This window comes from Chanodichthys erythropterus, chromosome 5, assembly GCF_024489055.1.
Source record: "Chanodichthys erythropterus isolate Z2021 chromosome 5, ASM2448905v1, whole genome shotgun sequence".
In the NCBI taxonomy this organism is placed as follows: domain Eukaryota; kingdom Metazoa; phylum Chordata; class Actinopteri; order Cypriniformes; family Xenocyprididae; genus Chanodichthys; species Chanodichthys erythropterus.
The window spans coordinates 22,125,319-22,197,407 of NC_090225.1; the positions used below are offsets into that span (position 1 = coordinate 22,125,319).

Here is a 72,089-nt window from a genome sequence, read left to right on the forward strand (position 1 = left end):
GCTTTGCACACCTTGATTGGGGAATATTTGCCCATGTTTCCTTGCAGAATTGCTCAAGTTCAGTCAAATTCCATGGTGTGCAGCAATAGACTGCTCTCTTCAAGTTCATCCACATACTTTCTATCAGATTTAAGTCAGGGTTCTGACATGGCTACTCAAGGACATTCACCTTCCTATCCTTAAGCCATGGCGTTGGTATGTTTAGAATCATTGTTGTGCTGGAAGGTGCTTATAAACCATTGTGTATTCAACCTACCCATCTTCAGCTGTCTATAAGAAGGACTTTGAGAATTTGAATGTACTTTGCAGCATCCATTTTCTCGTCAATCCTGACCAATCACCCAGTCTCCGCTGAAGAGAAACACCCCCACAACATAATGCTTCATAGTAGGCAGATGGCCGAACCAGGTGGACATTGATCAGAGAAGCTACAATGTGTTTGTGGTCCCAAACGCTTTCTCGTCAGCTTAATGATGCTCTGCAGAGTACTCAGAGGGATAGCTAAAGTCTTGGAAATGTTTTTGTAGCCGCCTTCTAACTTACTACAACTTTCTATAGGCACTGTATATAACCATAGCAGTTTTCCAATAACTGTATGCATGAGAAGTCATATAAATCCTCTCTGAATATACTCGTGAACTTGACCCATCTTTATTTTTGTCTCCTCTTCTGTTGACCTTAGCTTGAAGTTAATACAGAAAAAATAAAGCTCTTAGCTGCAATAAGATCCCATTATCTACCAGTGCATGCAAGTCGCAATATATTCCAGCGCAAGCTGTCACTTAATAAACGCAAATGACAGGCAATGCATCAATCATTCAAACATGCCTACTTCTTTTTCATATTTAACAAGGTAAGCTTCAACAGCCAGACAAGAACTGTGTGTCTCAAAGGAGGTATTAATCTACTTCACGTGCTGTTGAATATCTTAGCAGTCAGAAATAAACAGAAGCACTTGTGCATTTGAGAAAGTAAAAGAGTGTGCCGTGGAGCAAACACTGGCCTGGAGGTTGTAGACTGAAGTTCATGAGCGGTATAAAGGAAGGAACACACCAAGCCGACGGTCGGCCGTCGGGAAGTTTTTGTTTGTCAGCCAACTAAGTTTTCTCAGAGTGTTCTGCCACCATTGGCTTAAGATGGTCGTCTTCGTTGTTTTACGGCCAAGTGGACATGTTGACATGTCGGAGCTCGTCAGTCCATTGGGCCATCAGATCATTCTTATTGGCTGTTCAGCTATTGCCACTTGCTGGTTCGGAAAGGCATTTCATCTTACGCAGGCAGAGAATGGACGTACTACTTGGCCGTCGGCTGTGGAGTATCGGTTTGGTGTGTCAGGCCAACTTTGGACACAGACGCTGCCGACGTGAGCCAACCCAGCAATCTGCTTTCGTCGCCACTAGTTCATCTGCATTGACTTGTTGTGTTCCTGCCTTAAGAAATCGAAAGGGAACTGAGCTGGGCTGAGGTTTAGGCTAAAACGGTACCTTGCAGAAGATCTGGCGTTCGAAGAAAAACCTAATTTTTCTTTGAGGTGCTGACCTTGTGTTATGAAATTGATTTGCTGGAGAATTTTGTTGAATGACTTAAGGTTTTTTTTTGCCAGTTGATGCAACTGTGGTCTGTGGTTATTGCTGACACCTATTGGTGTGGATGCAACATCACAAAAAACCCCTTCAATATTGGTCAATTCATCAATATATATATATATATATATATATATATATATATATATATATATATATATATATATATATATATATATATGCAGGTGTACGAATGACATGTGAGTGTAAATGATTAAACATATGTCAAAAGTAGGTGTAAAACTTTTTTGTGAGTTTTATCAGTGTACTGTAAAACATCTTTCCAATTACAGCACATTTTAAGGACATTTTAAGTCAGAAAAAATGTGCCCATTCGCTTGAAAAACTATTAGCAATCTTGGAATGGTATTGTATTGTGATTAAGCTTGGGAACCATTAAAAAACTAAACATTAGTTTCCATTAATGTTTAATGTATGTGCATTCGTTCAGCTATGCAAATGGAATCCTGCACTAGTCTGAGGTTTCTGTGATACTTAAATGTCACCGCAACACCACTACCCACCGAATCTACAACACAAAACAGATAGCGACTCTTATGAATGCTCCTCCTGAACCAGTTCTTTTTAGTAAGCTAAGTCAAAAACATTCAGTACAGCCAGTGTGTAGTGGGATTCCCAGGCGAATGACTCTTATGAACTCTCATGAACTGGTTCTTTTCAGTGAGTCAAAAACATCCACTGCAACCAGTGCAATCCGATTCCCAAACAAATGACTCTCATGAACCAATTCATTTAGTCAAATAAAAAACAGAGCATTCAACTACTGTAACTGAGACTGAAATCAGTATAAATACTGGCTAGCTGATGGATTTGTCAAATGTAAATAAAGATGCGCTTTGTCAGTAGTATTTTATAAAAATAAATTATTTTAGTGTACCCACATTTTTGGTTTGTTCAGTGTTTCTGTTTAATATATAGTTAACGCCAATTTATATGTGAATAAAGGTCAACATAACTGAAAAGTTATTAAAAGTCCTTTTCCAGGAGCTGTTTTAAATTTAAATTGTTAAAAAATGAAATTAATGATTGTTCTTTCATCAAGGTTCCCTGCAAAGACATAATTTATGGTATTTACAACACAGTGAGGATTTCTTACATAATTTCCCTATAAAACATTATACTCAACAATTAGGATTGTTTGTTTAAAATACTATAGGCTAATTATCCACGCAGAAAAACTAACCTGAATAGAGAAGTTACACAACATGGCCTATGAATCAAGTTTGTTGAAAACTAATTACGGCTTCTTTTGCTTGTGCAATTTATAACAGTGTGCTGCCTGCAGTCACACTTAACTTCTGCAATGTGATTAATTACTTGACATTGGAAGTACAGACCATAGTCAAAAGGAAATGACAGTGAGAGAGACCAGGAGATGGAGAGAGAAACTTCCCTGACATCAGCATTCTCATGGTGAGTCCTTCCAAACCCAGAGGCCACAAAAAGGAAAGCATAGTGGGTTTCAGAAAACAACCTTGTCTTGTTTGTGAGAGTGCTCGAGGGCAGAGTAAATAGTACGAGTGTGCCAAGGCTCAGAGGGAGGGGAGTGAACAGAAGTTAGGTAGAGTTCATTTTCACTGGGAAACACAGCAGTATTTATGATTTAAGTTTCACTACACCATACACAGTGGAAGATGCCTCTGATGCTCCAGGAAGCAAAAGGGAGGCTCATAATGGACAGTGAAAGATATATGGGACTGTGTCTAATATCGGCACTGTCGGGTAGAAATCTTGTATCTCCAAAAACACAGCATTTCAGGAAAGGGAAAAAACACTGTATTCCATAGGCGCCAATCCTCAGAGCACCCACAAGACGTTCTCAATTCATATTAACAAATCATATTAACATATTAACAGATCTCACACTGGGTCCTGGCGGGACATCTCAGTGATACTAGACTGAGACACTCTTCTCCACCACATCAAATCACATACTGAAATCAGACATGAATTAGACAGTGCAGAGTTTTCATTATATAAATTAGAAGTCGTATCACTTCAAAAACGACCTGCTGGCATCAATGCAGTAAATCTTTTATTAGTCTTTCTCAGTAACTTCTGTATTTTATTGTAGAACATTACTAAATTCACTCTTTAAAGCTCTTGAAAGGATGAAGGTAGATCTAATTTCTGGAGTCAGTCTTTTAAGGAGCTGCAAAACTGACAAGAAACATTGGTATTCTGCTGTAAGCATTTGGAGGCTATTGCCTCCCAGTGATTCATCAGTGTTACAGAGGCACAACAGGCAGTTTATGTGATACTACATATCTGAGCTTTAAAGAGTAACACTTTAAAGGGATAGTTCACCCAAAAATGAAAATTTGATGTTTATCTGCTTACCTCCAGGACATCCAAGATGTAGGTGACTTTGTTTCTTCAGTAGAACATAAATGATGATTTTTAACTCCAACCGTTGATGTCTGTCAGTCTTACAATGCGAGTCAATGGTCACACAGTTTATAAGAGTCAATAAACTTGCACAGACAAATCCAAATTAAACACTGCAGCTCTTGACGGCACATTGATGTCCTAAGACACAAAAAGATCAGTTTGTGTAAGAAACCGAACAGTATTTATATCACTTTTTACCTCTAAAACACCACAATGTCCAACTGTGTTCAGCAATCACTTGGTGATGTCTGATCGTGGTCTGACAACGACACCGATGTCTCGTGCATATACTTCAATGAGTGCTAGACATCACTGTCGTTGTCAGAGCGCAATCAGACATCACCAAGCGATTGCTGAACGCAGTTGGACATAGTGGTGTTTTTAGAGGTAAAAAATTATATAAATACTGTTTGGTTTCTCACACAAACTGATCTTTTTGTGTCTTAAGACATCAATGTGCCGTCACGAGCCGCAGGGTTTAATTTGGATTCGTCTGTGCATATTTATTGACTCTTATAAACAGTGTGACCATTGACTCGCATTATAAGACTGACAGACATCAACGGTTGGAGTTAAAAATCATCATTTATGTTCTACTGAAGAAACAAAAGTCACCTACATCTTGGATGTCCTGGGGGTAAGCAGATAAACATCAAATTTTCATTTTTGGGTGAACTATCCCTTTAAATTTACCTGAATAGACTTCACAGTAACAGAAATCTCATTTACTCCTTCATGTCATTCCAAACCTATAGTACATGACTTTTTCCCCCCTGTGGAACACAAAAGAAAAAAATGTTTACACAGTTCTTGTCCAGAAAATGAACTTCAATGGTGTCTAGGAGCTTTCAAACTCCATATTTGTGTTTTCAAATGTCACGTTAAGAAATGTCAATGGCTTTCATGTATAGCATCATGGAATATCAAATTTGAATATCTGCATATTCAGATATTTGCACAAATATTTACACTTTTACTGTGCCTTTTTTTCAGTTTTGGACTTTGAAAGCACCTGGTCACCATTAATTTATATAGAAAATTTTTGGAGGAAAATATTAATTTGTATTAATTTTTAATTAATAAAATTAACAAAATGTTAAATATTTTTAACACAATTTTCATTTTTTAAATTGTGTATATATATATATATATATATATATATTTTAAATTACACTTTTTATAGAAAGGATTAAAACAAAACTGAAAAATAACATGTTTTAAATAATTAATATGACGTTTTAAAATAGGTATTTAAATGAATTAAATAGATTAATTTTATATTAGAAAATACTTTAATATTTCTAACAACCAATAATAAAATATACAATATGTGTATTAATTTCCAGACATTTGCTTTCCATTGTCTTTCTTGACCTACAAGGTCAAGTGCTGTAAAGTGTTTTTATTATTTTTATTTAGCAGAATCTTAAAATATTCACAAGACATGCAGAACACACCTGCACAACATCTGTTGAAACATAATTTCATCTGAAATCTATAGAATGGTTTCATTTGCATTTACTGAAACTCCAATTCTCACATTTTCATGCAGTGACTGTTCAAAGCTGTGAGTGAAATCACAGCTCAACACCACAAGCGCCTCAAATGAGCACTCCATATCTAGAGTTTGAAGTACAGCTGGCAGTCAGGATAGGAAGTTTTCTTAAACAACCTGCTGGCTTCAGCTACGCTATCAACAGATGGAAACTGTGCCTCTGCCCCCCAGGGCAATGGTTAAAATTGAGCTTGTGAAATCTGTCACAAAGCCGAAGTGGCAAAATGTCTTGCGGTTTTTGCAAAATGCTAATGTGACTCGTACAGAGTCCAGAAATGGGGAGCGAGTGCGGAGGGGGGTGATGGGATAGAGTGTTCCAATTTTAAAAAATGACATCAGATGACAACATCATCTTTCTAAAGGGCAGAGAAATACGTTTGGCCAGAGGACAGACATTCACAAATGAGCCGCGGCTCAAAGAGCCGGATGACATTCAGTGTTGGCATAATAAGTGTGTGTGTGTGTCTCCTATGAGGCTCCCCTTACTTGCCAAATTCCATCAGAGTGCCCGATGCAGAGACTAGCCTGACTACAACAGACCAAGTCTCAATAATGAGGTGAGGAATCCGGAGGTTAAAGGAACAGACCAGCGTTTCGCTAACACGAATTAACGTACAGGGAATCACTGGAGCTTTGCTGCGATTGCTCTCTGGAAAGACACTATAGAACTTAGAAAAGTGCCCTCAGCACTAAAACATAGGGAACGTCACCGACCATGAGACTTTTATTAAATTAAGCAAAATCTACAAAAAATACTAAAACATGTTTGCCACATTTCTTGTAAGACCTTCTTGTAGGTGATCCTCAAACATTCAAATCTGCCATGTTGAGAGCAAATGAAGTTTGTGGACAGTTTCTTAATTTCCTCACATGCACTCTACAACTTATGTAAAAATGCATTTACACGTGCATCATTATGGTGAATAACGACTTAAAATTTGTTCTAATTCTCACTCAACGTTTGTATTATAGCTTGCGAGTCGTATGGACTAATGGTGCTTTAATGGTACTTTTATGTGCTTTTTGGAGCCTGACAGTTACAATCACCATCCTCACATCCCTCATCCATCTACTTTTGCGTTCCACGGATGGGGAAAAAAATATGGGTTTGGAATGACATGAGGGTGAGTAAATGATGACAGGATTTTAATTTTTGAGCGAACTATGCTTTTAATATTGTTCCTGCATAGCAGTCCCATTTTCGCTTATTCATTTATTTTTGAAAGCTTTAAAAGCCATTTTCAATAATACGCTTTATGTGTTTTTGCAACACAGAAAGTTTAAAGAAAATAATCAAAATGGCAAAAAGTTTGCTTTGTATGGCAATAAAGAGTGCAACTTTTCATTATCAACAAAACAATGAAAACTCAAAGAACATAACATGTTTTTAACAGCACTTTTGCAATAAAAACTTTGCTGTTGGCTCCTTTATACCTGTTAAACCAACAAAAGCATCTGCTTAATGAATAAATGTAAATGGAGTTTTTGCTATTGAAAAAAATCCATTTTTTTTTTACAAAAATAGATAACTGAAAATCAGTTTTCTTACAAAATGGTAATTGCATAAAATGCATAAAACACAACAGCATTATTCTCAACATTAAATTATAATTTAATATTGTACTATATACTTGTACTAATATTGACTAAAAACATGAAAAGGGCAAACAGAAACATAATGTTCCTCATCAAAATGTTCCTGTAAAGTTTCTTGAACTAAGATGTCACCCAGAAACAAACCTATAAACTTCCATCTGGGGTATTGTTTTTTCATGACCTGTATTAACTCTCGCTCATATAATTTCCTCTACGTTTTTGCTTACTAAATATGGCTTTCCTTTAAGAGGCCCTATTACAAAGAAGCAGCACTATATTTCAATGTCATTACTGTTTAACTTAATGTACTGTACTCTAACTTGATGGATCTTCTGGGATCAAGCAGCTAAGGTTACAAACAAAGGCATACATGCATGATTGATGGCTCTCTTCGAAAAAGAAAGAGCGAAGCAACGAGGTAGCTAAAATGAGAAATTTTCTCAGGAGCTGTCAGCTCACCAAGAGGCCCCACCTGTTTCTCCCATCAGGCACTGGGCACTCCTGAAGCCATTAAAGCAGAGGAGGTGTGAAGTATATTAATGAAAGAGGACGCATCCCACCTCACAGGGCCTGCAGAGGCAAGATAAGAGGTCTCGCTGGTCCAGGCGAGAAGCTCCGCTAGTACGCACACACTTTCTCAGAAAAAGCCCCACACATCATTCCCTGCCTTTTGTCCGCTTGACCTGATCAGCGGCGCCGAGCGGAAAGAGGGTGCCTTTCTATTTGCGCTGTCATCTTGCCTTTATTTGTTATATTTCAAACAGGCTTGCTTCTAATGTGATGGATAAAGCATTCAAAAAGCATCCATAAGGAGACTACAGTGGCACAGAGCCCTCTGGCCTGCACAATTGATTGACTAGCATGACAGCAATACAGCGTCTACTATTGTTATCACGGTAGCTAGCAAATTTTAGGGCCTCTTGAATAATGGTATCCAGCGTCACACAGCTCCCGTCCTGCAATAATGTTTTTTTGTTAGGGAGGCTTTTTATGTGATGAGTCTAAATCAAATAAAACAAGATTTTCTTTCATCACAGAGATGAATGCATTTTCTTTATCTGCACAATGCACAAGGAAAAGGATCATACTGTCATTTATTTTATTAGTTCAATGATGCATGAAAGTTTTTGTAACTCTAAACCTAGTGAATGCTCTCATTATAAGTCAACCTAACAGTTGAAAAAAAAATAAATAAATAAATAAATAAATAAATAAATATATATATATAAATATATATATATATATATATATATATATATATATATGTTTATAGAATACCATTATTAACTGACTATAATTAATGTTGTGAATATGAACCTTTAACTCCACGACTTGCCTAACGAACCTATACCTATACATCACATTGGTGGTTCCCAGTTAATTTCAATCAGATTTAAAGGGTTCGTTCACCCAAAAATGAAAATTCTGTCATTAATTACTCACCCTCATGTCGTTCCACACCCGTAAGACCTTCGTTCATCTTCAGAACACAAATTAAGATATTTTTGATGAAATCCAAAAGGTAAATGACTCGGTCCAGAAAGGTACCAAAGACATTGTTAAAAAAGTCGATGTGACTGCAGTGGTTCAACCTTAATTTTATGAAGCGATGAGAATACTTTTCGTGCGCAAAAACAAAACAAAAATAATGACTTTATTCAAAAATCTGTTCTCTTCCCTAGCATTAAGCTTACGTAATTGTCACAGTAAGCACAGTGAAGACTTCCTTGTTTACGTGCGAAGGCTGTCTCAGTATTGGCCAAAGCTAATCACGTGAGCAGCACAATGCATGAGTGTAATGCTGACGCAGGAGCCGGCCAATAATGAGTCTGCGTTCTGCCGTAGAACCTGGAAGCGCTGGATGCAAACAACGTATGAGAAGATATTGTTGAATAAAGTCGTTATTTTTTGTTTTGTTTTTGCGGACAAAAAATATTCTCATTGCTTCATAAAATTAAGGTTGAACCACTGCAATAACGTCGACTTTTTTCAAAAATGGCTTTAGAACCTTTCTGGACCTTGAAAGTGTCAGTTAAATTGCTGTTTATGGATGAGTCATACATCTTGGATTTCATCAAAAATATCTTAATTTGTGTTTCAAAGATGAACGAAGATCTTACAGGTGTGGAACGACATGAGGATGAGTAATTAATGACAGAATTTATATTTTTGGGTGAACTAACGCTTTAACCAAAAAGTGACTGATAGTTCAGTGAGGGTGAATCTGATTCAATTTTGATGCATTTTTTATGAACCTTTTTGACTTTTTGTGAAAGTCATAAGTTCAGGAATCATGTTCATTCCTGAAACCGCTTATGGAACAATGGGCAAAATGTTTTCTAGACTGACTATATTTTAAACTATCGTCACATACTGTAAAAAAAAAAAAAAAAAAAAAAAAAAAAACTCCCATTGGGTAAAATAATCAATTTTTAATTATGCTGAATAATCACTTTTCAATACATTTCGGTATTGAATGAATGTTTAATTTTGGAACAGAACACCCGTGAATGTGTGAATTGGGCAACCTTTGCTTCATTAGATGAGCACCAGTAAAGTAGATGTCATTATTACAGCCCTCAAAAAAAAAAAAAAAAAAATACACTTCTACTTTTTGTGCTTAATAGCTTGCTGACTGCTTGTCTTTACTTGATCTCTGATGTTTCATATGCAATTAAAGGAGCGGGTGATAATTGCTCATAAAGGTTTTTAGGAGTGCCTATTTAGATATTAGATGTTAGAGCCGAAATCTTTGTTGAACCAAAAACCAGGCAAAATGGGCAGAAACTAATCAATAGGGATGAATTTTCAATCCACTTTTATGAGGACAGTGCTGGTTTGGAGTATATTGGGCCTGTATGGAATTATGGAGTCTCCACATTACAAGAAGCAAGAAGGTAAATCTCTTTCATAAAGCTGATGAGAGTGTTTTTTCCCTCTCTGCAGATTTCACTTTAGCTCACAAAGATCAAGAATGACAGCATGATAACAGAATGTTCTTTTTTCTGTCTAAATTTGACCCGATCCAAGTTAAGTGAAACAGCTTTAATTAGGCCATAATATTATCACTCTTCTCATGTGAGTGTGTTATACTTTTAAACTATGTATTTTAGTACTTTAAAAAAATACCACTTATTTCTTCAAGGGTAAAACTTTGAGGAAAAAATGTAAGTGCATCTTTAACATTATATGAATGTAAATGTAAACATGAATGAGGAAGCATAAAACAATGCATGCAAATTAAAGCCTGTATAAAACACATATGTGACCCTGGACCACAAAACCAGTCATAAGTCACACAGGTATTTTGTAGCATTAAGCAACAATGCATTGTATGGGTCAAAATTATTTTTCTTTTATGCCAAAAATCATTAGGATATTAAGTAATATTAAGATCATGTTCAGTGAAGATATTTTGTAAATTTCCTACCATAAATGTAACAAAAATGTATTTTATAAGTAGATATGCATTGCTAAGGACTTCATTTGGACAACTTTAATGGCATTTTTTTTTGCACCCTCAGATTCCAGATATTGTCCTATCTTAACAAGCCATACATCAATGGAAAGATTATTTATTCAGCTTTCAGATTATGTATAAAACTCAATTTACCCCTATGACTGGTTTTGTGGTCTAGGGTCATATATATGACATTCTTCTTTTGCTTTAAAAAACATGACACAACAGCTGACATTACTTACAGTCTGCCATAAAAGCAATTTTTTTTTTTTTTTTTTCTGGGAAAATCTGTCCTAGATCAGGGTCTTTTCATTTACACAGTATTTCCAGTCTGAAAAGGTGAAAAGCTCTGATTTTCTGAGAAGGCACATGATGTACTTTTATTAAAAGGGACTCTCTCCCTTTCTTGCTGGCATTCTGTCAAAGAAAAGCACTAGTTGATTGCACTGTATATGCAGCCATAATTTTCTACACAGTATACCATTTTTAGACAAGGTAGGGGGGAAGAATGTCTTCTTCCTGCTCCTCTTTTTCAGCAGCATAAAGTGGAACAAAAGGGACCGTGAAGCTATTAGCTAGCAATGTAATGCAGTGAGAACTTAAGTGACCCCGCAGGGAAAAAAAAGGAAAAAAATAAATAAATAAAAATCCCACCTTGACCTTGGAATGTCCCCACACCATGACGAGTTCAAGAGATGCATACTGATAGCTGCTGAATGCTGCAGGCATGCAACATGCATTTTTTTGTGAAGCAAGGCTATATGAGTCAAAGACAGTGTAGGAAGTGTGTGAAAACTGAAGAGAGGGAGAAGCTTTTTTTTTTTATGCAGGTTTTTTCATTTTTATGCTAGGGTGGTACATCACTGTGCAACCGAAACAATATACCTTCAACTGAGCAAAAAACAAAACAAAACAACAACTACACTATAAAAGCATAATGGTGACGCACAGGGATAAACACGTCAGATGCTAATTGGAAGCAATCTTGTACTTTTAATTCTATAATTGCCATCAAATAGAATGAACGTTAAGGTTGAGTACTGATACTATCTCTGAATCAACAATCATTGTTGATCTGCCCATATAATATTGCCAAATAAACACCATTACTACTATGTCAATTGTCTCAACCAGCCTAATGAATTTATGATCTAAATCAAGGGCACTACTTTCAATGATTAAGGCCCATTCACACTAAGGATGATAACTATAACATTAAAAATGGTTCTAAATAATAAAATAGTAGCAGAGTCCACACCACAACTAAAACGATATCATTGTAATCACTTTCACAACGATTTTCCCTGCTCCTCAAGCATTTAAAGTGTTGGTGTGGACACTAATATAGTTATCTTTATAGTTATCGTTCTTGGTGAAGAGGACTTTACTCATCCCTTTGTCAGAAAAATTTATCTCAATGCTAGTCATGTAAAACTTCATGGAAATGTACAAAAATAACAGAACAATTACAAAAATGTCTTTATTTCTCAATCCTAGCGTCGCCGACTCATGTCTTGTTGTCAGTGCACTCAGCCTTTTTTGTAGTAGTCTGTCAAATTCTCCTCACTGGGCTGTTAATTATTTTGCTGGAAGGTCCTTGATCAAATGTTTGACAAGTTATTAATCAGGAAGGTGGCCTCAGCGGAGCTGCTGAAAGTTAATTTCCACACTTCATTCCGGGGAGATGAATCAGAGTTGGTAGGAGATTGGGCAGCTGCCTCATCAGCACTGCAGACCTCTGGAGGTTGAGGGTGACTTCCAGTACCACCAGATTTCCGGTAGACATGAGCAAAAACCACATCCAGACGCATACTGCCGTATCCGTCTCTGACCAGAACGCAACGGACGGCCAAACGCTGCCGCATTTCTATTAGCCTGAACTGGGCCTGGCGTGCCACTATAGCTACTGAACGTGGAGGTGGGTGATAAACTGCATCCTCAAACAAGAGACACAGGTGCGTGTCAGTCAGGACAAGCTGGACAAGCTCAGAGTCTGTTGGTACCACCTGTGAAACAGGTACAATAGGGTCAGTGTGCAGCTCCAGACTTGATCGCTGAAATCTGACAGTCGTGTAAAGAAGTAGTTGCACATGTGCAAGTGCCGGACGTTCACCTTGCATGTTACCATGTAACAGGAAGACCAACTTAGCCAGGGTTTTTTGGAAAGAGCATGTAACTCGCCCACCAGAGGGTAGAAGCAAATCTTTAATACGGGAGTTCCAGTCTAAGGACAAACATACTATGTCTTTTGACAGTAATGGATGGTCCAGTGCACCCCTCTCGAAAGGGTGAATAGCCTTAAGTAAAGTTCGGGACAGTTCTTGACTTAAGACTGCATTGCAAGTGTGCAAGGTAAGTATGCTGTTCTCTGTGTTGCCTGTCAGTCTGACAGTCTGCCCAGCAAAACCTATGTGGATCTCCTGCAGTTCCTGAAAGGATAATTCATAGAAAACATTTAAAGAGTGTGTGGGGCTGGAAGAATCAGTCAAAGAATCAAAGGAGACCACCAAAAGCTTAGTCTGGAAAAGGACAATAACTGCAGGCTGCGGATCTGGTTGAGAATAGGCGGCGACACTGAGCCAGTATAAAGCTAACACCCGCTCTTCCATTAGCAAGTGGGCAGGGATCACATTGTGCAGGCAGGAGAGAAGCTTCTGAGGTGGAAGGTTCTGGAGATGGAGCAAGGATTCAGGTACAGGGTGTAGTCTTTGGCAACATACCTTAAGTCCCTCACTTATATGGTTAGTTACCGAATCCCTTGTCTGAGTTGCCTCCAAAGCCATCAAAGGGCTCTTCCATTCATCTGTTCTGGATGTTGACAGATCTTGCATGGAAGGCAATGCTACACTTGGTTTACTTACTAACAAAAACTCACTATGAGACAGATTGCGGCGAAACTGGGTTGCCTCCAGAGTTGTTTTTTCCTCTGGTCTTAGAGTCAATTCAAACTGGATATGGTGTACAAAGGGTAGATCCTTTACCAGTGAGCACATTTGATTGTACCAACTGCTTTCTCTACCACCAGTTTGTTCTTTAAAAGTGTTTGTAAGCACACGCCTCGCGTCTGCCAGCATCCAGGACACTCTACCTGCAAGGCTCCCCAGGCTAGAGCTGAGCCCACTTCCTTCTGGATGGGCTTTGACTTCTTGACTCTCAACAGATGTTCTGGATAAAATGTGCTCACTAAATTGGCCCCCCATGGTAAGTGGGCTATGCCTCTGTGAAAAGTGCTCCAAGCGAGTCAAGCTGGGGACAAAGGCTGCTGCTCCTCCTCCCGTGGCGGTGTGCCTGCTCTGTATATGGGATTCCTCAGCTAACAAGCTCCCTTCTGAGCCCACGACCGGGTGCCAGAGATACTGCTGCTCGACATGCAGGTGCCCAGAGGTCCTGTTACAGCACTCCTGAAGTATTCTAGTATCCCAGAGCCCTCCATTCACCCCTGTTTCCTCCCGCCCCGTTTCCCTATCTGTCACATCCACTGACAAAGCTTCAGTTTCTGATTTATGAGGGGCTGACTTCTGCTTCTCCCACGGGATGTTGAGACTTGTCTGAAGCGACTTTCCCAGACTTTTGGCATCTCCTGTAGGGTTGTTAGTGGCACAGTGTTCTGTAAGTTCCATGGGTGTCTCAGGAACGTGCTGAGACTCTGAAGGTCCACTGAAGCTACTGTCTGACTTGTTTTGAGGAAAGAGGAAGTCTGTATGAGCAAGAGATGTGGAAAATATCTGCAAGGAGAAAAAAGGAATTGTGTCAATAGGGTTTTGTTTTTAGTGTACTACATTTTCTAATATATTTCAATAAATGTAACAATGTTTTATGCAAATGTTTTTGAGACTCTTATTAGAGTTACCTTGTCTAGCATCTCTCAGAAGTGGGCTTTAAAAGCTGTGAAAATAAATTCTCATTTCTGCTCACTTCTGTTTATCTTGCATCTGTTTATCTCTGTTTAAGTGGACTAAACACTTCACCCAATATAAATGGAAGAGCCAGGAGTGAAATCAGTGAGAAGTAATTGGCTGGAAACACTTACTCTATGAATCTTGAATTGTAAGAAAGGCTCTGCATGCTATTTGTATTAGTTGCTGTTCCACAGATGAAAATATATTAAGCCATTGATTTGATGGTCTTTCTTTCCAGGGGGAGCCATAAAGCCATGTAGAACACATGTAATAGGTAAAAATGTATACATCATAATCAATGCTAGCTGAGAGTGCCCAAATTATTTGCCATTATAATTATTTCCATGGAAGGCAAATAAGGCAGTCAGTCCATATTTGTAATAAAAAGAACAGCATGTTTCTGTGGTGATAAGAAACAACCCCCATATCACTGTCTGTAATTAAAATACCTTTAATAAAAGTTTAACCTACAAGATCAGTGATATCACAGTGAATAAACATTATACTTTTGATGTCACTGCTTTATTTCAAAACTAAGACTGTAGCTGTATTAATTAGAGTCTAATTAATTATAATAGACACTGTGTGGCTAATATTCATATAGCCACTGAGTTAATTAAACAAAATAATGAGCTCCTTATGTGCTGAAATCAAATAACATGTCAAGAATAGGACAGTATGTCCACAGCTCAATCAGAGGCTTCTGATTGACAATTTAAATCAGCATTTTTTAATTTTCAAGTGCAAACATAAAAACAGCTCTGGCTCCCACTAGGTCCCAGAGGCAGCTGCACTGCCTTCAGGCAATGGCGAACTCCATCTATGCTTGTTTTTCAAAACAGCGTATAGCCTGTCCTCATACAGAAGCTATAAATATCAAGCTACTGTCCAGTCAGACACAAACAATAGTTAGCACCTCTGATTTTTTTCTTAGACCTAAAGTATAGAAGAGCATAAATCCATGCAATTCATCCAGTAGTCAAACAGATACAGTAATAAAGCACTGAGTGAAGGCTAACAACACATGCTTACCCTGTGACTCTCTCCTGAGAAACAACAGTCTTTTATGTCACCTTTAGGTTGGTCAGAAACCTTTCTGGAACTGTAAGGGAAACCAGTCTCCATTTTAGATGATTCAACAAAATAAGAATTCAACATTTGTATTTATGTTACAAGGATTAGATAGGAAAAAAGCATATTTCTTCTAAATGATATTTACACTTAAGCATGGCCACAAAAGAGTGAAGCAATTAGGTTTATATTCAAAACCACACTGCTATAGTCTTTGTTTTGAAGAGTGAATTTAATTATTTTTGCTAGTTATGACACAAGAGACCTCCAACAGGCGGGAAGGCAAAAAGACTAAACTGCACAATGTCCCGCATCCCCAAAAGCGTCTATAAGATTTGAATAGCAAAGGACCCAAATGTCTGGATGCGATTAGGGCCACTCAGCTAGCTGTGAAATTAAATAGAATGTGCGCATGTAGATTTGAGGATTTACATACAAGCACTTCATTCTCAGACTGTTTGCATGGGGATGGAAAAGCAGCTTGGTGGGAAACGAAGACGACTTTCCGTCAAGCTCAACAGGATTTTGGACAGAAAGCCAAAAATTTAATGGAGCCTCGTACACAACTTGTTGGATAGCAGAGCATGTACAAGTCAAAACCCTGTAAAATGTCAGAAACGCCCCCAGTAGAAAACAAAAGCAGGGTACTGATCTTATACTCGAGCATGTGTTTTTGAACAGCAGAGCATCTACTGAGAGCATTTCAGACACAAAGGTAAATACAACATATTTTACAATGCAGGTCACAAAAGCAGTTTCACAGAGTATTTTTTGGTTAGGGATGCAAAAATGTGAAGCATAGACTGTTAAAAAAATGCAAGGACAAAGGAATCGTAATTTGTAAGAACATGTTTACACTAAAAAATTAGTACTTATTTTATAGCATTTAGTAGTGCATTTAATGAACATGTTTGTCATAAGTATACTGTAGGTCAGATAGACTCCAGACTACAGGCACAGTATTTGATAGGATATTGAAATTCTGAACCTTGACTGGTGCCACAAAGACTCATCCTCTAGTTTTCTACCCAAGCAGTGTGGCTCCTTTTGGGCCGTCTCCTGTATATTCATCTCTCTATACATCATCTCCTCTCTACGCCCTGTCTGTGATCTTATCCCTCCCAAGGTCTCTGCTGTCTTTATGTCACCCTCTGAGTTCACAGAGGTGGATTCTTGGTGACTGTCTTCCAGCAGTTTTTGATATTGTTGTTTGATAAAGGCTGAAGATTATTCACATTTTATGATGCCTCTCATTCATCACACGCACTGCAAAACAATTAACAACAGCACTGTTATCTTCATATCTGCTCAGCAAACACTTGCTGTGTCTATTGTTTAAACATTAGGCAGTGCAATGTGAATGGGTATGAATGAATCTAAGAAAATTCAGTAAAATAAACAATAGCAAAATCTAAAAACTTTTTCCTCTGCACTGGAGAAACATTTAATTAAATATCACAACTGTGACAAGAAATAAAGCTTTCAATCAATGACTAAACAATCTGCAAAATTCAATAAAGAGCTACATCAAATATCCTAAGCTGTAATATTGGAAGACTTTGGGTTGGTGCACAGAACATGCAGGTATAATCAAAATTTACTAAAAAAAAAAAAAAAAAAAGAGATGAAATGCATTATGTTGAAAAACTATCCACAAATAAACTAACGCCTCGCCATCACCGACAAGATGACTTTTTTTTAACCTGAAATGAAAAAACAAAACAAAAAAACAATCAGGCAAATAATAATGGGTTTGTGAGTTGCTTCATACTATGGAATATTATGTGGTCAATTTATCCAAAATACTTGCAGTACACCATTTACTTGAGATTAAATGCCTTGCACTTGTACAACAGATCCTCAGTCCTTGCAAAGATCAAACCTGCAACCATTCAATTAACATTTCAGATCTTTAAAGGTGTCTTGACTGCATTTTATTATTTTAAAATGTTTCCTGAGTTGCACTTATAATATTAGTATGATTTTTACATCAAAAATTATCATAATATAGAAATACAAGGCCATTTTCTGCCCTGGTTTTAGCCCTCTGATATGAACGCTCTGTGGAGTGTCTGCTGTGAGACTTCAATGTAAAAGCCCACTGCTATGATTGGCTAATATCTTTGCATACGAAATAAGCGTTATATCTTTTAGTACCCTTTTACTATTACAGCTGTCGAGATTAACTAATCGTGAAAAGTTGATTATAGCATTATATTTAGATCATGAAACTATAGCCGATGACAGACATGTCCGTTGAGTGAATGAATGCAGAGATCTTATCATTGCAACTTGATTTCTGCACTCTCAAGAATGCTTTTATCAACATCACTGATTAGATAAGGGGAGTTTTGGCGAGAGACCAGAACTCAGTCACTGATAAAATCACTCTGTTGATTGACAGCTCCAGCGATTATAAAGTGAAGGTTCTTTGATCGCTTTCTGTATATAATTTAATCACAATTTAAACTAAGAAAAACAATGTCAAGTTAACTGTTTAGGCAGTCACTGACTTGGTTTACTGATGCAAAAATTGCAATAAACGATTTTGAGACAAAGAACATCTGACTGTACATGAATCATTACATATCAGAAATCACTGATCACAGATTAGGCATTAGAAGTAACAAAATTACTTGCTGTAAGATATGGACCCATCAGCAATGCCACAATATGCAAGTAAAAGTGCGTTTGCAAAGCCTGTACCCAAATTGCAAAATTTCAAAATTTCAAAAATGTACCAAACAAGCAATCTTTTTTTAGTCTGTTTTTAGTCCAGTGATCCTGTATCTCTCTTCTCCACTTCTCATCTCACTACCATGCCAATGGGCAGGGCCAAAGACACGACAATGTGTCTTTCGTTGCACTATTACGTCATAATGTGACAAAATCCGAAACGATGTTTTCATAGTCAGGGATGTAAACAGGTAAGAGGGAAAAAAGGTGAGAACATTGCAACACACAATATGATTTTTTTTTATTTTTTTTATTTGCTTTACATGCTCATTTGTAGTTACTTTAAGGGATTTTTAATTTATTTTTAATACCGTATATATCCAAAACTGTAATGCAGGATATTTAAGACAATATTGGCTGATTAGACGGCAATACTGAGCTAAACTGCAAACTGTTTGCCCTCTCTCTCTTTATCATTCCCTTTCCCACATCTTAGACCTCAAATACATAAAATATTTCCCATTAAAGACATTAGTTTTTGAAGTAAGAGTAAAGCAAACAATGTACAGTACTCATTGAAACACTGATTTTCAGTTCACGACTCCTTTAAGCACTGGGTGCACCTTCTGTTTAAAAACTTAGAGTAAGAGAAGAAAGTGGGGATAAAACACATTTTATCTGAGGCTCCATCTTCTTTGACGTGGAAATCTCCAGCTCATTTCTTGCTCCGTCCGTCAAGGTCAGACGTCCGCAAGTAAAAACATGAACATACTTGAGAGCTGCTTTATAGTATAAACTGAAGTTGAAGTTGACACTGACACTGTTTTTTCATGTTTAATATTGTAAACGAACAATCTATTGAATTGAATTTACTGGAGTGCCAAACTGCAGAGTTTGTCAAAACATATCCACATTGTTATGATCAGATGCTTTCTTAACTACGGTTTTCTCACTGCTGTCATTTTCGTTGTATGTTGTTTATTTTGTTAATGAAAGGAAAGTGCACAGTGCATATTTATATATTCATCTAAACGCCGCTCTCAGCAGTGTGGGCACCGTTGGGATGTTTGCTAACAGTATACCGCTGTAAATGTATTTCGAACATCTTTTTACCCCTAAGCAAAGAACGAAAAACAACTTTGCCACGAGGATATCGGGGCCTTTAATCTTTTGTGTCCTGTTGCCAATAATGATATATCAAACAATATGCAATAACATCACAGGAATATTTCACCCAAAAATGAAAACAATATGCGCTCTAACTATGTGCTGGATAGATGTATTTCAATGACAATGAAAAGCTAGGTGAAAATATCAACATTTCATGCATTTAAACAAGACTCGTTGCATTTTTGAAGGAAATCAGTTAAAGAAAAATGTACATGAATTACTGCACAAATTTCACATAGGGCAAAGCTATAAAAATGGCTGAAAAACCTTCTCTCTGAAGCACATTTCAGGAAATGAAGCAGCGTTCCCCCCAAAAAAACAGCATTCAAAACTCTGACCTGTGGCCTTTTCTGAGATCACATTCACATCACTGAACAGGTGCTCATTTCTCTTTTCTCTCTAATTTTACCAAGACATTTGCTAAGAAAATCCTTTGTAAGCTCTTGGGAACTCTTGTGAGTGAAAATAAAGTAGCAGTTAGAACCTCCTAAATGCTTCATATGTTGATATTCTACATAATATCCAGAAAATTCAATTAAATTGTGAATGTACATAATCAAAGAGCGAAAAAAAAAGAAAGAAACTGGCTCCAGCGAAGCGACAGAACAGGTGAGAAGCATCTGTTTCACTAGCTGATTATTAAACTTTTGCTGTAGCACACCTTCTGTTTGCAAACTGAGAGGAAGCGGAGCTGATTGGGGGAAAGATTAACATACTTATCCTACATACATATAAAGCTTGAGCAAATGCAATGCTTTAACAGCAGCATACTACGCGATGAACATTTAAAATGCACTTTTACATGCACTATGTATGTTTTTCATATTGATGAAAAATGACTTAAAACCTTTCAAAAGGTTTTTACAGAAGACTTATGGTTTAACAAAAGTCAAGCTGTATGGAAATACAAAGTGTTCAGCTCTGCTGATCAACAAGAAAAATTATAAATGGCAATTTATGTCTTAAAAAGGTTGCCTAATCTTTTCTAATCAAAGTAGATTTAATGTTCTTATTGTTGTAGTGTTAAAGCTATTGAGCTTTCCATAGGAAATTGAAAACTACAAAATGACAAACACATGAATCCAGGCCAATGGAGACCCACAAAAAATGTTTGATTTCATCTTGCCCAGCAAAGCCGTACAGCAGGATATAAATATATAGTACAAAACTGACTCATAAATTAAAGCATATTTGGACAGTCTAATGCTTTTCTTTTTTGCTCTGCTGGTATTTAGCCATGTTTGATGCATGCATCAAATCCTATTGGATTCTGATGCTTTTGCAGAAACCAAATCCACAGTCTATCACATGAAAGCCAGAACAAAATAAATTAGCAATCTCCTAGCCTTGCAGTGCTCACTTCAAACACACAAATCCATTATCTATAGAAAGCTTTGAACAACAAAGCCAAAGACGACCAAACAAACAAAACATTTTGTAAACACCGACAAAGGAACAATTAGGGGGAACAGCGTGCAGAACATTGCCGAAGGCGTCTAAAGCGCCACACATAGATTGTGTGTATATGTGAAGAGCCTGGAGGTTCACAGATGATGCATGACGTCTCCCGGCTCCAGCTGCAAATGGTAACACGTCAGAAAGAAGTCTCCCAGCTGGGAGTTGGGAGACTGGGAGCTTTCTTTGTTGTCATAGTTGTTGACACACAAGACACAGAACAGCCTGAACCTCTCTACATGTCTTATTCTCTTTCTAATCAAACTTTCTTATATGTGTGGAAATTCTTACACTCCAATCTTGCTCCTAGAGGGTCAATATCCAGCAGAGTTAAGCTTCAACCTGTTCTCATACACCTGCCTGAAATTTTCCAGCAATCCTGAAGAATTTGATTAGCTGGTTCAGGTGTATTTAACTGGGGATGGAGCTAAACTCTGCAGGAAGACTCAACATCAAGACTTTAGATACTGCTTGACTGTTGCACTTTCCATTGAGAGCTTTGCTTGTATTCCTAAACAACAGATCACATCTGTTGTAGCCATTTTCTTTTTTTCCTCTTTAACTGCATCTACCAGAGTGAAAAAAAGCTAAATCTCAATAAAAATAGGCCCAAGATTAAAAAGGGTAATAAAACTAACTGCAAGTAAGAGCCAAAAAGAAATTAGTCAAATGTGTGGAATGAATTCAAATGCAGATGCCCAGCAATGACAAGAAAGACATATTTCAACTCAAAACCTAAAAACAGAACTGAAATAGAACGAAAATGTTAGGGATATTGAAAAGATCAGTTTAAACTAAAAAAGTGACAGTGTTTACTTTTAAGGGTTTTTTTTCTTCACACAAACCTGGGCTGTCACTTAAATTCACGGTCACAAGAAAAACACTGTATGAATAACCTGAACTAATATTTTAAAACAAAACAGGATTTCCTGTTTTTTCCATCAGAGGTTAGGTCAAATATTTTGGTTGAATGATGAACAATTCACTTACTGTCCAATCTTTTTTTATCTTCAGAGAACAACATAATTCAGTATCAAACTCCATGTGAAGTTGCAAACTAATATATATATTATATTATATTATATTATATTATATTATATTATATTATATAATCTGTGAAAATGAGAATTATTTTAATAAAAAAAGAGGGATAGTAAAAAATGCATGTTATTTTTTGTTTAGTACTTTCCTAAGTAAGATATTTTACATAAAAGATACATGCATTTAGTTCACAAGACAAAACAATAGCTGAATTTATTAAAATAACCCCATTCATAAGTATGTGAACCATTGATTCTCAATACTGTGTGTGGTTACCTGATGATCTACGACTGTTTTTATGCTTTGTGATGGTTGTTCATGAGTCTCTTGTTTGTCCTGAGCAGTTAAAGGGATAGTTCAGTAGTGACTGAATGATTTTGAGATCTGAGGACAACTGAGGGGCTCAAACACAACTATTAAAAAAGGTTTAAACATTCACTGATGCTCCAGAAGGAAACACAATGCATTAAGAGTCAGGGTGTTAAAACTTTTGAACAGGATGAAGATGTCATAATTTTTCTTATTTTGTTTAAATATCATTGTTTTTCATTTAGTATTACCCTCTGGAAGCAACAGAAGATACTTGCATGTTTCCCGGCAGAAAAATTAAGTACAATTTACCTTGATATTTGAATTCAAATGTTTTCACCCATCGGCTCTTAATGCATCGTGTTTCCTTCTGGAGCATCAGCGAATGTTTGAACCTTTTTTAATAGTTGTGTTTGAGACCCTCAATTGTCCTCAATGTGAAAAGATGAATCTCAAAATCATACAGTCACTGCTGGAAAGGGTTCAAATATGCAAAAATGCTTGAAAACTGATGAATCTGTAGGACCTGGAGCAATTTTCTGAAGAACAGAGTTCAGTTTAACTGCTCAGGACAAACAAGAGACTCATGAACAACCATCACAAAACATAAAAACAGTCGTAGATCATCAGGTAACCACACACAGTATTGAGAATCAATGGTTCACATACTTATGAATGGGGTTATTTTAATAAATTCATCTATTGTTTTGTCTTGTGAACTAAATGCAAACATCTTTTATGTAAAATATCTTACTCAGGACAGTACTAAACAAAAAATAACATGCATTTTTTATTATCCCTCTTATTTTATTAAAATAATTCTCATTTTCACAGATTCTGCAAGGGGTTCACATACTTTTTCATGCCACTGTATATATATATATCCAAAATATTTTATACTTCCATGTTGTTTGATGTGAACAGGTCTCAATCCCATCCCAGAAGAAACTAAAAGTGTCCTAAATGTGATTACTTATATCTATCTTGTCCAAGTCTAGGTATAAAAAAAAATGTATTAAAAGGAAGCAATTAAAGTTAATTTTTCCGGGATAAGTGGTGTGCAAAATGTCTTGTGGAAGAAGATAAAGCTACCGTGCTGCTGACTAAACGTTATATAACATAATGAATCAGAGGATGGATGGGGATACAGCTCAGTCTGTCTCACAGCAGGTGTACTCACCTGAAATGACTGAAAGAGTCCACAGAGAATGCAGTGGAGTTACTTGACATGAAGAGCCCAGACTGTGGAGAACACACAAATGGATGGTTGAGCAAAGACACACAGCACTGTGGTAAAAACCACTCTCACAACTGAAAGACAGCTGTTTCTATCACACCGCAATTACAGCACACTAATTAAAGCAAACATACCATTAGAAAACACTACAAATCACCATCATTCACATTGAAATGAAAGAGTAGAATGCATAGAGACTGTTAAACATGATTGCAACGTGCCTCAATGAGCATGGAAATAAAACACCTTTTATAGCAAACTGTCTTTGTTCTAATTAAAGTTTAAAGAGATAGTTTACACAAAAGATTTTTTGTCATCAGTTATACACCGTTCCAAACCCATATGACTTACTTTCTGCCATAGAACACAAAAGGAGATGTTTAGTAGAATGACTGAGCTGCTCTTTTCCATTCAATGAAAATTGAAGGGGACCAGGGGCAAAAAAAGAAGCCATGCATGAAGTCATTCACTAAATCTTTCCTTGAAAATCATTTTGTGGTTATGGTTCACTTTCACTGTATAGGTAAGAGAATCTGAAGCATGCTACAAATAAACTACTTTTGGGTTCCACTCAACAGAGAACGTCATACAGGTTCAAACAAACACCTTCTTATGTACAGTAATTGTGCAACTTCATTTCATTTTCATATAAACAGAGGGGGTACATGTCCACATGCCCGTTTTTTTAAGACAATATATAAATTTGTAAGCTGCATTTAAAATCTAGTTGTTTTAAAAATCTGAAGTGGACATGTGCCCCCTTTTGAAAGTGATTGACGCTTCTGATGGAAATTACATTATCCTTCCCAGAAATCACTCTCTGATCAGAATATTGGACATGTAAGTTGGTATTTCATCTAAAATTGAGAAAAACTAGTATTGTGGAGCTTTCATAATCTACACTGATGAATAACCTTTCCAAAATGATACAAATGGCAAGTTTTTAATATAAAATTTTAAGTCATAAGATTCATCTGGGCACAAAATATCAATTGAAACAGCACTTAGATGAAGTTAGTTTATGCAAGCAATCTTCAAACTATTATGAGCCAATGTGTAATATGTAAATGAGCGGTTTGTCTGAGTAAAAACAACGTTTTACACAACAAAAATGACTGAATGGTGCTGCTGAGAGCTCCGTGAGGCAAGTTAACAGTTGTTTGTGAGCATAAGAATAGTTCACGCAGAGAGAAGGCGCTGTAATCTCCGTGCTCAGAAGAGGAAACAGCTGCTGTCTAACTTTACAATGAGAGACTTAACAGTCAGGAAATATTTAATTACCTGTCACAGCAGTGAGAGACAGAGAGAGGGAGGGAAAGTTAGAAAGAGTGTCGGAGGCTGCGGAGAAAGTAAGACGGAGGAAGGGAAGGTGCACACTCACAAACCAACGACAGAGACATGTCTCTTATCAGAAGACAATGAGGTGCACAATGACTTTACCTCTCTGAGGAAATGAAGAAAAAAGGTGTAAAAGATAAAAAGAAAAAAAAGAGAACTGGCACTTTGCAAACATACCAAGAGGGATTTATAATTTTAGCTTGAGGGAAGTGTATATGTGCCTCTTTGAAGAAGAAAGCTCCTGTTCTACCTTGCATGGAGAAGCACATAGCCAACTGGCATAGCAATTACAACTAAGAGGAGTTTTTGATGACTTGCATTTTTTAACATAAGTTCGTAATTTTGCTCACCCTTTATCCAGCAGCGTTTTAATACATAATTTTTTCACAAATAGATTCAAAAGAGAATGAATTTCCCCCACCTTGCGTTTCTCTCGAAGTTGGGCTGCTTCTTGAGGGTGGTTGAAATGGAACATGGTGGCCTTTCCAAGTTGTATGTTCACTCCTGACAAACACAGAAATATAAACATATATGGTGAGAAAATATACAGCAGTAAGCAATATCTGTTAACTATATATCGACACAATATAGTCAACAATACTATAATCACTCTTATAATATTGTAAATATACACTACCGCTCAAAAGTTTGGGATCGGTAAGATTTTTAATGTTTTTAAAAGAAGTTTTGTCTGCTCACCAAGGCTACATTTATTTAATTAAAAATACAGTAAAAACAGTAATATTGTGAAAAATTATTACAATTTAAAATAACTTTTCTATTTGAATATATTTTACAAAGTAATTTATTCCTGTGATGGCAAAGCTGAATTTTCAGCATCATTACTCCAGTCTTTCATTCTGGAGTAATGATGTAATGAGTCAAATCATTCCAATATGATGATTAGTTCCTCAAGAAATATTTGTTATTATTATTAATGTTGAAAAGAGTTGTGTACTTTTTTTTTCAGGATTCCTTGATGAATAGAAAGTTCAAAAGAACAAGCTTTTTATTTTAGATAAATGCTTTGTAACATTTTACACTACCGTTCAAAAGTTTGGGGTCAGTAAGAATTTTTATTTTTATTTTTTTTAAAAGAAATTAAAGAAATTAATACTTTTATTCAGCAAGGATGCATTAAATCAATCAAAAGTGACATTAAAGACATTTATAATGTTACAAAAGATTAGATTTCAGATAAACAATGTTCTTTTGAACTTTCTATTCATCAAAGAATCCTGAAAAAAAATATTGTACACAAATATTTTGTGCAACTGTAAACAATAAATGTTTCTTGAGCAGATGATCAGCATATTAGAATGATTTCTGAAGGATCATGTGACACTGAAGACTGGAGTAATGATGCTGAAAATTCAGCTTTGCCAACACAAGAATAAATTAAATTAAATTTTAAAATATTTTCAAATAGAAAACAGTCATTTTAAATTGTAATAATATTTTACAATATTACTGTTTTTACTGTATTTTTAATTAAGTAAATGCACCCTTGGTGAGCAGACGAAACTTCTTTTAAAAACATTAAAAATCTTACCGATCCCAAACTTTTGAGCGGTAGTGTATACCTTTACAATAAAAACAAACTAAATATAGGCAAATTTGGCAAAAACAAATGACGACAGACATGAAAAAATTAAACGGACAATCCTGAACATGTGGCCAACCTGTCTCTTTGCTTTCTAGTAAACACATTATGCATGTAACAAAACAACTTTCTCGGGGGATTGTGAGAATGTTGGGTTTCCAAGCAGATGCCCATTTCTCTCTTTCTCTTCTCCATCTTTCTAGAGTGAAAAAAACTAATCTTGCCTCTATTAATGACATCCAAGGGGTGACAAAGCCCTTGAAAAGCCTGCATCAGATGGATTTGGGCCATGGTTGCTGTGGAAATTACTATCATTTGTTCAAAGGAAATGGCTTCAGATGCCACCGTGTCTAAAGAGGGGAACATTGGCAAATTGAAATTTGTGAAAAGGAGACTAGCATGGTTCTGCCACTCTCTCATGAGTCTCCTTCCTTTTAGTTGGCTTTTCTCTCTTTTTTTAATCTTACACCCAGAATAGATCTAGCCTGTTTTGTCTGAATTCTGGAGGTTTTACCCTCTTTGAAAGGTTAATCCCACACATGCACTTCAAACCCCCTCTGCACTCTATCTGTTTCATCTGCCAATTAACTGTGGGCCGGGTGCTTTGTCCGCCAGAGTCTTAACCTCAGTCATGTTTGGCTGTTCTGGAAGTGCTGCGAGTCTCACTCTGAGATGAGAGTCGCTCTGGTGGACATGTACAAGGATAGAAGCAGTAGGGCGGGACTGTTGCACTCCATGGGCCTGGAAACGTAGAGAGGAGATCTGAAGTGGCAAGACGCAGACATAGTCAAAGAGCTTCTTTGAATTCCAGTTAAAACCAGAGAGTTTGACAAGCTTCATATTTTCTATACTATATTCAAAATTAGTTTGCTTTTACAATCAATCGTATCAATTGGACACGACCACAACGCAGCCCTGAAGTATCAGTAGAGATTGAGTCGACTAGATCATCCATTGTGAAGGCCTCATCGACACGACAGCCAGTAGCACAGTTCCTCAACAAACCGTCCATACCGGCGTGATGAATACGATCCTCAACTGGATGGAACTTAAATAAATACTTTGATTGTTGCGATCCTATCAGACTTATGAGAGCCACCTGATTTGTAACAAAGCACTGTTCGCCAGAGGAGGACTGGCCCCCCGACTAAGCCTGGTTTCTCCCAAGGTTTTTTTTTTCTCCATTTTAACACCTATTTGCCACTTGTTTGCCACCTGATGGAGTTTGGGTTCCTTGCCGCTGTCGCCTTTGGCTTGCTTAGTTGGGGACACTTGACATTTGACATTCAACAGTTTTCTTGGCATTTATTCAACAGTGCTTTGATCTGCCTGCATTGACACTATTCTTGAAGAGCTGCTGTGCAGCAAAAATGATGTACCAGTTATCAATGTAAAGCTGCTTTGACACAATCTGCACTGTAAAAAGCGCTATATAAATAAAGGTGACTTGACTTGACTTACAGTTAAGGTACGACAATAAAATTGATTGTGGCTCTAAAATCTGATTGGATGAGTCCAGTTCAAAGCTTCTGTAGATAGCTAATACACAAACCTATACCCCTATACTGCATGTACTAAATTTTATATCATTAAGCCACTGTGTTGACATTTAAGTTGCCTGGTGTACATAAACAGCCTACAGCCAGGTTATACTAATATTTTACTTGGCAGAAAAAGCTTATTGTTACATAAAAAAAAATTCAACAAGGATGCATTAAAATGATAAGTGACATTAAAAACTCATACTGTTATGTACATTGTTGTTTTTATTATAAAAAAAAAACACATTTCAAATAAATGCTGTGTTTTTTTACTTTCTATTTATCAAAGAATCCTGAAAAAAAAATGTATCCAAATGGTTTCCAAAAAACATTAAGCGGCACAACTGTTTTCAAAATTGATAATAATATGAAATGTTACACTAAAGACTGGAGTAATGATGCTGAAAATTGAGCTTTGCGTCACATACATTACATTTTAAAATATAGTATAATAGAAAACAGTTATTTAACATTTTAATAAGAGAAAATTCCGTCATTAATTTCAGACCCGTAAGACCTTCATTCATCTTCGGAAAACAAATTAAGATATTTTTGATGAAATCCAAGGAGGTATCTGACTCATTCATAGATAGCAATTTACCCACCACTCTGAAGGTCCAGAAAGGTACTAAAGGCATCATTAAAATAGTCGACGTGACTGCAGTGGTTTAACCTTAATTTTATGAAGCGACAAGCATAATTTTTGTGTGCAAAAACAAAACAAAAATAACAATTTTATAAGTGCTGCCCCCTAATAGTTGACTAACCATTAGTTGACTAGAAGAGGCTTGGTTGACCAAGATTTTATTAGTCCGTTAGTTGCAGAAAAAAAAAAACCCTCTACAGGAAGTGGAGAAGTCATGCAATCAATGAGGGAGGGGACAGATCATTAATGGCAGGAAATCCAAAGCACGTAACAAATATGAACCAAAACTCAGCATATGCATGTGTCATGCTGCTTACATGAACAGCGTCGGCCAATACAGAGCCAGCATTTTGATGTAGAACCTGGAAGCACTGAATGTAAACAGCAAAAGAGAATGAAACAGAAGAGAGGATATTGTTGAATAAAGTCATTAATTTTGTTTTGTTATTGGGCACAAAAAGTATTCTCATTGCTTCATAAAATTAAGGTTGAACTGCAGTTACCGATGTCTTTAGTTCCTTTCTGGACCTTGAAAGTGATGGTTAAAATTGCTGTCTATGAAGAAATTCAATATAGAATTGCTGTCTATATTGCTTGTGTTCTGAAGATGAACGAAGGTATTACGGGTGTGGAACATCATATGGGTGAGTAATTAATGACAGAATTTTAATTTTTGGGTGAACTAACCCTTTAAACTTATGAACGGTAATATTATGAGCAATGACACTATTTTAACAATTAAAAAGTACTGCATTTAATAATGAAGAATAAACTACAATGGTTTGTCAAAGATCTTACAAAAATGAGACATAACAGTTTATTACCCTGGGTAAGAAGGTATGGCTGGGTCACCTCCACCCCATTGATTGCACACCTGGCTCCTGGTAGCGGCACGAGTGTGACGGCTCCTCTCTGGTTCTCAAAAACACAGTGTTCCCTCTGAAGAGCTTCACCATGGAGAACTGCAAAACAGAGAAAGCTCAAAATGAAAAAGGGTATGACATTGCCAACAGCTTCCTGTCAGAAACAAAATCTACACAGACAGAATACAAACCTATATCCTGCTCTGGCTCGGTTCCTCCAGTCCCAACTGAAGTTCTACCTTCCTAAACCGCAGAACAGGGAATGTTTAGAAACCCCATAACAGTAAATATTGATCCCATCAATACTCTAGTTGTTGACAAAAAAGAAAAATGTTGCTTGAGCAAAACTGATAAACAATGGGATCACGTCAATGGGAGTTGAGTTCAACTGTACATGTTGCCCTATGTTATGAGGTGCTGCCTACCTTTAAATGATAGAGAACAACCCCTGTGCTGAGTAGATCTTCATCAATGCAGATTAAATAGGGCATTTGGGAATCAAGAACTACACCAATACCCTCTTTTCTGAGAGCTACTGTATCTTCCTAGATAAGAAACATAAAAGAAAACAGAGAAAAAGAGATGAGATGGATGGGGGTTGGCAAGAAAGATGATGAGCTAAACCATCAGAGAGAAAAAAAAAAACCCTCTAAAAAATGTTTGAAGAAGCAGGACCAATGCATAAAACTTATATGACAGACATTTAATTGTAAAGCATCCGTGCAGAGGAAACAGTGTGTGTGTTGTTTATGACTTTGTCTTCATGCCCCAAGGCCAAGCAGAATAATATCTGGCTTTGGCTATATGTCGAAAGGTTGGGGGAATGGGGAGGCTGGGAGAGAGGGAGCGTTGTGAAAATAAGAAGAAAACACCATAAATCATTTACATCACTACGGGTCCATCTCAAATTCTCGAGGAGTTTGCAAAAGGAAATCACATTCAAACAAACCCTATCTCAGAGACACGTTGTTGAACCCTGTTAAACAAGGACACAACAACAATCAATACATTACATGTTCACAAAATAACACTACTAAAAGATGCTTGGTATTTGAGGTATGACACTACTAATATATAAAGACTTGATCCTACTGTAGTTTTGTACTGGTGAGAAAGCTGGAGTCTGATATCGCAGATATTTGGGTCATTCAAAAAAACACTGTAGGGAGTGTAATTGGGGGGGGGTCAGGTCAGATGAGGCTTGACTTGTATAACCTCCCAGAAATCAAATATCGCAAGAGAAATGAGAAAATGTGAGCCATCATTATTAAAATGTGAGCCATCATTATTAGTAGGGATTTTGGCAGCTGTGTTGTGACTTGTGGCTGTACATTCCGCAAAAAACTGACACTACAAACGTCACATAGTATGGTGAGAGTTGCATCAAACTCTAAATGATAAGCGAGTAAAACATAACAGTTCTTCCTTGGCAACAACAATCCAGCTGGCAGATAGAAAAATGCGTATTAGATTAAAAATAATGCTATACAGAATAAATAAAAGACCATTTGACATATCTGGCTACAAAATGTATTTTGAATGCATACCTTGCTCACTAAAGATGAGGAAATCATACATCCAAGTGCTCACAGCATGTGAAATATGTTGAAATGATAACTATTCTATGCATGGCTTGTGATTAATGCTGTGATATAACAAAGCATTGATGTTTCAATTAAAAATCATTACAGTCCAACACCAACATTCCCTATCATAAACTTTAAAAGTCACGGTTAAAATCAATATTCACAGGGAAAATACATTGGAGTTGGACTGGAGGGGGTGGGACACATATAAATATGTATTTAATGGCATTTGAGCAGCCCTTCACAGAACGGTAATGAGAAGCAGAAAATGATTCTGCTTGTGCAGGGCGTCTTGTTTTTCTTAAATATGGTAGCATGTGTCCATGCTACTCCTTATTTTATTCTCCACAGAGATGGGAGGCTCTTCCAAGTTCGTGTTCATGTGTGCCATCAAAGCGCACATATTCTTTAAAGGCCATTCGACATCCGTGATGGTGCACACAGATAGAATATAAAGATTAATGCATGTACTACTTTGAGAACGTTGGCTCCAAGGGAGCCACTATCACATTGGCACGGCACATATTAAATAAATTCAGCATGCAGGATTTAGCATGTTAATTTCCAGGATGCAAATCCAAGACATACTACGTTTGCGAAAATCATTGCTGAAAAGACCAGCTTAAAGCAGTATGAATTTCCAGGCTGTTTTTCTTTTTCTTTTTTTTTTTCCTGGTTAGTGCTAGTTTGGTTCTGGTCTAGTTGGTTAAAGGCAGTAACTGGGTAAAATCAGTCTACTAGGAAGTTTTGGTTATTAGGCTAGTTAAGATACCTTGTGGGGACACCATAACATGATATGTTTTTTTTTTTTTCCTGCAGGCATACAAAACAATTCAGCTTTTAAGGAAAATGGTGGTAATTTGTTGATATGACATGTTTCATGCATTATAGTGGATTTTGTATACACTTCAATTTATTGTATAACCTCAACAACAACAAAAAATAACTGTATTCCTACATTTTCTCATGGTCTATCTAACTTTAAAACATTTTCTATGCCATTCACATCATATGCAAACATCAGTAAAATGGTAGAAAGTGTCATGCCTCATCAAATAAGTACTCTGCTTTGAATAATGTGTGCTTTCACCGGAGAACACGCGTCTGTTTCCAATACGAGAAAGGAAATAATGACAACAATCCACCTGACTGAAGAATGAGAAAAGACCTTCAGATACCCTGTGCATACTAAAGCAGGACAACAAAAAGGAAAACACTTGCATACCAATTGGCCCATGAGGACGCATTCAAAACAGGAGAGGGCCAGAGGACATCTTGAAAGGAGTCATGGACTTGGACAGAGTGTTGGTATTAATTCAGAGATTTGGAGACTGGAGCACCAAAGGTTTTCTCTTCAGAATGAAAGTTAATGTGCTTTGGTTCACTGTGCTCACTGACCTGAGGACTCAAATGTCTTTCATTCTCTGTGGAACTACTGTATTGCACAAAAGTAACTGCTTTTAAACTTCTCTCTGTGTAAATGATTAAACTCACAGTCATATTGTTTCAAACTAGTTTGACTCATTTACTTTCCAAGGAACACAAAAGATGAAATTTTAAAATAATGTGTCACTTTTTCCAATGCAAATACTATGAATGGGAACTGGAGTTCTTAAAGCTGTGACAAACCCAGCCGACATCGAAGAACTAACGGTGACAGAAGCCGACTGTGTTGTTGCCTAGCGTCGGGTGCATGCGGGCCCGACTAGAGCAGACGTGTGGAACACACCGCAAAAACTAGCCCAACAGACGCGCACCGACAGCCCGTCAATAACCGATACCTGACCGTCGGCTTGGTGTCAATGCCCTTAAAGGGATAGTTCACCCAAAAATGAAAATTTGATGTTTATCTGCTTACCCCCAGTGCATCCGCGCTCTGACAACGGCAGTGATGTCTAGCACTCATTGAAGTATAAGCGCGGGACATCACTGCCGTTGTCAGAGCATGATCAGACCTCACTAAGCGATTGCTGAACGCAGTTGGACATAGTGGTGTATTAGAAGTAAAAAATTATATAAATACTGTTCGGTTTCTCGCACAAACCGATCGTTTCGTGTCTTAGGACATCAATGTGTCGTCACAAGCTGCAGGGTTTAATTTGGATTTGTCTAAGCAAGTTTTTTCGACTCTTATTGATCGAGTTCCCATTCACTCCCATTATTTGACTGACAGACAGCAACGGTTGCAGTTAAAAATCATAATTTGTGTTCTGCTGAAGAAAAAAAGTCACCTACATCTTGGATACGCTGGGGGTAAGCAGATAAACATAAAATTTTCATTTTTGGGTGAACTATCCCTTTAAGCTTCAAATTGTATGCAAAACCATTTACTGCTAAATTCCAGGTCTTCTGACAAGATCATACAAGTCAACGCGAGAACCCAATTAGTAAAATTTGTGAACAAACCCAGTTTTATGTAAAGAACTGACTCAAAACAATGATGTGATCACAAATTTGACTTTTCAACTTCTCTCATGAATTTGGTCCATTTCTCACAAAAATGTTGAGAGAATTTTAATTTTTGGGTGAACTGTTCCCATCTTAAAATGATCAAATAACCTTACCAGCAACCTGTTTTTTTTTTTTTTTAAACAAATGTGGCCTTCTTCCCCCTCATCTGCCATTCCTCTTTCATTATCTGCCTCTTCATGCTAGAGAGCAATGTGTCTATTTCCACCTCATTGACAACAGGGAATGGAGCGAAATCCTTTTCTCCTAACGAAGAGGGAAGGCATCGATTGTGTAGAGGGTCTTCTCTCCACACTTAATTAAATGAATTCTTCCAAGACTTCATTAGATAAGAGAGAGAGAGAGAGATTGAAAGAGAAAAAGAGGGAAAGGCAGGGAGAAAGATGGGAGCCATGTCACTTTTCGCAGGGGAAGGCAGAGAGAGAGAGCTAGCCTGGGAGCAAGTATATCTTTTGCCCCCGAGAACTTCTTAAAACATGGTGTGTGTGTGTGTTGGTTGTAAAATTACATGCACTCTAAACTTCTGCAGCAAATGAGATCTGGCTGAGATCATAAAACCGCTAATTTATTTCACTCTCTTGGCAAATTAAAGGTGGTTCTGGTGCCCAAGACTTCAATTTGAGGCACTGAATGTGGACTGAAAACAAGGCAGATGCACTGGGTGAAGATTAAAAAGAGCTCTGAAAATATATGGGTTGAGAGATCAAGAGAGGATAAGAACTGCAAAATGGTGCACTGACTATAAAAAGAGAGGGAGAGTGAGAGAGAGAGAGAGAGAGGAGATAGGACAGGAAAAAGAAGGAGGTGGTATGTTTTGGTAATATGATATAGGGCAGTATAGACCTTATGTAGGCCCACCCCTTTTCAGTTTGTGTTCTGTCTTTCGGTTTGCATTTCCACAACATGAAGGTAAGATCTCACAGTTTTATGAATGAACCGGTCTTTTTAAAATCTCTAGTAAACTCTAAGTAAATCCAGTTCATCACCTAATTACTCTTTGACAGCAATGCCATAGAAATATAAAGAGCTACTGCAAAAACGCAAGTTCAAACACACAATTCTAAAGATGACTGCGTGCTTGTTTCTCTGACGAATAAGGTCTGCAAACAAGAACAATAAAATTGAAGAACTTGCATGAATAATGCTTACCTACAGCTAACATGCTGTCATGTTGCTAGGATATTGAGGTGCAAGGGCATACCATGCAGTTGCTACAGTGTTCGAAATAAGTTTTAGCACGTAGCTATGTTGTTGCTATCATGTACTTAGTGGATATAAGATGGTAGCTAACTCTATCCCTAAATATTTATGATATTGTGGTCCCTAAACATGACTCGGATCCCTTCTTCAATACAAATCTGAGATTTTATCACCAGTTTTATCATCTGTTCACTTAGAAAAGTAACAGCACAACTCTGTTCAAGCCACAAATGAAATGGTTATGCACTGAAGTTTAATACTCAGCATTAGCAGTTTATTGAAATCCCTGACTTGACTAAGTATGAGCAATAGTCGTATGGATGCTTGACTTGCCTTCACTATGAATGTGTCAGAATAACGTTTTAAATACTAATATGTTCTGAGGTCCATGTTGGCCAATTGCGGATCTACCAATGAAAGCCTATGTATTTTTTTTTTCTTTTTGCAGCTTGATATGGTTCTCAGATTGATGTGACATCCACTGAAGAAGCACTACATTATATATTCGCTTCATCAGGTGGACGTTCACAGAGCTCATTAAAAGGAATGCTTAATTACTGACATTTGTTGTTCCTATCCATCCCATTTTATTAGCTGTAGGCATTTCACACCTGTCCAGGGCTGAAGAAAAAAAAAAGAATGTGTTGCAAACATAACACTGAAATTAAACGGTTGTTATGGATAATTAAACAGTGGATTTTAATAAACACTGAAATTGATAAGAAGCGAGAGGAAGAAAAATTTAATTCAGAGAAATGGGAAGGGTGGGAGGAGGACAGAAACAGAACATTTAAGTTAATATATAAATAAATACTCTTCCAGAGCCACCTCAAGACGAGAATGAGCGCTTGTGTTAGTGTGTGTGTGTGTGTGACTCCGGGGATTTGATGCATCTTTTTTTCGAAATGAAAACAAATGGCACAATCGACTGGAAGATAAACTGCTCTGGTTAGGCCACTATATCTGTCATCAATCCTCCTATTCCCTTCAGTTCTGTATGAGCACTCCTAAATTAACAAATGCGACGAGGGCACATCACCTCGCCAGCTGCCGAAGACTGGGACAGCCACTGGACAGAAGAAAATTCCCTCCCTCCCTCACTCTCCCCCCACATTCACTTTCTTTCTCTCTGAGAGTCCACTATTGAACCACATCTCCTTATTAACCGCTGTTCCCTCCCCACCCACCCTGTAACCAATCTACAACAGTGCAGCTGCATAACTTTGCATTCCAAATCTGCCTCAAAAAGCAAATTAAGATTCTGTTTACGTTCCAGAGCCAGAGAATTGCCGTCACTCTCTCTAAAAGCATCAATTTACTCCTGTGAAGCAGCGAATCAACTCGCATCAACTAAGTTAACCCTGAGCTTGCTGAATGAGAGTGAAAACTGAAATAGGAGTCAGAAAAGAGATTTTATGAGTCAAAACCATCTATTACTATACATAAAATCTCAAGATAAATTCTTCTATCTATCTGTCTATCTATCCATCCATCCATCCATGTACTGAAAGGCCTGCACATAGAAATCTGCACTATATCCAAGCTGCAACATATAAGCTGCGGTAAAACTATTCTTAGTGGTGACCTTTCTGAAGAAACTCTCACTTCGGGCTCTTAACAGCTGGCCTTTTATTCTCAAATAACTCTTAATGGTTCATTGAGAAGGGTTAAATGTTTGATCAAAAAAAAATATATATTTTTTTTTTATTTATTCATCAAATGTTAAGATGCAATTATGCTCATCAAAAGACAAGTGGGTTAGCTTTAGCCAGTTCATTAAACACAATCAGAGGTCCAGACTGATTGTACAATCTTGCGTCCTTGCTGTTCTTTTGTCACAGAGACAAGTATCCATCTTGTGGACACACATCCCTTGTTTGCATTTCTATTAGCATTCCGTTCATTTTGTTCAACAGACCCACTGAGACCACGCCATGTGCTGTTAGCAAGCTAGCAACTGGAACCCCAACCAAAAAGCGATGAGAAGACTTACAACATGGCCATATTAATTAGATCACTGGTTGCTCTGAGATTAATCAGCCATATGTGACTAATCAAAATCTCTTAATTAAGGACCGTAGCATTGTCTCGCAATGCTCTGGGCTTCTTGAATTAACTTGCTATATACCCCTTATATGCCTTAGTGTTTTTATTTCTGTATTTTCAGTTTTCATTTTAATGTTTTGTTGAAGATTTAGTGATTTTGCTGCATGTTTTTGACATTTTTATTAGTATTTCAGTTTGAGTACGTCAAGTTTTAATTACTTCACAACTTAGCTGAAATACAACAGGTTTAAGTTATATTTATATATATATAAAAAATATAATAATAAAAAATTTATATATATATATATATATATATATATATATATATATATATATATATATATATATATATATATATATATTATTTAAACAAAAATGGTTTTGTGGTTTCAGTTTTAGTTTTAATAACTATAATAACTATCACCAGACCAAGCTCAATTTAAAATTGAACATTGGTCTGGGGAGTTTGCTTTGTATTTCCTACTGCACAAGAGGCGTGATCAACGAGCATTAGTCACGCAAATGGATAGTCCTTCAACCAATCAGGGGTGAGTTTCCCGAAAGCATCGTTGGTGAACCATGGTCGTAAGTCCCATTGAACTCTATTGGTAACGACGGAACTTGCGACCATAGTTCGCTTTGGGAAACGCACCCCTGATCAACGATCCGGGTGACGTACTTTGCAGAGCGATGAGAAAACTCCAGACAGGTTTACCGTGTGTCTCAATCAGCTCCCTAGTTCGGTAGTCAGGGCACTGATCAGGGAATCAGCCACATTCACTTTCATGATATACTGATTCACAACCTAGGGAACTAGGGAGCTGATTGAGACGCAGGGTTAGTTTGTATTGGTTTGTAGCATTGATCTGCGGTTTGCAGAAGCAGCAATGGCATTGAGCGATTTTTGCAGGTTGTGCAAAATAACATGAAAGTAATCAGTATTTACACCCACTCGAGCAATTTGTTTGCTAACGTTAACTAAAGAAGTCATTCAGCATCGTCGAACGTTTAAAAGGCGACTCTGATACTGTTCTGGTTCCGTGTAAATGAAAGCGGAATATAGCCGCCCTAAACTACGTCTTTGTCATGACAACCAAAAAGAATTCCAGTCAGCTCAGGCGGCGCGAGATTCAAGGAGCAGGGAGACGAAACATATAGAGCAAATAATAAAAATATTGTCTACCATCAAGGGGCATTGAAGTAAAAGAGTCCTGTACTCACATTGTGAAGCAAACCACCAAAATAACAGCAGAGAATCATTGTGTCATTAATCGCTGTCTGTAATCTTCATATGAAGAGATCAACGTTCTGCTACATTTCTCTAAGATAAGGTAAATGCTTAACACAGTCGGCGTCACTGTGGTTGTGCATTGTTATTTAGGAGTGACGGTCGTGCGAGAGGCGGGTAGATCAGATAGAGTTTGAAAGCTGCTTGCCTCGCTTCTCTATCGTCATCGTGTTATACCCGCCAATAGCGAGCAAGGTGGATAAGCCAGTCTGTGATTGGTTCCCGCAAAAGTTTAACAGCGCAGCAGAAATGAATGCACGGGTTTCCAGACTGAGTTGCCGAGCGAAATCAAATCGCCGGCAGATCAGGCTGGGTTTACCCAGACTAATAATAACCCTGACACAAAGGAATCTCAATTCGGCCAGCTTTTCTATTGATTTCATGAACTATAAGGCAACATACTCTGAAATACTTCATCAACCTTTGGCCTGTGTTCAGAGGTCTTGTGCTCACTAGACACAGGCTTTTTCATGCGTTCATGCACTCCCTGGTCAGGGTCAGTAGGCTATCAACATGAACAACAATTTTATTGACTGAGAGCTTTAGGAGACTAAAGACACTTTGTAAATACAACACAGACTTAGTTATATGGTGTAAAACTGGAAAAAAAAAAAAGGAATTGATTGTATTTGGATCTGAAATGAGACACAATCAACGTAAAGGCACAGTTCACCAAACAATGAATATTCTGTCAATGTTAATTCTTTCTTCTGTTGAACAAAACAAAACATATCATAAATGGATATATCCATAGAATGGAAGTCAATGATTGCCAGTTATCTTCTATACGGAATATTTATGTTTATTTTAAGTTTAGGCTCAGCCTCTTTCCATCAGGATCTCCATGTCCATCACTCTGAGAACAATAAATTTAACCATCACATATGGCCATTGCTCCAACTGTGCATACACACACGCTGGGTGGCCACTGCAGACATTAGGGTGATTGAGGAAGAAAAACCGCAAAGCACGATATGCATAATCTCTGTTAATATTTCTTCACCAAGAGAAGCCATTTTAATCATCCGCTGCACAAACCCCCTCCCTTCACTCTGCCACATGTTGACTTCAACATCATTAAAGCAGTTTTTATGGTGGCTGGATGACATAGTAATCTAAATAGCTTGAAAATTAAATATAAACGATGGGTAGACTTTCTTTTGTTTATCTCATTGCTTCAAGTCCATGTGGAGGAACAAGAAACATCAAAGTGCTACAGTGCCATCTTTTGGTTCAACCTTTTCACCCTGCACGTTTAAAAATGACACTGAACTAATTCAAAAGAATGAATGAATGAATGACCGTAATATGACGTGTTAATGTGTTACATGTGACATGTGTAAATGTAATACATCATATTAGGCAAGCATCACCATATCAATTGCTCATAGTCAGGGTTTGAACAAAGGGATTTGAACAAACCCTTTACCCTAAGTACTAAACTTTGGCACATAGCTTGTCCCGCCCGACTTGAGCTAAGAACATCAATGATACCTTATTTGTCAGAGGCATGTGACTATCTTTATAAGTGGCCAAAAAAATCTTAGAATATCATAGTCTTAAGAACATAGCAACCACACAGCAACACGTTCAAATCAAAACACTTAAGTACCACCTTAGAATGGACAAAAACAACTCACATTTACTTAAAAAAAGGAAAAATAAATATAAAAATTCTATTTGAATCTGATTTGATGTTGATACTTTAAAATACTGTTGTTCAGTTACTTGTGTTTTATTGTTTGCCACCAATATAATACGATATTCACACAAGACAACAGATGCTCAATATGCAATCGCTTGCCATTGCCGGGAAAAAACAACAACCATAAAAACAGCCATCATCTGCCTTTTGGGGTTTGCAAAACTGTGTTGCATTGTTAAATCTTCTGTTTCTCAGTGAAGCTCAGAGGCGGACCAAAAAAAGTGAGCTTTGAGACTTGTGCCTTTGTTCTTCTCTTTGTGGGCTGTCTCTTTCTCACTACAACACTTTCCCATCAAAAAAGATGGCAAAGCACTTGAAAAAGGTGCCGAAGAATAAGCAGTTGAGAGGCGAAGACGCTCATTATGGCGGGGCTTGAGAAAACAGCCCTGGCGAAGTGCTATTTGAAGTGATTATCTGCAATTAAATTCCGCTGATGTATTAACGGCTCGTCCCCATGCTGTTAGGTGCTTGGCGAGGACAGAGCAGAAATTTACAACAAATTGGTCCCTGGATATTTCCTCAACTTTCTGTCACCCCAACATGTGCAAACTGAATTCGACTGGCTAAAAAGCGGGATGGTCAGAGAGGCAGTTGGCATGCCGGCATGGCAGGAAGTGAGTAATAGCTAAATAGAGGTCTGGGCTATTTGGCCCTCTGTGGCTTGTGTCTTGCTGCCTGGACTGGAGCAGATGAGCAGCTAAAAGCTCAGAGAGTATGCGTGACCATCTGCCATCTCTGTTTTGCTCTCCGCTTCATAGATTTGGGTGCGTATGTGTGTAAATGAGACAGGGAGGGAGGTGATGTGACGCAAAAAACAAAAAATAAATAAGAGAGAAAGACTTAAAGCAACCCTCGCTCACCTTCCTCCTCTATCACGGACTATTTCACCCTATCCGCTTCACACACACACATATACGTGCAGGAGCAAGACAGAGGTAATAGTCTCTCATACCAATGAGCTTATGCTGTGGCATTCTGACAGTTCCAGCTTGTGGCCTGAAATTGACCCCCAGACTCCAGCTACAGTCTGAAAACCTCCATTTACAACACCACAGGCTGCTACTCAGAGCACCATCAAACGCAAAACCAGCCAAAGGCAAAAACGTTGCAAAAGCTGCGCTTCTCAAGCGCAACACTGCCACCTGTTGGAAGGAAATCTATCAGCAGCTGTTAAATTTGGTATTTCTAGAAGAATCATATTCATTGCCACACAACCAGGGCCAGTTGCATTTCCACAACTTTTTGACATAGAAAAGCAACATGAATTTATTACAAGACAATCCCACTGGAGCAACCTGGGGTTAAAAGCTTTGTTCAAGGGCACAGTGGTAATGACCCCGCGTGGGGATCGAACCATCAAACCACAATATCACATCATCATCAAAACTCTATTTTACAAGAGGAAAAACCAGATCACATGAGAGCACATGATTTGTTTAGGCGTACAAAGGTGAAATTACTGCTCATGCAATTAAAAGTTTGAGTGTTATTAGTTTAGTCAGATTAATGTTTAGCTATAATTGTAAGCTACCATGAATAAAGATCAGATCAGATTTTATGAGGAATCAATGCAGAAATCTAAATATTTTGAAAGGATTCACAAACTAATTCTTGCCACTGTATATACTGTATATATAAAGGTGTTTTTTCTAGATAAGACACTATGGTCCTAAGTCAGGCTAAACTCCATAGTTAAAGGTAAAGTGTGTGCCAAAGCCCAATGGCACCAACGTATACGACTGCACAATAAATAGTACAACACATTAAATAGGCTGAACTTCAATATTGTCATTTACAGCATATTAAATAATGCATCTACCCTGACTGAGTTCTAAAAACAAGACATGACATATTCCAGACTGAAAGTCTGCATCCCTGCATCTACTTCTCTTATATGCACCACAAGCTCAAGCCAGTGGCAGAATATTTAACTGTCACATAAACCAAGGAATTAAAGACTATTTGACCCATATTCACTGAAGTTAAAAAGACAAATGTATTAGATCAAAACTCTGCAATCAGGAAATATAAATCTAAGTGTGTGTGTCATAGTAGGAGGTTATTTAGGTGACTAACCAGCAATGTCTTCCTCTCTATTTAGCAGCACATGGAGCCACCGTGATGCACAGAGCTAAAGTGATAGTTTTTTCCTCCTCAAAAGCAGACTACTTCACTGACTGCCACAGTTTGCACAGAAGGGTGCAGAGAAGAGCAGACTGGATTTACTGCAATCTTTCTCAGTTCACTGTGGATGAACAAATTAGTTATAGAGGTAGAATTGATGCTGTGCTCTTGCAACAACAGGGGATTCTGGGTAAGAAGCAAACAAGCTGTGAGAGCTGAGTAACATCAAATGACAACACTGTTTCGACTGTAGGTATATATTTTATGGTCTATATGGATCAAAACAGTGTAATACAGCTTTGATTTGTGGTTGTTGTTGTTTTTCAATACATCAGAATGGGTCTTGTTTAATTTGTAAAAATTAAATATCATACATTTTTACCATGATTTACAGAAGACACCCACTAAAATGTCATTCAGTGTAACAATCTTGTCAGGGATATTTACAACAAAAATAATCTATTCATGCCATATTAAAGACTTTAAACCTATCCTAGGTTTTGCCCATTTGTCAGCAAGAATTTTTTACTCATTTAAAATGCAAAAATTTAAAATTTAGTATGCTCACTTATTCTTTTACATATTTTAATATGTGCAGGTCAGAATAATTTTTCAATTTTTACATAAATATAAAATTCACCCACATTTTAACATTTTATAATGACTTTTTTTATTCAAAATAATTAGAATAATAAATAATCTGGGTCAAAAATCATGATAACCCCTACACTCACTGGGACATGACACTTCACTATGTTTCACCACACTGCAAAAACAAATTTGTTGTTTCAACTTAAAGTGTTCATCCTGCCTTAATATTTTACATTTAGTCAACTCAAATATTCAAGTTGTCACTTAGTACAACTTTACATTTCAAGTTGACTAAACTTAAAATTAAGGCAGCACAAACATTTATTTATTTATTTTTAATACAGAGCACCATTTCCTGAAATTCATGTTTGAAAGGAAAATGTAAAGTGTATTAATAAGTGTATGCAAGTTACCAACCCTAAGAATATTATGGATTTCTTTCCAACGACTAGCCCACTGTTTTGTCAGCTCCTGAACCTGAGAAAGAAAAGAGAGATACTTTTGATTATTTCTATAAGAAAAAATACAGATTAAACACAAGTAAACACAAGTAAAGAGCTGCCACATTATTTCACCACAAAAATGGGACAGATAACAGCATTCGGAGTGTTGGGAAAAATACAGCCCTCTAAAATCCCAGTTGTGAGTCATGCCTATTTACATCCAAACCTAAGAGGAAGACTAAAGAGCAGCATAACATAAAATTAAAATAAAAACAACATGTTGCTGCTGACCTCCTCTAGCACAAAGGCTTTAATTATCTCCTTAAATCAGCATGCATCATACTTAAACAGCCATGAGCGAAGGGGAAATCAAGGAGTGATCTGCTGCTATGCTCGGTTTTACCCAACTTTTAATCACCAGAAGATCTGTTCAAGTAGTCTGAGGATGTGCCGAGAAATTGAGACACTTACTCTGGCTTCATCCTGATGAAGCCTCTCCTCTACACTCGACCCCGAAGGCTGCTCAAACGACACCATCTGAAAAGAGGAAGACTGAAGCATTTAGGTCATGTGACCAGTACAAAAGTAGGTACTTGTTTGCATATGCCAGTATTACATTTAATATGGCATAAAATGCCTGTACAACTTTCTATACCATAAAAGGCTGCAATATTATCCCAAAAAGCATGCATAGACTTCGTGATGGTATGCATTCCAGGCCATTTTGACATTATAATTTCAGTAATATAATTTAGGAGGCACTAATATTTTTAAAGGAAAAAAATTATTGCTTAAAGTTTGCTTTGATAGCTCAGGAAATTTAGTAATGTGTTAATTAGGTAAAAGTGTTCCCTTAAAATTGCTTAGGATAGAGAAAACCACACACAAAAACAATTATTCATTGATAAATTAAAAAGGTTCATACTGAAATCTCTGACTTTTGTCAAAATCTGAGCACAGTTTGAGCCATTATTTAGAAACTTGAAACCCTACTCTGTCTTATGAGAGAAATAAAGCTGGAGACTCCATCTCATTGCAGTCTAAGAGAAACATAGATATAAAAGATTGTGATTTGTGATTCATTTGTGATTTTTCATTCCTACAAGCTAATCCTGGCATACCTTATAATACTGATAATATACAAATTGAAATTCAGCCTGTGATGTCTGACTATGAAGTCGAACTTAAATCACCTGATTTCCCGCAGACAGCAGGGCTTTCAGGCGGGCAATCTCAGCTCGCAGCTCTCTGATTATCTTTACATTGCTGTCCTCATTCACAGTGGGCTTGTTTAATATGTTCTTGGCCCGGCTGGCATAACGAAGGGTGTTCAGAGTTTCACTGTAGTTCACATCAGCAGGTGAGATGGCTGGAGTGACAAAAAAGGAAATGAATACAGTATAAACTGCTTAAATAAGAAATTAATACATAGTAAAGGCGAGATGAGCTAAAATTTTCTTGCAATGGAATATTAACAAGCAGAACCATGTTCATGGCTTAAAAGTATGTTGAGAATCTCAAGAGTTAATCTTAATAAAATAAATAGTAAATTTCAGCCTTTTATGGTGCTTTTTCATGGGTTTTTAAGAGCTTAACAGCCCAAATTTCACTTTTGTTGTACAGAAAAGAGCAGCCTGAACGTTTTGCAAAATAAATTGCATTACTGCATAACAAAATCATGCGTGTTTGGAGAAACTTGAGGGTGTGTAGAACTCTGACCACAGTGATATGTGTGACTTCTGACATACTGGCTATCATGATGGTTTTGGAGTTCCCACCAAGACTGTCCTTTAGGAGCCATGTAAGCACAGAGTCTCGATATGGAACAAAGTTTTGCTTCCTTTTTATTCCACCACCAATGGACAAATCAGCTGTGACAACAAAAATAACAAAGAATATCCACTGAACAACTTCATAACCATGTCAGTCAAAGCGCATGAAACCTTAAAGTGTTAGTTCACCCAAAACTGAAAATTCTGTCATTTATTACTTACCCTCATGCCGTTCCACACCCATAAGACCTACGTTAATCTTCAGAACACAAATTAATATATTTTAGTTGAAATCCGATAGCTCCGTGAGGCCTCCATAGGGAGCAATGGACACTTCCTCTCTCAAGATCCATAAAGGTACTAAAAACATATTTAAATCAGTTCATGTGAGTACAGTGGTTCAATATTAATATTATAAAGGGACGAGAATATTTTTGGAGCGCCAAAAAACAAAACAAAATAACGACTTATTTAGTGATGGCCGATTTCAAAACACTGCTTCATGAAGCATCGGAGCATAAATGAATCAGCGTGTCGAATCACGTGACTTTGGCGCTCCGAACAGCAGATTCGACACACTGATTCATCTATGCTCCGATGCTTCCTGAAGCATTGTTTTGAAATCAGCCATCACTAAATTTCTGAAGATTAACGAAGGTCTTACAGGTGTGGAACGGCATGAGGGTAAGTAATAAATGACAGAATTTTCATTTTTGGGTGACCTAACCCTTTAAGCTGATACGCATCTTTAACTTTTCAAAGGTTGTTGGTTTACCTAAAGCGGAGATGACAATGCCCAGAGTAACCAGAGATCTATTGATGTTGGCACCCTCCTTCAACCTAATGCCAGTAGCCTGCGTGGCACCAGCTCTTTCACTTCCTGCCAGGTCAACCAGGTGTACCTTACTCACAGTCTCGCTGGGTAACTCTGCATCAAACATGGCCTATAAGGACATATTTTGGTAGACGATACAGTCAGATATTTCTCATTCTGAAATTCATAATGCAGAACAAAAATGCAACAGGGAAAAGAAACAGGCAAAAACACTTGATTGAAACGGTGAAGTAAGATTGGAAATGCTTAATGCTGCATGACAGCTGATCCCCTGAAGTTTCTGAAATTATTATGAATATATTAAAAGAGCTGGATTTACCAACAGAGCCCTATGGAGTTTAAAATATTAGTCTCATAACATGGAAAAACTGAGAAGACACACAGAATATTGACAAAATAGAGAGAAGAAACTGGGAAAAAGAAAAAAAAGAAAAAAGATTTGGAGCAGCATACTACTCCATATTCAGTGTGATAGATAAACCAGAAGTAATATCAATAATAATTTTTAGCATCTCTTTCTTGACTCGTTATTTGATCATACTTCTGAATGTTAAAACATCTTTAAATATAAAGAAAATAACCATTTTCAGATAACTTGGTAGCCACTCAAAACATCTGAAACATTTCTTGTGGAAGAATACCTACTGATGCCTAACTTTTTAAACTTTTTTTACTGATTACACTGTACATAGCCAAATATTTTTTAATATATGACATAATGTGCAATAAAACACAGTACAGTAATCTAGTATTCCAAACCATAGTCATTGACACATTAATTAGACTCAAAGGTCACTCCAGCTGCCTCATTGATAGCTCGAATTCTACTTCACTGGAAGTCTTCTAAATCTCCTCCTCCTTTTTCATGGTTAGAGGATTTGTTGTCTTTTCTATATATTGAAAAAAATAAGTTTGCATTAAAAGGTTCCACAGAAAAACTTTATAAAAACTGGGGTCCTCTACTTAATTTTGTCCAAAATACACCACCTATCTTTGATAATTTGTAATATATATTTTTAGTTATTCTATGGAGTTATTTGTTTATTTTTTTGCTTCATTCAAATGTGTATAATTGTCCTTTTTTGGGGGGTGGGTGGGGGTTTAGGGCTCACTGAGGGTTGTGATTGTTTATTTTTGTGTCCACCCTTAGTAGTTGTTAATAGAAAAAAGACATGAAAAGGAATGTAGAGTTTCATTAATATTGTTGTTTTTCACTGTATATTCCAATAAAAAAAAGGTCACTCCAGCAACGCGTGATATAACCCATGCATTATAAAAATCACAGTGACATCTGTGTAGTGTGTATCATTACCCAGACATCCCCAACATACACAGAAAATGGAGAAAGCTCACTAGATACAAATACAAACAGGGAGATGATAACTTCAAGCTGCGACGGCTATCTGCACAAATGTACAAACAAAGAGGCAGATGGCATTCAGCAGAGGGTAAATGGACTTGTGACCTTGATGAAGCGAATGGTGAAGATGGCGTGGGATCGGCTGCTGACATGGTTCATGCCTGTGCTGGCAGTGGCACGCCTCCTGTTGCCCTCATGCATTAGCTGGCCAACCTCAGTATAGCTCTGCACATGGTGTCTGGAGAGGGCTGGACAACATATATGTGCACATATAGAGGAAAACATTGTTTAAGCAATCAGTAAAGTATAATCAAAAAGTGAGCAAGCTGTCAGTCATCTTGGTGTGAGATGTTTTTTCTGTAGTCATTTTACCCTCCACATATGGTCCATCTTTAGGATGTTCTCTTACTCTCAGCTCACAGCCTTGTGTCTCTGTGCTGGGAAGGAGGTCTCGAACTCGCTCGTTGTAGATTTCAAAGTAGCTGGAAGCACAAAGCATCAAAGACAAGAACAAAGCAGTGATAGTCTGCTCTTGAAACATGACTTTTTTCTCCAATTTTGGGATATAATGGGATGAAATTTCACCACAAAAACTTCAACAGTGACTCATTCTAAATTAAATACATAAATAAGGCTGGATTTAAATGACACACATTCCAGCAATTTTGCTAAATACCACTGGTTTGGTTTATATTTTGGCTTAATAGCTCATTTGCTAGCTTATTAAATTTTCTTTGTTTTGACTAAATCATTCGTGAAGCAATTGCCTGGAAAACTGAAATCAATTACCTGACGCTGTTTGAATCACATTGTACATGAATAAAATTATCGAAAACACTGGTGTGATGGAACACAGTGACTGACAAGGAATTAGAGGCTACATATTTTCCCTAAATCTGAATAAGCTCTGTTGTGATATAATGCTGCATATTACAGCAATCGTGGGTGAGGGGGAGAAAGTCTCGCCAGTCAGAAAAGAAGAAAAATCCCACAAGACGATAAACCTATTTCGGGCTGTCTGAGAAATGTGAATGTTTAAACAGGCTTCTGAAATGAAAGACAGATTGGTCCCTCTTCATCTCCTAATGAAGCTGGAGAGAGACGGCATCAGTTTGAGCTCAGTACAAACCAACAGTGAACTAATTAAAATGTGACAGCCAGACATTTTGAATGCCTCTACTGCTAGAACTGTCCCCAGTGAATGAGCACTGTTTAAAGGAGGGAATCCAGGTAGTTAAACTACAAAAACCTCTTGCAGGCATTTAGACACCACAGTCACATGCAAGAGAAGTCAAGGGTAAAGAATCAATCGGGATTTTTCCATTGATGAAGACAGGTCTCACTCAGGGGTGTGACTGGGCTATTGGGCTTTAATCACCAATAAATTGTATTAGTTTTGTTGAAAGAGCAGGGATTTACTGCAGCAATCCTAACTGCAATGGCAATTGATTTAATACACAATAACTGTACTTTAAGACCTCATTTATACCACAAGCAAGATACATGATTCGGTAGTTTCCTTTCATACAATGGCCGCATTTACGTCCAGAAGTCTGCACAGGCAAAGAGCTTGCACTAAAATATGAATGCAAACAGTCAATATTTTGCAACATGCAACACAACAGATATTTTACTATGAATTAATTGTTAGTTTGAGGTCAGTATTTATTTATTTTTTAAAGAAATTAAGGGGGGGGGGGGGGGGTAATGCCATTTCATGCATTCTGACTTATTTACACTGTTAAAGAGTTGCATTCTCATGCTAAACATGGCCAAAGTTTCAAAACACGAGTTGGACGTTTGACAGAGTATTTCTGTGCCAAATCCACTACTTCCAGTACAGGATTCCAGTTTTCAAGTACAGGACTTTCAGTTTTGGTACAGGATTCGGACAGTTTATTTCGAGTGTGTCCTGTATGACGTCAAAAGAGAACGGAATTCCTTGTATAGGCACTTCTCCCTGATAAGCGTGTGCACACATATCACACAGAGCAAGAGCACGCCCATCAACGCGCTTCGCTCGGGATACGGAAGCCAAGTGATTTTTCAACAATGGCTGTGTCCCAATTCAGGGGCTGCACCCTTCGAAGTTAGATTGCAACATAAGAAAGAAATTACAGTATTTTACACCTCACAATGAATATCAGTCATTTTTTTTTATGGTTACTTTTCTTAAATATGACATCCTTGATGATGTATGCAGCCTTCAAATGCGACCTCCGGAGGACGCAGCCTCCGAAATGAGATGCAACTCCTGTAAACAAAGGAGTGTGTTTTTGGTTGTGAGGGAAAGATCACCTTTTTCAGCTTATAATGATGTCGCAGCTAGCATGCGATCTCTACGCAGAAGCTGTGCGCGCTCCTGACTCTTTAGCTCTGCCCACAGCACTGACGGCAGAAACGCCTCCAGTATCACGATTTTTTTCGGAAAGACGCGGTTTAGTGTATCTATCCTTTATAAATATGACAAAACTAAAGAATTTTCGGAAATATGAAGGATGCATTGTTACTCTATATGTACTCAAGATTAACATGAGATTGGCAGAAACTGTGTGTGATATTAATACAATTTATGACATTAAATTGATAAAAAGTGACATTTACAATGTTACAAAATATTTCTATTTCAAATAAATGCTGCTCTTTTGAACTTCCTATTCTTCAAAGAATCCTGAAAAAAAAAAAAAAAAAAAAACGTATCGCATTTTTTAACAAAAATATTAACAGTTTTTAATCATTGATAATAATAAGAAATGTTCCTTGAGCACCAAATCAGCATATCAGAATCATTTCTGACATTGGATCATGTGACACTGAAGACTTCCATTTTAAAATACAATTAAAATAGAAAATTTATTTTAATAAAAATATTGTAATAATATTTCACAATATTACTGTTTATACTCTATTTACGATCAAATAAATGCAGCGTTAGTGAGACTTCTTTCAAAAACATTTAAATAAACCTTACCAACCCCAAATTTTTTAACAGTAGTGAATAAACATGTTAAGTATATAATTTAACTGAGATAGGCCAGGGTCACAGTATATCTATGATGTCTAAAATAACATAGGGCATCTCATCTAATCTACCGCATGGGCTGTTATCAAGAAGCGACTATAATAACTGCTTGAGGTGGAAGCAGACAGAGGCTGAACACTGACCTTCCTGATCATCTGGTTGTAATTAGAGTCCCGCTATCTTACAATGCCCATAAGAAAGGACAAGCTGCCAGAATGGACGCCTCATTTACACACTGCAATCTGTCTGTCCTTCTCCCTGGGATTTTGATGGCATCATCAATAAACCACCATGGAGCAGATGATGACCATGTGGTCATGTATGTAGCTCTCTTGACATGCTGGAATTACTTGAGTTACTCACTCCTTTGGCACTCTTCCTGCAACAATGGTTATGCCATTACCTTGAAATATTGCGTTCATACCTGACCTCCATGTGAAATGATGCCTTATCTCTTTGTAACACTCCACTGATGTGGTGGAACAGCCCCTCGCAGATCCGTGGAATCAGTCCATAATCACCCTGAAAGAAGGAAAATAGAAAAATCAGCTCACTTAGCTGTTAAATGTAGCCAGGTGGTTAAGGAACTAGACTGAAAGATTCCAGGTTTGAACACCACAGGGCAAAACCCATATGTGATCGATGATTGTTAACAAAAATATTTTGAAGAATGTTTCAACAGCGTTTGTCCATACAATGCATTTTGGACCCCACTCAATGACATTGGAGAAAAAAATATTCTAAACACAGCATGGAAATTATAGTGTCAATAAACCAAATAAGCCAGAAATAAGTATTGTTAAAATGTACATAAGACATTTTGTACCATTTAAAAGGACAAGCAAAGACATGACATTGTGCAATCAAAACCTGCTGTAAAAACAACCAGTAAACTCTGTTATTTATGTGGCATTAACTTATTGTGTAATTGTGTAACTTATTGTCATCTACAGTTTTGTACATTAAGCTAGAATAGGTAAAATAATTTTCACATCATCATCTTTAAAAGATAAATAAAAAAAATAGGACAAAGAATGTTTTCCCATGATGCTTTTGCCCTTCAGACGTCCACATACTTGAGACATTTTGATTTCAGCTCTCTCTCTCTCTGTCGGCTATTTCTTCACTCTGCACATTTCTCCAGTACTCTGAATAAATCAGAGCTCCATAAAGTCTCCACACTATTTTCCCCTCTGATCTGCAATGGCGGCTTTTAATTACTACCCAAGACAAGGAGGGGATATCAGACAGAATAGAATGATTATCATCAAAACAAATCTGAATGAGTCTCTCGGATGACAGACTGATATCGGTTATAATTATGTGTTCTTCATATGCTGCCCTTGTCACATTTTCTGATTACTCAGGAGAAGCATGCAGTGAAATAGTGGATCTGCAGCCACTGGAGTTGAGAACCACTGTGTGCATCTTCTGAGGAGTGGGAGTGTGTTACTAGCTGTGATTTGTAGGTTTTGAAATTACACTTGAGAGGGAGACAGTAATGAGATGTGAAGCTTACAGGGTTGCCCATCATGGTGTAGGACTTTCCTGAGCCTGTCTGGCCGTAAGCAAAGATGCATGCATTGTAACCCTCAAAAGCAGCTTGCAGGACATCCGTGCCGAGATCTTTGAATATCTGAAACGACAGATGAGCTAAAGAGTTACTATTTTTCTTGGAATCTCAATCTGCTGTATAAAAACAATTTTTCAAAAACAGTTATCAAAAGCTCATGTAACGGCTCAGCTAGCATACGTACAATTGCAGATCAGATAGATAAACCATATTATCAAAATTATGCATTTATATTGTCCATGCTTCCACTTGAAATTGATGACACTGAAAAACAAACCTTGACATTTTACTGTAAACAACTCTTAAGAACAGCTAGTTCTATGCGTGCTGGAACACTTCTAACCTTACTGTCACATGACAATTGCAGTGGAGTTTGTACCTTTTCCTGTGTCACAAAGTTTGGACTTGTGCTGTTCAGTGAATCATAAGAGAAATCATATGAGAAAGACTTCACGGTCTCTCCAAAGGGTTCTCCAGTGTCCTACAAAGCATAAAACACTTCAAAAAAACGACCTGGATCTGGTGTCAATAAAGGGTGATATTTGATTTTACCTCAATTAGTGCATTTTTGCCAAATAGCTCAACTGAATAATAGTCACTACAATAACTAAACTATATCTAGATAGGCCTACAGTGTAATTTTATAACATATTTTACATTTTAGACACTTATAAAAAGTAAAGATTGATTTTTGAATAAGCACTGGTTTCTGATTTTGCCAGCAACTACTGCACATATCTGCAAACATCTATTAAACATAATCTGAATGACACACCTTTGTGTTAAGGACAGAGGTTTTATGTCCATCCACTTGTATTATGACTTTGGCTGAAAGGTCCTTCTCCCTGAGAGAGAAAGACAAACATACAGATAGACAGACAGACAGAAAGGAAGATATGAAAATACTATTGTCAAAACAGTAATCCATGATAAACACCTGCCACTTATATACAGTAAAATAAGCAACAAAAAACAAACAAAAAAAAGGGTTATATGCTCTCTTATGGAAACAGACTTGTCTTGTCAGACGCGTTACTGGCATGTTGTGTCAAATTGTCAATAAACCAAACCAAACCAAACCAATGTATGTATCTAGTAAATAAAGTATGTGACTAGTAGCTTAGGTTGATTTTGAGCAGTCGGACAGGACTAACCTTTGGCTCAACGGACGGACCCGCACCGCCACGCGCACAGACGCCATGGGTCATCGGTGACAGGACACTTCACCTGCTTCACTTGTATTATATATCATAACTGTAATGTATGCGCTTCCATTAACACCTGTAACTTTACCTGTAAGCGCAGGCAGTAAAGCACCTACTGTAGAGTTCGAGAGTTCCGAAACTCATTTCTCACCACTTCAACAGGTGTCTACCAAAGATAAGAAAATAAATTCAAAGCGAAATAGGTTGGTTGCTGGCAAACTAACAAGTCCATTGTGAAGGTTTATCTCATGAATATTAATCGATTAACAAATATTAACGTTGTTTGGTAACCAATGGCAAAGACTTTCTTCATGAATATGAATTTTGTTATTGCGCTCAAAGTCCAATGATTGGCCAATGAAATCTGTCACGTATTTTGAAAACCTATCAATGTCGCAGGATTGGCTCATGAATATTAACAGACTTGACAACAGTATATGTTGTGCAAAACAGGTTTTGATGACTTTCAATTTCTCTGTTACATCTGTGTTGGGCACAAAATAATGACAATCCCCTAAATGCCAGAATTTATAATAATTGTAGAACCACATGTGAGTCAATATCTGTTTACCTGCTGTAGGCTACCTGAGCCCAAATCAGCTCTGGAGTAACTTTCTTTTACTGTCTATGGGAGTAACGAGGTGGCTGCAGCATTTCCGGGTACACAATCGTAGGAAAATGGACTGTACCATTTTATTAAAATGAAGAGCCCCTAAATCACCTCTTCACTTCTATGTACTGAGTGTATTAGTTTAGTTGGGGGTTACATCTGTATGTTTAACTATATTATTGTGAAGTTTGTTTTTATTAGCTTTCACGATATTATTAAATTTTGTGACTTGGTGCATTAAACAGATGAAGTTAATGTCCTGTAGATGGCAGTCTTTCTCCAGCTATAAGAGTAAGGCCCATGCTTGCATACACCAGCAAATCCTGTGGTCTAATTATAGCATATTCTGACACATATTTCCTTTGCTGTTTCTTAAAATATAATACACAACTCTGCTACAGCACTGTAAAAACACTAATTGCTCATTCTAAAAAAACTGGCCCTAGTTGAACTTTATACTTTCTATTAGCCTACTTATTTTAGGTAGTGTTAACAGTGCCCTAGAATCAAAAATTGAATTTACCTTGGCATAGTTGATAGTTAATGATGTTCATAGTTAATGATGCCCCAAAATAGGCAGTTAAAAAAATAATTAGGGGTATTTTGAGATGAAACTTCACAGACACATTCAGGGGACACCTTAGACTTATATTACATCTTGTAAAAACTGGTTTTATAAATAGCTACTAAAAGGTAGACACAAACAGACACACAAATCATAATAAAAGAGTCAAGACAACAAATGACAACTGCAATATCCCGATATCCCGACACGTAACACAGGCGAGCTACAGACTTATCTGTTCCACTGTCACACACTGCTGCTAAGCAACAATTCCTCATTTCATAGATATCAATCTTAAATAATGTTTATGAATGTTTATAAAAAAAATACTAATAAATCATATTTTGGATGGGTGAAGATTCAATAAAAATTGCTTTATAATTTTTTTTTTTTTTTTTTTTCTTCACTGTCTGCAACAGTGATGTTGAGGAGCTGTAGTCATATGGATGGTTTTGGGTTTGGTAGTTTGTGAGGGTGCCTATAAAAGTATAGACAAAGATCAGTGTATATGGTCCAATATCTTTGGTATTCGCAACACGTTGACTAATGTCACATTGACAGGCCTTATGGTCTGAGGGACATGACCATGTTGTGGATGCTTTTTTCATCCTTAGATCTTTCTTTGAGCGTTGATTTTGTTCTACTTTTCTTTTCCAATCATCACAGAAGAATAAAAGGGAAGGAAGTTGTCAGTCACTGATCACATGGTGCACAGACTCTCCTTCTTCCTAGTGTCAGATGAAGCATTTTCTCTGCTTTTCCCACCACATATCACAGCTGAATGTTTCCTCACAGCCACTCAGAGAATCTCCAGACCATCAGGGACGTGCACAGAAATTTTGAGGGGCAGTTGCTCTGACCTAAAAAAAGGGCACTCCCCTACCAAACATCTTAAATAGTGTTTTGACATCGACAACCCAAGTGCATTTTACCTCAAACTTGCGTCTAGTTAACTTTCTAAAGTAGCAATCGCTTCTCGGGTCGACATTAACACACTGACAAAATTATATTCAGAATTAAAAATATTTTATACCACTTTTTAATGTGTGAGATTGTGTAAAGGTTTTCACGAGATACCAACCTTTCGCGAACTTGCTTCCAACACTTGTTCTCATGGAGGCGCGGTGTGCACGGAGGGGAGGGGCTATGTGCGCGCGAGTATGTGAGAGAGACGCGTGAGTGAGAGACGCAGGGAAATGAAATGCAGCTGAACGTTTGCTCTATGAAAGACATTGACAAAGACGAAAACTAAGGACATTTAATCTATAATTTTATTTTATTTTAGTTAGTTTTGCCAAACACACATTACAGTTTTGGTTAGTTATCGTTTTTTTGTAATGCCTCGTTTTTATTTTTATTTCAGTTAACGACGATGTTTTTTCCCACCTAGTTTTCGTTTTTTCGTTAACGATTATAACCTTACTCACCTTTCCGACAACGTTAAGTCGTCCCACCCGACAACCGCGACAATCTCCTTCTAGTGCCGCTCATGCAGGCTCAGCTCAGGTACCGGTCGCGTGCAGTATGGAGGACCAAACCTGCAGAAATTAAAAATGAATAAATGAATAAATAAATGAATGAATAAATAAATATATAGATGAATAAATAGATAAATAGGTAAATAAATGTGATAATAGGAAAATAAATTAATGAATAAATGACAAAAAATAAATATAATTCATTTTTAATAAAATTCATTTTTTTAATTTTTCCCTCTTAATTTATTATTTTCTGCGTTTATACATTTTTAAAACTTTTTTAAATTTATTTTTATATTTATATATTATTTTTACATTTATTTTTAGATTTATGTATGTATGTATGCATTCATTTATTTTTAGATTTATTTATTCCCACATGTATTTATTTTTAGATTTATTTATTTATTGATTCATTTATTTTTACTTTTCCGTATGTAACATGGAAATGAGGAAGGCGGTCCTTCTGTAGCTTCAGTGCATCATTGGTTAAGAGCTTACGCACAGAATCGTCAGGCCAGCTAAACGATAGAGATCGTAGTTTGCAACGAAAATGGCGGCAGCCGTAGAGTTGTAAGTTATTTTCACCTACTGATATTCGCGTTATGCCGAAATATGTAAACTATTTTCCAGAAATAAAAACACAAAGCTGAAGCTACTTATGTGATCCCCCACAGCATCATCGTCATCGAGTCTGGAACCGTCGACGTCAGACGCTAGGGTGATGACGCCTAGAGTCAGACACTCAGTGGACGATTGGTTAGATTATTAATAGCTATAACTTTAGCAAAATGACAAATAACGTTAATGCAGTAAATGTTTTAAATTGGGAGTACGGAGAAAACTTTATACGACGATCAGATGGTCTCATATCGACATTGTTAACGTGGGTAGACGATATGAAGAAGTGGCCAGAGGAAACCATGGGACTGTCAGGAGTTGATGGAGCAGCATGTAGAGGGTGTAGGTGAAGAAGACTGGAATTATTTTAAATCAGCTTTGTAAAACAAGAGATAACTTTGTGATTTGTTTTAGAAAATGTATCATTTAATACGAGTTGTATAAAAACAGTTGTAAGAACTTTTACTGATCTTCATGTAATATTTCACCATTTAATTTTCATATGCAATAAACCAAGATGGAATTTATTTGCAAACTTGACATGACTTATTCCATTTAAATCAGTAGACTTCATTCCTTCCAGTTTTAAGGGGAATCTACAGAGCTTACATTATATGGTTTTATAAGAAATTACTGACAGCTAACATCTGGCCACATTGTAAAGATTAAAACAAAACTTCACAAAAGATAACATTATCATATTGTAAAGGTTTATAGAAATAACTTTACAGATAAGTAACATAGTAAAGGTTTATAAAAAATAACCGCATACACTATTTACACTGATTAGTTAAATCAAAACTACAGCACAGACAGAAGTGGAACGCACTTACAAATTAACACTTATTCCTCCTCTACATCAGAAATTATGTTGCTTAGGTTACACAGGACAAATTCTCTAAATGATAAATTTTAGGGGTGAGTTTAATTGGAACTGTTTTAAGAAAGGATTTTGAAGTTTTTCAGTCATATGACCACTTGGCGATGGTGATTTCTTCGGAGAGTCTCTCTTGGTGAATGCTGGAATGACGAGTTTCACCTTCCTTTCATAGTGGAAATCGGTAATGGTGAAGCCTCTGTCTGCATTTACTTCAGCGCCTGGACGAAGGTATTCCAGGAACTCTGAATTTGCAGTTATGAATTTATCACAACACCAGGATTTGAAACACCAAACCTTTAAGCAAGATCACCCTGCAATAAATTAAGACACAGCTTCATCAGTAATCAGGAGCTGATCCCAAGTGTGTAGCTGGAAGCTGTTGGTGTATGTTTTGGTAAGGTGCTCGGCGACTGAATGAAACACATCCGATGTCAACCCTGTGTGCTGACAAAGATGGTTGTTTCTCAGAGTTGTGTACAATGGCGCCGGCTCAACGCATTGTGTTCTCATCTCAGATGTAGGTGGCTTCAGGTTGAGATGTGATTTTGATGTGTAGTTGTGGTCAGAGACAGATGGATCCTCCTATTGTGTTTCTGCATCACAGTTCAGGGCATGTGGATGTGAGCATCTTCACTGTTGTCTACATCACTGACGCTCATTGATGCATCTGTGGAAATAGTATAACCAAACACATTTTTACATTAGTAATAATACATCATGAGAATAAATATACAATGCCACTCATACTTGAACAGAACAGTGTGAGAGAGAGATGCATTAAAAACGAGACAGTATATACACAATCTCTAACTCTAGTGTTGATACGTACATCAATATCAATATAGATTGCCTGCTATCATCTGCAATCTCTGTAATTTACAGGAATAATGTAAGCTACTGTAAGACTATTGTACCATAGTACTACAGTAAATGTACAATCGTAAATATTAAATATATTGGTGGCAATGGTAATAGTGCAAGATTCATTGTGTTTTGTGAATATTACTGATCTCAAATTCATAGAACGGACTTCACAAATCTATCGTTAGGTTAACAAGCACATGGCTAGCTAAGTTAGCTTACCTGAATCTGACAACCTGTTCAGCATCTGGCGTGACTTCTTTACGGGAACATCGTAGCCGAGACATTTCTCGGGTAAGGGTGTTCGTCAGTCAGCTTCCCGTCCATGAAATGTGGGCACTTCAAGCCATTGCCTCAGGTGCTCCTCCTCGTCTTAAGGCGGTGGGTGTTGAATTGTAAAGTGCAGCGCAACACTCCGACCGCTTAATATAATCTACCGTTACAGTTATAGGATTACGGCTAGAGACTAGCATTAGGTCCCTCTCAACCAGAAGTAAGATAACTAAACGAACGCAATGGTGTCACCCTTGTTGTCGTGAAAATAACGCGCAAGAGCTACAACCTGTCACTACACAGCCAGCCAGAGTAATCGAGCAAGCGCTTCAATCAATGATGAACCAATGGTAAGCAAGACCAACCCACCTAATTATCATACATGACAAAGAAATGTAAAAATAAATACGAAAATAAATTTAAAAAGTTGAAATAAATAAATGTTACAATAAATAAATCTGGAAATAAATACATATTGGAATAAATAAATATAAAAATAAATGAATGTATAAAATAAGTAAATATAAAATAAATGGAAAAAATAAATAAAATAATAAATAAATAATATTAGAAATAATTAAAACATAAAAGCAGAAAATAATAAATTAAGGGGGGGAAATGAATTTTATTAAAAATAAATAATATTTATTTTATCATGTTGTTTATTAATTAATTTATTTTCCTATTATCACATTATTTATCTATTTATTAATTTATATATTCATTCATTTATTCATTTATTTATTCATTTTTAATTTCTGCAGGTTTGGTCCTCCATATCGGAAGGGCAACGTGAGTCAAGAAGGGCATATGGGCAGTTGCCCGGGCAACCTGAGCAACCCCCCTGTGCACGTCCCTGCAGACCATGAAGTACAATCTGCTGCTTAGCAAGGCATGCTTTCATTTTTGAAAGGTATTATTGCCCCCCCAAAAAAATAAAAAAGTAAACAAGCCTCAAGAGACAGGGCCGCCAATTGAATTCATGGGATTGATTTTATGATCCGGTCCCAAACATTTGTAGATGTGTTTTGCAGGCCACAATTCTCAAGACCATGTTCCTGATTGTCCTCCCCTGATGGCGGAGGTCCAGAGAATAGTCCCAAATATCTGTTTTGGTTATGTATGAGGAATGTTTCAATGCTTCAAGCTGGATGAGAGATATGGAGATTGACATAAAGTCTGTAGCCTAGAGTTAATAACTGTAGACTTGAGACAATACAGGCAGTCCAACGTCTGAATATGTCAAAGAAAGTTTTTTCACACAGCGTGAAAGACAGTAGACCTTTTTCACAAGAATCGGAAATCACGTGACGCCGGGTAAAGTTAGTTCCTATGCGTCTACAGCTATTACCGTGCGTTCACACCGCCGCCGACGAGAGCGTCAACATTCGCCTTGGCCGCCCTGCCAACAACGCTGTACTGTTCGTTCAGGTTCAAACCGCCGCCGACGGGAGGACTAAACCAGCAGATATTAAAAATGAATAAATAAATGAAAGAATAAATAAATATATAAATTAATAAATAGATAAATAGGTAAATAAATGTGATAATAGGAAAATAAATAAATGAATAAACCAATAAATATGATTACATTTTAATAAAATTCATTTATCCCCCTTAATTTATTATTTTTCTGTATTTATGATTTAATTGTTTCTAATTCTATTTATTTATTATTTTATTTATTTTTCCATTTATTTTATATTTACTTATTTTATGCATTCATTTATTTTTATATTTATTTATTCCAATATATATTTTTTCCAGATTTATTTATTGTAACATTTATTTATTTCAACTTTTTAAATTTATTTTCGTATTTATTTTTACATTTCTTTGTCTTGTATGATAATTAGGTGGGTTGGTCTTGCTTACCATTGGTTCATCATTGATGGAAGCTCTCGCTCGATTACTCTGGCTTTGTAGTGACAGCTCTTGCGTGTGTATCACTTTATGTTCGCGACAACAAGGGTGACACCATTGCGTTCGTTTAGTTATCTTACTTCTGGCTGAGAGGGAACTAATGCTAGTCGCTAGCCGTCAGGGCTGGACTGGGACAAAAAAATGGCCCTGGCATTTTTGCTCAGATCGGCCCACCACAATCGGTCGGACACCACCCACCAGAGTATTACAATTATTTGGTAGAGTTATTAAAAGTACACTTAGTAAGAGTAGGATTTCTAGATGGACAATGTGCTCCATGATATAAAAGCTAACCCTTAGAACGTGGATGTAGAATACTGATAATTCTATAAAGAATTTTTTTTTATTTTTTTTTTTTCAATGAAACAGACAGCAGAAAAACTATAATTTACAATTACAAATATACTTTGTTTTAAAGAGCACAAACCCCTGTTTAAGAATCAAACATTTACCTCTCATTGTTTAGATACTCCCCATTAAAAACAATGAAAAAGAAAACTATACTACCAAATTACTCACAAAAAACGTCCTAATAAAATGATATTCATGCTATTCACTTGCCATAAACAACCAAGTGTTCACACCAGAGTAATAGGGTACAAGAGCTACAAAACATTTTTTATAGCCGAAAAGTGAGATCTAGTAGACCATCATCACGACTAACAGCTATAAATAGACACCTATAGTCTCGTTGTGAAATAAACACATCATCAGTAATATTACATTATAATAACCTGAATTTTTTATTTTTTTATTTTATTTTTTTGAAAAATCAAATTGCATCATTTCAGGTTTTTCTATGAGAAGGGCCGTTACTGCATAAGTGAACTCTGATAGCTACAAGGGCACTGCTAACTACAAAAAACAGTGCAAAATAACTTTTGCTGTGCTATTTGACTTTAGCTGACTGAGTGACCAGTGCAGTATAGGTGACAGTCTGATTTTATAATAACGACGACGATTATGTTGTCTTATAATATTCATTCATTTAAGCATCATCGTCGTCGTCGTCGCATCATGAGTCTATCGCTGTTAATCATGTAACTACCCTGCTTACCGCTTCTATTATACTCTCCTGCTTACTCTGTCCCTCATTGGCTTCACTGCTCTTCTGCCTTACAGGTCTCCTCCATGTTCTTCTATGTTCACCTGTTTTTGCACGTCAGGTAGCCTACTGTAAGTTTGGAAACTGAAGCTATAGTAACCGCACTAAACATGCCTGTAATTTTTGCACGTTGAGGCATCAACCTCTACATTTTTTTTATTTTATTTTTTTTGCCCGCAACTTCTCCGCACCCCCCTTGCACTTGCACTTTTGTTTCTCCATCCTCCTAATCCATAGCCTGACTACGTCAGACTTCCTACTTCCGCTCAATTTCATTTAGCTTCTGTACTCAGTCTGAGACAGCGTCAGAGCTTTCTGTTTACCACCGGTCTGGAAACAGCCGGGCCAATCAACGAACAGAGGGCGGGCTGAGAGCCGTGACGTAGATGCTAAGCGCCGAGTTTTACATTGTAGGTTAGAGAAATCGAAAACCGAAACGACCGCGGAAATGGGAAACGAGACACGGGATGCAATTCGCTCTGTTATGGAGAACATTCAACTCTTTTTCAAACTGAAGCCAGAACAAGAAGAGTGTTTGATAAACATTTGTTTTATCATGTGTTTACAACAGGTTTACAGTGGAAGTTCAATCATAGATTTGAGTTCGATGCATGATGTCTGTGCTTCGATGCGGCTGTACAGGCACATAACATACGTCATAACTAAACGTATCTGATTGGCTTACGGGTAACCAATGATTTTAAACTTCAGACAAGCGCCCCCTGGCGAGAGAGAAAACACTTCTCTATTATGCCATTCCAGACTCTGTCTACGAACCAAAGTGAAGTAGCAGAGTCTGTTATTACCAGGCTACCTAATCCACGGATGTTCTGGCGAAACAGAGGGGACGGGGTGGAGTCTGTTAAGAGATGTAATTGGGCCAGCCCAGTGTCAGTATGGAAAATGAACCAATGGGCCGCTGTCCCTGCTTTATGGGCCGGTCGTTGGCCAATTTTATGTTTATTAAAAAAAAAATCATATCATATAGCGGCCCCGCCCTCAAGTGCGTCGGCCCACCGGGCATTTGCCCGGTATGCCAGATTACCAGTCCAGGCCTGCTAGCCGTAATCCTATAGCTGTAACGGTATATTAGATTAAGCGGTCGGAGTGTGGCGCTGCACTTTATGATTTACACCCTCCACCTTAAGACGAGGAGCACCTGAGGCAATGGCTAGTAAAGGCGCTAAACTTGAAGTGCCCACCCAAGCGCCCGTATGTGTTTTCGTAGCATTTCATGGACGGGAAGCTGACTGACGAACACCCTTACCCGAGAAATGTCTCGGCTATGATGCTCCAGTAAAGAAGTCACGGCGGCTGCTGAACAGGTTGTCAGATTCAGGTAAGCTAACTTGGCTAGCTATGTGCTTGTTAACCTAATGCTAGATTTGTGAAGTCCCTTCTATGAATTTGAAATCAGTATTATTCACAAAACACAATGAATCCTGCACTATTACCATTGCCACCAATATATTTAATATTTACGATAATACAATGGTACTTATTTACTGTAGTATTATAGTACATTAGTCTTACAGTAGCTTACATTATTCCTTTAAGTTGCAGAGATTGCATATGATAGCAGGCAATCTAACTACATCTCTCATATTGATATTGACTGAAGTATTAACACTAGAGTTCGAGATTGTGTATAAACTCATTTTTAATGCGTCTCTCACACTTTTCTGTTCAAGTATGAGTGCCATCATATATTCTCATGATGTACTATTACTAATGTAAACATTTTTATGGTTGTATATTCTTCCACAGATGCATCGATGAGCGTCAGTGATCAACTGTGAAGATGATCACATCCACATGCCCTGAACTGTGATGCAGAAACACAATAGGAGGATCCATCTGTCTCTGACCAAAACTACACTTCAAAATCACATCTCAATCTGAAGCCACCTCATCTGAGATGAGAACACAATGCGTTGAGCCGGCGCCATTGTACACAACTCTGCTGAGAAACAACCATCTTTGTCAGCACACAGGTTTGACATTGGATGCATTTCATTCAGTCGCCGAACACCTTACCAACACATACACCAACAGCTCCCAGTTGGGATCAGCTCCTGATGACTGATGAAGCTGTGTCTTAATTTATTGCAGGGTGATCTTGCTGAAAGGTTTGGTGTTTCAAAACCTGTTGTTGTGGTAAATTCATAACTGCAAATTCAGGGTTCCTGGAATCCCTTCGTCCAGGCGATGAAGTAACGGCAGACAGAGGCTTCATCATTCCGATCTCCTCTATGAAAGGAAGGTGAAACTCGTCATTCCAGCATTCACCAAGAGAGACTCTCTGAAGAAGACACCACCGACACTATACGCATCGCCAGGTGCTCATACGACTGAAAAACTTCAAAATCCTTTCTTACAACAGTTCCAATTATTCTCACCTCTAAAATTGATAAAACGTAGAGAATTGATCCTGTGTAACCTTCTAAGCAACATGATTTCTGATGCAGAGGATGAATAAGTGTTGATTTGTAGGTGCGGTCCACATCTGTGCTGTGGTTTTGATTTAACTAATCAGTGTAAATAGTGTATGTAGTCATTTTTATAAACCTTTACAATGCGACCAGATGTTACTTATCTGTAAAGTTTTTTCTATAAACCTTTGCAATGTGATCAGATGTTATCTTTTGTTAAGTTTTGTTTTAATCTTTACAATGTGGCCAGATGTTAGCAGTCAGTAATTTCTTATAAAACCATATAATGTAATGTAATCTCTGTAGATTCCCCTTAAAACTTAAAGGAATGAAGTCTTCTGATTTAAATGGAATAAGTCATGTCAAGTTTGCAACTAATCCATCTTGGTTTATTGCATATGAGAATTAAATGGTGAAATATTGCATGGAGGTCAGTAAAAGTTCTCTAGCTTCCTGATAACAACAAACAACTCTTACAACTGATTTTATGAAACTTATATTAAGTGATACATTTTCTAAAATCACAAAGTTATTACTCTTTTTTTACAAAGCTGAATTTAAAATAATTCCCGTCATTTTCAACTACACCCTCTACATGCAGCTCCAACTTCTGACAGTCCCATGGTTTCCTCTGGCTCTTCTTCATATATCTACGCACGTTAACAATGGCGATATGAGACCATCTCATCGTCGTATGAAGTTTTCTCCGTGCTCCAAATTTAAAACATTAACGGCATTAATGTTATTTCTCATTTTGCTAAAGTTATAGCTGGCTATCAACAATCTTCTAACCTAGGCGTCATCACTCTAGCGCAGTGGTTCTCAAACTTTTTTCCCAGTGGTCCGCACAATGGTCCAATTGCAAGTCTCACGGTCCGCATATAATTTACATATGACGTCACCAATGCAAACCAATCAGATTTAATCTTATGGTATTAGCAGATATTATACCAAGATGTTGCACACAATAAATAACAAATAAAAACTAACTTACTGACATTAGCTTTACAATAATAATCAGTAATGCTCAATGAACACACAAACTGTATATACAATCACTTTAAGTTGCTATTTAATTCTGTATGACTTTATGACTCTCTTCAACATCATCGCAATAGTCACCAAACAATCACATAAATGCCTTAATAAGCAAATGTTACTCAGCTCTTTTTACAAACAACACTGAGCGCACTGTAGGCTAATTATAATCTCTGACGATATCAAGCATTCTGTCATGTCGCAATCCCTTGCGCAGCATTGGATCCGCGAGCGCGCGCAGAGTCGGGCTCATCCAGCCGCGGGTGCGCTGATGCGGTTATTTTACTGATTTAAAATACATCAAACAAACACATCGAATACACAGTTCAGTCTTTTGAAATTGTAGGTTTTGCTTGTCAAGTACTTTACTACAGAGCAAACAGGAAGGCTGCCCATCTCGCTAATTAACAGCAAACTGATTCTTCCATTCTTCTTACCTTTACTGCTGATGCTGCGACTCTTCTTGTTTGCATGTGTTCCTTCATTTTATCTTCCACACATTTAGTTTTTCTCCTTTAATAACAAATTTGACCATTTTGAGGCTTAAATTTACAAAATTAATGGCTACTGTATGAATTCTTCCTAAGCGCGCACTTGTGTTTCGTTAACTGAGTGATTGTCATTGATGTAGTCATTAGCCTACATTGCCTGATGTCTGAAAATAATAAATGAATAAATCAATTATTTTATATGACAAATAAAGCATTATAGCTCATTTATATTTTTTAAATTCACTTTAATTTAAATTGTAAAACAAAAATAAATTGTATGCTAATTTTTTTATTATTAGGCTATTATTATTGTGGTCGGCATATCGCGGGCCGCATTTACATTAGTGACGGGCCGCAGGTTGAGAACCACTGCTCCACACCATGCTCCACACCCATTCAAACGCTTACTGCGCGTGAAGTGTCGCGTCGCGCGACTCGCGCCCAATTACATCAAAAGTATATGCTCACTGGATGTCATGGCAACTGAATCACGGAGGAAAACTTTAAATATCTCGCCTTCGCTTTAATTTCGGACCATCTCCAAAAAGACATAAAACACTAAACAAATGATTTTGACATGAGTTTATCAAAGTAGGAAATCCAGATTTTTAATCCCTTACACACAATTACTGCTGTTGAAATACGAAATGGAGGCGGGTCCGGATTGAATTCCCTCCGGGTCCGGATCCGGACCGGAGTCCGGACTTTGATAAGTGCTGCTCTAGCGTCTGAAGTCGACGGTTCCAGACTCGATGATGATTTTGATGCTGGGGATCACATAAGTAGCTTTAGCTTCGTGTTTTTATTTCTGGAATATAGTTTAAATATTTCGGCACAAATCGAATAACATTAGGTGAAAAATAACTTGCAGCTCTCCAGCTGGTGCCATTTTCTTTGAAAACTCCGATCTCTATCGTTTAGCTGGCCTGATGAGTCTGTGCGTGAGCTCTTAACCAATGATGCACTGAAGCTACAGAAGGACCGCCTTCCTCATTTCCATGTTACACACGGAAAAGTAAAAATAAATGAATCAATAAATAAATAAATCTAAAAATAAATACATGTGGGAATGAATATATCTAAAAATAAATGAATACATATATACATAAATAAATGTAAAAATAATATATAAATATAAAAATAAATGAAAAATGTAAAAATGTATAAACACAGAAAATAAATTAAGGGGGAAAAATAAAAAAAATGATTTTTTATTAAAAATGAATCATTTATTTTATCAAGTCATCACATTTATTTACCTATTTATCTATTTATTAATTTATCTATTTATTTATTCTTTCATTTATTTATTAATTTATTCATTTTTAATATCTGCAGGTTTGGTCCTCCATAGCCGCCGACGGGAGGGTCAAAGCAGAGCCAAATGCTGCGTTCCAATTCGCCTACTTATACTACGCCCTAAAAGTATGTACTCTTTCTGTGAACAAAAAGTACTTACTTTTGAGTGTGTAGCAAAAGAGTAGACAAGCTTTAATTGGGACATACTAACACGTCATACAATCGCGTCAATTCTCTCTGTCGCATCCTGTCACCGTAAACTGGCCTGTCAATCATCTTACATCCTCCACATTTCATTTAGTTAATTTCCTACCGTATGAGAGAAATGCAGCACGTTGATCTGCAGTCGCGGGTCTTTCATGTGGAGAACTGTCCTCATATTTATGCATAATGATGCATTTAAAAGTTAATGGCCATTCGGATCTTTATAAAAGTCCACATTGGTATTTGCAGATGAAAAATAACACGGGTAACATTAAATATATATTTTCTATCAGGTTAAACTGATTATTAAGCTGCATTCACGTCACCTCGTATTTACCGGAATCTTGAAATGACAACACGTGACGTTATATTCGGAGCTTTCATGTCCTTTAGGTCCTTGGACTGGGAATTATGCGTTTCCATGGCACCACTATCAACGCCTAATAAATGAATCTACAGTGGTCAGGTGGTACAGCGGCCACGTGGTACATCTGGGAGCTTTCAGAAAACTCCCAGCTTACAAGCTGTAATTACGAGCTCTACGATGACGTGAACGCTTTTTACAAGCTAGAATCTCGTAACTACAGGAATTACGAGGCCGCGTGAACGCACCTTTAGTCACTCAAATCTCTCAGCGTCGATCGCGCGTATCCGCCATGTTTTGTAGTTTTTTAACACTTACTCGTGTTTGTAGTTCTGAACTGAATCCTCGTCCAATGCGCAATGGGTTGTGGGCAATATTAGCCTTTAGTGTGCACGGATCATATGGTGCGTTCAAGTCTTCCTGGGAAGTTCGTATTTACGAGGTGGGAAATCGTGTGTACGACGGTAGGTGCGTTCAAGTCACTTTCGTCGGAGTATGATGGCGGTGTGCCTTCTCTAAATTAATTACACAAAATTACAACACTTCTGCTTCTAGAAAATGTAGAGCAAATAATGTACATTAGTTGTATGTTGCTTTTTTATGTTTTTTAATTAATTTATGAAGCTGTTGTAAACTTTATTGTTGCATATTACATTTTTATACTGTGACGCTATTGTATTTTTTGCTGGGAATCAGCTTACTTTGTTGTAAATAGAAAAGCCTGACAATTCACTGCTAAATACCTGTAATATTGTGGTATTTCGCCATGTTTCTGACTGACACGCCCCCAACTCGTACAGATCGGAGCTTAAAGAAAATTACGAGCTTCCCACTGGTATTTACGACATTGTGGTGGCATTCATGTCAGTTCTGCTCGTAAATACGATCTTTCCGACATGACTTGAACGCACCAATAGGCACGGATCCACACTTCGAAAATCTACCGGAAATAGTAGACCATCCGGGGACTTTTGGCATTCTCTTTTCAACATACTATGCTTTGGGACACACTTATTTTAATCTCACATACTATTTAGGATGGATAGTATGGACATTGGAACGCAGGGAAAGTAAATGACAAGTCGTTAAGAATAGGCTTGTTTAAGATGAGCAAACTCTGCGCAGAACCGATCAACGGTGATCACCGCAAGATGCATGCCGGTTAGAAATGTGTCCGAGGGTGGGCCGCCTTGCTCTGATGTCATGCCGACGTGTGTCAAAAACCTCTCGCGAGGGCGAGGCGGACGTGTCGGATTCTGCAGTCGAGCGCAGTTGCTCTCCACCGACTGCGCTGACCAAAAGCACGATGGGAAACAACTTGATGACGACACAGCTTAATGCTCATTGGTTTAAACAACCGTGATGTAATGATCTCTTTTAAAATGTTTGATTTTAATACTCTAATATCATGATTTTATGTGTATAAATTATGTGTGATAACTCCCAAACACTCTCACACTGCGATATCTCTATGTTATGTGATTGTTGTCATATTTATAAAAATACATAAAATCATGTCTGTAATTAAAATAAAAAGGATTGATACACATGCCTTTCGAATGGAAATAAATAACAAGTACTTTGGGTGTCTTGTTCATTATGTTTGTTTTCATATAAAAGCAACATAACTTAAATTAGCATTTAAATCAGCAACACAGCGCACGAGTGTGAATCCCGCGATATCCGCCATTGATCTCGCAGGTGTCTGATCTACTACGAGAACGGAGAACTGTCCGTCTTGCCTGCACTTTTTTCACTCCTCTCACTGCAGCCGCCTACTCTCGGCTGAATTTCAGGGCGAGGCTAGGCGCATCTCAAACAAGCCTAATATCCTCTCAAGCGAGGACCTCTACATTCTAATTGGTTGCCGCCGAACCGCATCATAACTCATTACCATAAAGTTAACCTGATTTCAACTCTCCTCGCCGCTCTCGCCGGAGCTCGCCGCCGGGACATGCGCAGGTTTAGACGCATAGGATAGGCTCTTTTCTCAAATATCGCTTCTTACCTCTTCTGTTTTGTCTGTTTTCCAAGTTGCTGTTGTACAATCTACAAAGAAATTATTTTCTAATTGTTTGCTTTGTAGCCACTCAAACCGTTGCTCGAATTTACGGCAGGTGGCAGCAGGGCCGGCCCGAGGCATAAGCGAACTAAGCGGCTGCTTGGGGCCCCCTGGCCAATAGGGGGCCCCCCAATCGTGTTTTTTTTTTTTTTTTTTTTTTTTTTACAATTAAATAACTTAAACAAGTGATATAAATGAATGAATTAATGAATGAATACGAATTAATAAATAAATAATTCGAGACAAGAAAATTCTGATTTGCCGACAACTGCTGCCGTGTCTGCTAGCGTTTGAGTCATGCGCAATTGCGCATAGACACCTCGCGTGCATTGACAATTCGCGCCGGTGCGCAAGTGCACGTCACTGTAATAAATGTTATAAATGATAAGCCATGTCACAAAAAAGGATGTATCCCTCTGGTGCCGAAAAAAGAAAGAAGAAAAAGACAGAGGAGGAGAAAAAAGAGCAAGATAAAGGTATGTTTGCATAATTATTTACAGGATGTTTTGTGCAGCAGCACAAATTGTGCTCATGTCACTTGAGGTAGCAGCTAGTCATGACTCATGATCTTATATAAGCCATCACCAGAGCTAACGTTAAATCGCATTATTAATATACATTTATCTAGGTGTATTTCACGTATTGATTATAGATATCAGTTTAAGTTGAAAGGGATGCCATATTTCTTTATTTCTTTATTATTTATTAATATGGTGGCGAGTGATGTAGCAGTGCTATCCTCGGTAACACTTTAGAATAATGGTCCGTCATTAATAAGTAACTATGCAGGAAGTAATGCAGGACTAATGAGTAGATCTACATTAACACTTGAGCTACTACTATTAACTAATATAGAAACAAGCTTAACTAATCAGTAAGTAATATCAAATTTAGGACAAAGATAGTTCCTTATTAGCTAATCAATAATTAGAGAATGACATTGGCATCAATAATAACTAATAGGTAACTATGAAAAATTATAAAGAATTACTAATTAATTACTAATCACAACATTAAAGTGTTTGAGATGTGAGCAATTGTCTTTTTTTACTCTCTGTGTGATCATAAAATGCATCATTAATTACTCAAGTGTTACCTAGTCACTATGCAGGAACTACTAGTGATCAGGACCATTATTTTAAAGTGAAAAACATGTTTTTCACTTTAAAATAATGGTTCGTGATCAGTAGTAGTTCCTGCATAGTGACTAGCTAACACTTGAGTAATTAATGATGCATTTTATGATTATATTCAAAGTAAAAATTATGACTGATTACATCTCAGACACATGCTAATGTTCTTTACAATTTGTCCATTAGTTAATAGTTATTAATGATGGTAATATCATTAGGTAATTACTGATTAGTTAATAAGGAACTATCTTCTAAATTTGATATTACTTACTGATTAGTTAAACTTGATTCTATAGTAGTTAATAGTAGTAGCTGAAGTGTTAATGTAGATCTACTCATTAGTCCTGCATTACTTCCTGCATAGATGTTTGTCTATTTTGGTTTTATTTAAAAGATTGCACATTTAATGCACATTTGCATTTGCTAATTATTTATTTCATGTTTTGTGACAGTTTGTATACAGAAGTTTAAGAATAAAGTATTTTAAGTATCGATTTTCTTTATTATTTATTTTGTATTAATACATAACCTCACTGTATTCATTTATAATGTAACATTATAGTGTGACATTTGTGTCAATAATCTTCAACCACAGGTGACTTCACGTAGTGGGAGGGGGGCCCCCAAATCAAATGCTGCTTAGGGCCCCCAAGAGGCTCGGGCCGGCACTGGGTGGCAGCTGGCAGTTCTCTGTTCTCGTAGTGGATCAGACACCTACGAGATCAAAGGCGGATATCGCGGGATTCACACTCGTGCATTTTTGCTGACTGGATGTAATTTAAGTTCTGTTGCTTTTATATGAAAATAAACATAATGAACAATACACGCAAAGTACTTATTAAGTACTTAGTAAGTATTTATTTCCATTCGAAAGATGTGTGTATCACTCATGTTAACTTTAATTATAGACATGTTATATATATATATATATATATATATATATATATATATATATATATATATATATATATATATATATATATATACATACATGTTTATATATATATATATATACATACATGTTTATATATATATATATATATATATATACATGTTTATATATATATATATATATATATATATATATATATATATATATATATATATATATAAATAAAATAAATGACAACAATCACATAACCTGTAGAGAGATCACACTGTCAGAGAGTTAGGGAATATTTGCACATTAGTTTTAAAATCAAACAATAGGCTTGTTTGAGATGCGCCTAGCCTCGCCTGAAGTTCAACCGAGAGTAGGCGGCTGCAGTTAGGGGAGGAGTGAAAAAAGTGCAGGCAAGACGAATAGTTCTCTGTTCTCGTAGTGCATCAGACACCTGCGAGATCAAAGGCGGATATCGCGGGATTCACACTCGTGCGCTGTGTTGCTGATAAACTGGATGTAATTTTAAGTTCTGTTGCTTTTATATGAAAATAAACATAATGAACAATACACTTGTTATTTATTTCCATTCGAAAGATGTGTGTATCAATCATTTTTATTTTAATTACAGACATGTTTTTATATATTTTTTTAATAAATGACAACGTTCGCATAACCCATAGAGAGATCACTGTTTCAGAGAGTTTGGGAATATTCACACATTATTTTTACACATAAAAACATGATATTAGAGTTTTAAAATCAAACATTTTAAATCAGATCAATACATCACGGTTGTTTAAACCAATAAGCTTTAAATCTGTGTCGTCATCAAGTTGTTTCCCATCGTGCTTTTGGTCAGCGCAGTCGGTGGACAGCAACTGCGCTCGACTGCAGAATCCGATGAGGTCATCTTGCCCTCACGAGAGGTTTTTGACATACGTCAGCATGACATCAGAGCAAGGCAGCCCACCCTCAGACACATTTCTAACCGGCATGCATCTCGCGGTGATCACCGGTGATTTCTCATCTCAAACAAGCCTATTGAATCAAGTAAAATGATATCCTCGCTCCCTTTAGCGTCACTAAAGCGTCATCAGTTGCACTCGAGAATTCTACCCATATGTTGATAAAGTTTGTTATTTAAAAAAAATATAATATATATTAATAAAACAAGATGCCCCGTTGAAATGTGT

The 72,089-nt window shown here is 37.2% G+C and overlaps 1 protein-coding gene and 1 long non-coding RNA gene across 3 annotated transcripts; one reads left to right on the top strand and one right to left on the bottom strand.

Annotated features, from left to right (window-relative positions):
* Window positions 1-11,286: 11,286 nt before the first annotated feature.
* Window positions 11,287-53,008, bottom strand: kif16bb (kinesin family member 16Bb). Of its 2 annotated transcripts, XM_067386587.1 has the most exons (19): window positions 52,624-53,008; window positions 52,245-52,314; window positions 51,849-51,950; window positions 51,416-51,532; window positions 50,321-50,418; window positions 47,247-47,356; window positions 46,980-47,122; window positions 45,455-45,623; window positions 44,656-44,778; window positions 44,101-44,276; window positions 43,379-43,444; window positions 42,882-42,941; window positions 29,881-30,000; window positions 29,647-29,698; window positions 29,417-29,554; window positions 25,224-25,306; window positions 23,408-23,469; window positions 15,538-15,607; window positions 11,287-14,331 (listed from the first exon to the last, which is right to left on the bottom strand). In XM_067386587.1, the coding sequence occupies exons 1-19, from the start codon at window positions 52,668-52,670 to the stop codon at window positions 12,208-12,210; spliced, it is 3,930 nt and encodes a 1,309-aa protein (XP_067242688.1). In that variant the 5' UTR covers window positions 52,671-53,008; the 3' UTR covers window positions 11,287-12,207. The 2 variants fall into 2 exon arrangements, with proteins under 2 accessions (XP_067242688.1, XP_067242689.1); XM_067386588.1 differs by lacking the exon at window positions 15,538-15,607 and having other exon boundaries at window positions 13,933-14,331.
* An 8,852-nt stretch (window positions 53,009-61,860) lies between these two features.
* Window positions 61,861-63,566, top strand: LOC137020147 (uncharacterized). The gene is made up of 3 exons (XR_010895147.1): window positions 61,861-62,329; window positions 62,758-62,984; window positions 63,103-63,566. It is a non-coding gene; the product is annotated as an uncharacterized lncRNA (long non-coding RNA).
* The last annotated feature ends 8,523 nt before the right edge of the window (window positions 63,567-72,089 follow it).

Coding starts and splice junctions, on each gene's coding strand:
- kif16bb (XM_067386587.1), bottom strand. CDS start 52,670: ATGGCGTCTGTGCGCGTGGCGGTGCGGGTCCGTCCGTTGAGCCAAAG. Junction 30,001..42,881: donor AAATCCATAATATTCTTAGG/GTTGGTAACTTG, acceptor TTTCTTATCTAG/GAAGATACAGTAGCTCTCAG. Junction 25,307..29,416: donor GCCATACCTTCTTACCCAGG/GTAATAAACTGT, acceptor TGTGTTTGTCAG/GAGTGAACATACAACTTGGA.